This window comes from Cupressus sempervirens, chromosome 7 (assembly GCF_028749045.1).
Source record: "Cupressus sempervirens isolate cs-2001-9-10 chromosome 7, ASM2874904v1, whole genome shotgun sequence".
Classification (NCBI taxonomy): domain Eukaryota; kingdom Viridiplantae; phylum Streptophyta; class Pinopsida; order Cupressales; family Cupressaceae; genus Cupressus; species Cupressus sempervirens.
In genome coordinates this window covers 687,798,798-687,866,297 of record NC_143124.1, presented here as the reverse complement: position 1 = coordinate 687,866,297, position 67,500 = coordinate 687,798,798, and the positions used below count along the sequence as shown (strand labels likewise).

Below are 67,500 nucleotides of genomic sequence, written 5' to 3'. Positions count from 1 at the left end.
CATCACTGTAGGGCTGAGTGTTCGCACATCGCTGAGATTTCTGGGATGGGGAGGAGGCTAGCTCCATCCCCTACACGATTCAGGGTCTCGAACCGACAATGATCCTACCGCAGGTTCACCTACGGTAACCTTGTTACGACTTCTCCTTCCTCTAAATGATAAGGTTCAGTGAACTTCTCGCGACGTCGTCGACAGGAACCGCCGTCATCGCCGTGATCCGAACACTTCACCGGATCATTCAATCGGTAGGAGTGACGGGCGGTGTGTACAAAGGGCAGGGATGTAGTCAACGTGAGCTGATGACTTGCGCTTACTAGGAATTCCTCGTTGAAGATCAATAATTGCAATGGTCTATCCCCATCACGATGCAATTTGGCAAGATTTCCCAAACCTTTTGGGCCAGGGAGAGAAACTCGTTGGTTGCATCAGTGTAGCGCGCGTGCGGCCCAGAACATCTAAGGGCATCACAGACCTGTTATTGCCTCAAACTTCCATGGCCTAGGAGGCCATAGTCCCTCTAAGAAGCTGGCTGCGAAGGGGAACCTCCGCATAGCTAGTTAGCAGGCTGAGGTCTCGTTCGTTAACGGAATTAACCAGACAAATTGCTCCACCAACTAAGAACGACCATGCACCACCACCCATAGAATCAAGAAAGAGCTCTCAATCTGTCAATCCTTACTATGTCTGGACCTGGTAAGTTTCCCCGTGTTGAGTCAAATTAAGCCGCAGGCTCCACTCCTAGTGGTGCCCTTCCGTCAATTCCTTTAAGTTTCAGCCTTGTGACCATACTCCCCCCGGAACCCAAACACTCTGATTTCTCAGAAGGTGCTGGCGGAGTCCTTAGAGCAACATCCGCCAATCCCTGGTCGGCATCGTTTATGGTTGAGACTAGGACGGTATCTGATCATCTTCGAGCCCCCAAATTTCGTTCTTGATTAATGAAAACATCCTTAGAAAATGCTTTCGCAGTGGTTCTTCTTCCATAAATCCAAGAATTTCACCTCTGACAATGAAATACGAATGCCCCCGACAGTCCCTATTAATCATTACTCCGATCCCGAAGGCCAACGGAACAGGACCAAACTCCTATCGTGTTATTCCATGCTAATGTATTCAGAGCGTAGGCTTGCTTTGAGAACTCTAATTTTTTCAAAGTAACGGTGCTGGAACCGCGACCCAGGCAATTAAGGCCAGGAACACGCCACCGGCAGAAGGGACGTGAGGGCCAGTGCACACCCAGAAGGCGGACCGACCGTGACGACCCAAGGTCCAACTACGACCTTTTTAACTGCAACAACTTAAATATACGCTATTGGAGCTGGAATTACCATGGCTACTGGCACCAGACTTGCCCTCCAATGGATCCTCGTTAAGGGATTTAGATTGTACTCATTCCAATTACCAGACTCGATGAGCCCAGTATTGTTATTTATTGTCACTACCTCCCCATGTCAGGATTGGGTAATTTGCACGCCTGCTGCCTTCCTTGGATGTGGTAGCCGTTTCTCAGGCTCCCTCTTCGGAATCGAACCCTAATTCTCCGTCACCCGTCACCAGCATGGTAGGCCTCTATCCTACCATCGAAAGTTCATAGGGCAGAAATTTGAATGAAGCGTCGCCAGCACAAAGGCTGTGCGATCCGTCGAGTTATCATGAATCACCAGAATAGCGGGCGAGCCCGCACCGGCATTTTATCTAATAAATGCATCCCTTCCGAGAGTCAGGATTTGGTGCACGTATTAGCTCTAGAATTGCTACGGTTATCCGAGTAGCAAAGTACCATCAAAGAAACTATAACTGATTTAATGAGCCATCCGCAGTTTCATAGTCTGAAATAGTTCATACTTAGACATGCATGGCTTAATCTTTGAGACAAGCATATGACTACTGGCAGGATCGACCAGGTAGCTTCTAACAACGAGGGGACCCCCAAGACCTGCTACAGCCAAGGGATGCCCGCCGCGATGGGAAATCAAAATTTGCATTCGCTCCGTCATGCATCCAAACATAATCCGCCGACCAAGCAACAAGAATGACGTTCACAGCACATGCAGGACTCGCAACGCTCAAAGATTTCGCACAAGAGGAAAGTGTCCCATCATCGACCGGAGAGGGCCAAACAGGGAGCCTCGGTTCATAGGCAACTGGGAAGAACATCTCATATGGAACCCTTTACCCTTGAACTCACTGTCGCCACTACTCGGAAAGAAGCCTCGAGTCTGTACGAGATGCACCGCACACGTAGCCACCTCAAATGTAAGGCCACTCAGAGACATCCATTTCCCAGGCATATGCCTCCTACATGCCTATTGAGGTGCACCCGCACAGACAAAATCCTTCTCGATCGCAACAAAAATTTTCCCATGACGAAGAGCTGGTTGTCAAAGTGCCAACGGAGACCACCGTGCTGAAGGGTGAAGGGCCGTGCGAGTCGAAAGCATGGCTGGTTATGCGATTGGCAGGGGCATCACTATGCACGCGACCACCTCAATTATAAGGCTGCTCGAGGGCATCGTGTATAACAACACCCCCTCCACACATTTATAGGTGATGAGAGCCCGCCCACATACACGGACATGTCAAATATCTCTGGCAAATATCTCCTTTCCCAGCACATCCTCGCTAACCATTCCCCGTGACACGTGATCTACCAGCGCAGGTACAAAAAAGTTCCTATGGCTGAACACTCACACTAGCGTTGTCGGACAAGCTTCAATCTCATGCACATGCACATACCAAACAACTGGCACCGCGAGGGAACCACCCGCAAGCACCCACATCTCGGCAAAAAGCATTCGTGTGATTTCTTCCCCTAGATAGACACGTTAGGCCTGCACTTGTCGGAGCATTGCAAAGACGAGCGCTCTGGTTCGCAGGAGCCTGAGAAGAACATCTCGTACGAAACCCATTCCCCCAAAATGCTCGAATCACAAATGCTCGCAGTAGGGTCGTAATGCAAAGATGTACACCGCGCACGCGACTGAGTAAGGACACTTAGAGACATCCATGTCCCAGGCATATGCCCCCTACACGCTTTTTGGTGCACCCCATACAAACGGCCATACTTTGACAAGCCCTCCCAAAATTTCGCATCTGAAGAGAGAGATGAAATGCCTTGGGCTTTTTGTCCACACAATGCAAATACCGAACGCTCTCTTTAGGGGGGAGCTGAAGAAGAGTATCTCCCGCAGAACCCACGAGCCACAGCCATTCGGATTGCACAGGGTAGGACAGGGCATGGAGATTTTTCACATCCAAACAAAAATTATTGGTCATACTCTACGCTTCTACTGGCCCGGACCACAAAGGCTGTCGCGACAGTGCCATGCACTTCTGTAGGATGAGACAGTGAAGAGGCGAGCACGCACCGAGAATGCACTAGCGAATAAATTATGTGGCAACCAAACCTTTCGCCGGCCCCCCTCTCAATCCCAAGGCTCTATCGATCGGCAAAAAACATAGGGTGGAGAGTGGACCCTTGATGAAATTAGGGACGTCGAGCAATGCACCCGTGCAACCATCTCTTTCCTTCTTGCCGTCCGGGCAGGATTAAAATGCAATGATAGAATGTGCCAATGAGACGGAGCCCTTGGCTAAAAGATACAACTCCATACACACTCAGCAACAAGCGCATCTTAGAATCGAACACCAAATGTGCAGTGTGTTGCAAGCCGTGTAGACACCTACATATAGGGTATATCCATCAAAACAAAGCGATAAGTACTTCCCACTAGCTCCACCATTGTGATTACCGAATGGGATAATACTCACCGCCACAGATTAATGACCATCATTACCATCTCGGAATAGATACAAGCACATTGAGCTTCATCCGATCAGCTGGATGAATTTCACCTTGAAGGGGCCGAGTCCAAAAGTTCCGGAGGTCATCTCCTAGAACTCTCAAGAACAAGGCCCATCTTACATGCAAACTCTGCTACTGCGCAAACATAGGTTGCAATTAAAGAGAAATTGCAAGGCCGTGATCGAAGAAGGTGATCTAAGAGAGAGTCCAAGGCTAGGGATTCATTGGGGGATTTGTGCCGATAGCAAAAAATTATGCAATACCCGAGCAACACCGGACGGAGGTGCTAGACGAGGGCTCCCGTTTTAGATCGAGTTTTAAAATCACCAAGTAGATGCGGTGAGGGCTGGCAACCGCTGCCAAACCTTTTTTCAAAATTCTGCCAGCTGAGTGACAAGAAAACATGATCTAAAGGAGAGTCAAGGAATAGCACCCTCGAGGGTGGGCTTCATGCCCCTCTAATTGATTCAATGTCGGCGTCCACCGTTTCAAAATCTGACATATCCATCCGCCCTGACAGTGGTGTTGAATCAATGAGGGGGGCACAGGAGAGGCTCGCGGCAACCACCTCTCCCCTTGTAGCTGCGATAGGCATGCAAAAAATTTTGCTAGAGCGCCAAGCACCCACCTCATGGCTAGAGACAAGGGCTCGCCATTAGATCAACTTCGAAATAGCTGAACAGACGCGCTGTAGAATGGCAACTGCTGCCAAGTCTCTTCCGCAGTTGCGTCGGTCAAGTGATCGAAGAAGGTGATCTAAGAGAGGGTCCAAGCGTAGGCATTTGTTGGGAGATTCGCGCTGATGGCATAAATTTATGCAATACCCGAGCAACACCGGACAGAGGTGCTAGACGAGGGCTCCCGTTTTAGATCGAGTTTTAAAATCACCAAGTAGACGCGGTGAGGGCTGGCAACCACTGCCAAACCTTTTTTCGAAATTGCACTAGCTGAGTTGACAAGAAAACATGATCTAAAGGAGAGTCCAGGAATAGCACCCTCGAGGGTGGGCTTCATGCCCCTCTAATTGATTCAACGTCGGTGTCCACCGTTTCAAAATCTGACATATCCATCCGCCCTGACAGCGGCATTGAATCAATGAGGGGAGCACGGGAGAGGCTCGTGGCAACCACCTCTCCTGTTGTAGCCGCGATAGGCACGCAAAATTTTTTGCTAGAGCGCCAAGCACCCACCTCATGGCTAGAGACAAGGGCTCGCCATTAGATCAACTTCGAAATCGCTGAACAGACGCGCTGTAGAATGGCAACCACTGCCAAGTCTCTTCCGTAGTTGCATCGGTCGAGTGATCGAAGAAGGTGATCTAAGAGAGGGTCCAAGCATGTAGGCATTCGTTGGGGGATTCACGCCGATGGCATAAATTTATGCAATACCCGAGCAACACCGGACGGAGGTGCTAGACGAGGGCTCCCATTTTAGATCGAGTTTTAAAATCACCAAGTAGACGCGGTGAGGGCTGGCAACCACTGCCAAACCTTTTTCCGAAATTGCGCCAGCTGAGTGACAAGTCCAGGAATAGCACCCTCGAGGGTGGGCTTCATGCCCCTCTAATTGATTCAACGTCGGTGTCCACCATTTCAAAATTCGACATATCCATCCGCCTTGACAGCGGTGTTGAATCAATGAGGGGGGCACGGGAGAGGCTCGCGGCAACCACCTCTCCCCTTGTAGCCATGATAGGCACGCAAAAAAATTTTGCTAGAGCGCCAAGCACCCACCTCATGGCTAGAGACAAGGGCTCGCCATTAGATCAACTTCGAAATCGCTGAACAGATGCTCTGTAGAATGGTAACCGCTGCCAAGTCTCTTCCACAGTTGCGTCGGTCGAGTGATCAAAGAAGGTGATCTAAGAGAGGGTCCAAGTGTAGGAATTCGTTGGGGGATTCGCGCCGATGGCATAAATTTCTGCAATACCCGAGCAACACCGGACGAAGGTGCTAGACAAGGGCTCCCATTTTAGATCGAGTTTTAAAATCACCAAGTAGACGCGGTGAGGGCTGGCAACCGCTGCCAAACCTTTTTCTGAAATTGCACCAGCTGAGTTGACAAGAAAACATGATCTAAAGGAGAGTCCAGGAATAGCACCCTCGAGGGTGGGCTTCATGCCCCTCTAATTGATTCAACGTCGGCGTCCACCGTTTCAAAATCTGACATATCCATCCACCCTGACAGCGGTGTTGAATCAATGAGGGGGGCACAGGAGAGGCTCGCGGCAACCACCTCTCCCGTTGTAGCCACGATAGGCATGCAAAAAATTTTGCTAGATCGCCAAGCACCCACCTCATGGCTAGAGACAAGGGCTCACCATTAGATCAACTTTGAAATCGCTGAACAGACGCGTTGTAGAATGGCAACCGCTGCCAAGTCTCTTCCATAGTTACGTCGGTCGAGTGATCGAAGAAGGTGATCTAAGAGAGGGTCCAAGTGTGTAGGCATTCGTTGGGGGATTTGCGCCGATGGCATAAATTTATGCAATACCCGAGCAACACCGGACGGAGGTGCTAGACGAGGGCTCCCATTTTAGATCGAGTTTTAAAATCACCAAGTAGACGCGGTGAGGGCTGGCAACCGCTGCCAAACCTTTTTCCGAAATTGTGCCAGCTGAGTGACAAGAAAACATGATCTAAAGGAGAGTCCAAGAAGAGCACCCTCGAGGGTGGGCTTCATGCCCCTCTAATTGATTCAACGTCGGCGTCCATCATTTCAAAATTCGACATATCCATCTGCCCTGACAGCGGCATTGAATCAATGAGGGGGGCACGGGAGAGGCTCGCGGCAACCACCTCTCCCCTTGTAGCCGCGATAGGCACACAAAAAAATTTTGCTAGAACGCCAAGCACCCACCTCATGGCTAGAGACAAGGGCTCGCCATTAGATCAACTTTGAAATCGCTAAACAGACGCTCTATAGAATGGAAACTACTGGCAAGTCTCTTCTGCAGTTGCGTCGGTCGAGTGATCGAAGAAGGTGATCTAAGAGAGGGTCCAAGCGTAGGCATTCGTTGGGGGATTCGCGCCAATGGCATAAATTTCTGCAATACCCAAGCAACACCGGATGGAGGTGCTAGACGAGGGCTCCCATTTTAGATCGAGTTTTAAAATCACCAAGTAGACGCGGTGAGGGCTGGCAACCGCTGCCAAACCTTTTTCCAAAATTGCGCTAGCTGAGTTGACAAGAAAACATGATCTAAAGGAGAGTACAGGAATAGCACCCTCGAGGGTGGGCTTCATGCCCCTCTAATTGATTCAATGTCGGCATCCACCGTTTCAAAATCCGACATATCCATCCACCCTGACAGCGGCATTGAATCAATGAGGGGGGCATGGGAGAGGCTCGCGGCAACCACCTCTCCCGTTGTAGCTGCGATAGGCACGCAAAATTTTTTGCTAGAGCGCCAAGCACCCACCTCATGGCTAGAGACAAGGGCTCGCCATTAGATCAACTTCGAAATCGTTGAACGGACGCGCTGTAGAATGGCAACCGCTGCCAAGTCTCTTCCGTAGTTGCATCGGTCGAGTGATCGAAGAAGGTGATCTAAGAGAGGGTCCAAGCGTGTAGGCATTCGTTGGAGGATTCGCACCGATGGCATAAATTTATGCAATACCTGAGCAATACCGGACAGAGGTGCTAGACGAGGGCTCCCGTTTTAGATCGAGTTTTAAAATCACCAAGTAGACGTGGTGAGGGCTGGCAACCGCTGCCAAACCTTTTTCCAAAATTGCGCCAGCTGAGTGACAAGAAAACATGATCTAAAGGAGAGTCCAGGAATAGCACCCTCGAGGGTGGGCTTCATGCCCCTCTAATTGATTCAACGTCGGTGTCCACCGTTTCAAAATCTGACATATCCATCCGCCCTGACAGCGGCATTGAATCAATGAGGGGAGCACGGGAGAGGCTCGTGGCAACCACCTCTCCTGTTGTAGCCGCGATAGGCACGCAAAAAGTTTTGCTTGAGCGCCAAGCACCCACCTCATGGCTAGAGACAAGGGCTCGCCATTAGATCAACTTTGAAATCGCTGAACAGACGCGTTGTAGAATGGCAACCGCTGCCAAGTCTCCTCTGTAGTTGCGTCGGTCGAGTGATCGAAGAAGGTGATCTAAGAGAGGGTCCAGGCATAGGCATTCGTTGGGGGATTCACGTCGATGGCATAAATTTATGCAATACCCGAGCAACACCGGACGGAGGTGCTAGACGAGGGCTCCCGTTTTAGATCGAGTTTTAAAATCACCAAGTAGACGCAGTGAGGGCTGGCAACCGCTGCCAAACCTTTTTCTGAAATTGCGCCAGCTGAGTGACAAGAAAACGTGATCTAAAGGAGAGTCCAGGAATAGCACCCTCGAGGGTGGGCTTCATGGCCCTCTAATTTATTCAACGTTGGCGTCCACCGTTTCAAAATCCGACATATCCATCGGCCCTGACAGTGGTGTTGAATCAATGAGGGGGGCAAGGGAGAGGCTCGCGGCAACCACCTCTCCCATTGTAGCCATGATAGGCACGCAAAAAATTTTGCTAGAGCGCCAAGCACCCACCTCATGGCTAGAGACAAGGGCTCGCCATTAGATCAACTTTGAAATCGCTGAACAGACGCGCTGTAGAATGGCAACCGCTGCCAAGTTGCGTCGGTCGAGTGATCAAAGAAGGTGATCTAAGAGAGGGTCCAAGCGTAGGCATTCGTTGGGGGATTCGTGCCGTTGGCATAATTTTATGCAATACCCAAGAAACACCGCTCGGAGGTGCTAGGCGAGGGCTCCCATTTTAGATTGAGTCTTAAAATCACCAAGTAGACGCGGTGAGGGATGGCAACCGCTGCCAAACCTTTTTCCAAAATCGTGCCAGTTGAGTGAGAAGAAAACATGATCTAAAGGAGAGTCGAGGAATAGCACATCCAGGGTGGGCTTCATGCCCCTCTAATTGATTCAACGTCGGCGTCCACCGTTTCAAAATCTGACATATCCATCCGCCTTGACACTGGCATTGAATCAATGAGAGGGGCACGGGAGAGGCTCGCGGCAACCACCTCTCCTATATAAGCTATTAGTGCGAGGCTTGCTCTGCATTAGAAATTAGCGAACACACCGACATCTGCCTTAAAAATCCAAATCCTTTAAAATTCCTACCAAACAGCCATTCACGACCCAATTTTTTATGAGGTCGGCAGAGGAGCAAAAGATTGTCATCGGTTAGGAGATGTGAGTTCATGGAGCCGAGGGACTGAAATGGTCATTGAGCTCATCCGATCAACTGGATGAATTTCACCTTGAAGGGGCCCAATCCAAAAGTTCCGGAGGTCATCTCCTGGAACTCTCAAGATCAAGGCCCATCTTACATGCAAACTCTGCTACTGCGCAAACATAGGTTGCAATTAAAGAGAAATTGCGAGGCCGTCACAATGGCCCGAGGCCAATGGCTCCGACTAAGTCAATTTTCTCTTGCAATCACCATGCCACCGTTCATAGAGAGATCTCCCCATTCACTTGTGACGCGACGCACAATCCAAGTGCTAGACGCGAGCTCGCTCTTGAAAGAAAGACCACTTTCCAAGACATCCCCCATTCACTTGTGACACGACGCACAACCCAAGTGCTAGACACGAGCTCGCCCTTGAAAGAAAGACCACTTTCCAAGATATCCCCCGATGACACATTGGAACGACAACCGCTGTCGAACCATTCCCAATGTTGTGCTGATCGAGTTGGCACAGAGGCGACCTTAGGGAGCTCCCGCGTAGAAATCGGGATGTTCTTTCATACCCATCTCTCACAAAAACCAATCTTAGCTGTGAACAAATTTCACCGCAATGACACCATTGGAACGACGACCGCTGTCGAACAACTCCCGCATTTGTGCCCCGATGGAGTGAGAAAGAATAGCAACTTTGGGGAGCCGTGCATCGCAAATGGGCTACTGCTTCATTCCACTCTTATATATAGATCCGAAGTTGTTGATTTCGTTTGGAATCCGAGGCTACATTCGTCGTTGCTCACACAAGCAATGGCTCTTCTCATCGAATGGCCACGGGGAGCTTCCAATCACAAAGGCTCCCTTGTCACTCGTGATGTGCAGCCCAACTGCTTTCCAAAATTGCGCCAGCTGAGTGACAAGAAAACATGATCTAAAGGAGAGTCGAGGAATAGCACCTTGAGGGTGGGCTTCATGCCCCTCCAATTGATTCAACGTCAGCATCCACCGTTTCAAAATCTGACATTTCCATCCGCCTTGACACCGTCGTTGAATCAATGAGAGGGGCATGGGAGTGGTTCACGGCAACAACCTCTCCTATATAAGCTATTAGTGCGAGGCTCGCTCTGCATTAGAAATTAGCGAACATGCCGACATTCGCCATAAAAATCCAAATCGTTGAAAATTCTGACCAAACAGCCATCCACGACCCAATTTATTATGAGGTTGTCTAAGGAGCAAAAGATTGTCATCGGTAAGGAGATGTGAATTCATGGAGCCATGGGACTGAAATGGTCATCGAGCTCATCCGATCAACTAGATGAATTTCACCTTGAAGGGGCCCAATCCAAAAGTTCTAGAGGTCATCTCCTGGAACTCTCAAGAACAAGGACCGTCTTACTTGCAAACTCTGCTACTGCGCAAACATAGGTTGCAATTAAAGAGAAATTGCCAAGCCATCACAGTGGCCCGAGGCCAACGCTCTGACTAAGTCAATTTTCTCTTGCAATTACCATGCCGCCATTCATAGAGAGATCTCCCCATTCACTTGCGACGTGACGCACAATCCAAGTGATAGACGCGAGCTCGCCCTTGAAAGGCCAAGCCACTTTCTGAGACATCCCCCGATGACACATTGGAATGACAACCACTGTCGAACCATTCCCAATGTTGTGCCGATCGAGTTGGCACAGAGGCGACCTTAGGGAGCTCCTGCATAGCAATCAGGATGTGCTTTCGTACCCATCTCTCACAAAAACCAATCTTAGCTGTGAACAAATTTAGAATCCAAGGCTCGTATCCATCGATATCGTCGGCACTGGGTCTATATATTCAAAGGCCACAGAGAGGTTCCGATAAGAGAAGCTCCCCCGCTCGCTCGCATAAACATCCCAAATGCTAGACACAAGCTCCCACCCTTAGCATCGCTCTCCAGATCGCCGCAATGACACATTGGAATGACAACTGCTGTCGAACAACTCCCGAATTTGTGCCGATGGAGTGAGAAAGACGAGCAACTTTGGGGAGCCGCGCATGGCAAATGGGTTGCTGCTTCATTCCGCTCTTATATATAGATCTGATGTCATTGATTTCCTTTGGAATTCGAGGCTGCATTCATCCTTGCTCACACAAGCAATGGCTCTTCTCATCAAATGGTCACGGGGAGCTTCCGATTACAAAGGCTCCCTTGTCACCCGTGATGCGCAGCCTAACTGCTAGATGACGGCTCACCCTTCAGATCGCTGCCCAGGCAACCACCACAACGGCACCATTGGAACGACAACCACTGCCGAACCATTCCAAAAAATTTTTGCCAAAGAAGTTGTTGCAAAGAGAACGACTCTGGGGAGAGAACCCTCACATAGCAAAATCGGGATGGCTTCACGGCAGCTGGATGGGATTTGAATTCATGGAGCCAAGGGAGTGAAATGGTCATCGAGCTCATCTGATCAACTAGATGAATTTCACCTTGAAGGGGCCCAATCCAAAAGTTCTGGAGGTCATCTCCTAGAACTGTCAAGAACAAAGGCCAATCTTACATGCAAACTCTGCTACTGCGCAAACATAGGTTGCAATTATAGAGAAATTGCAAGGCCGTCACAATGGCCCGAGGCTAATGCTCCGACTACTAAGTCAATTTTCTCTTGCAATCACCATGCCGCTGTTCACAGAGAGATCTCCCCATTCACTTGTGACGACACACAATCCAAGTGCTAGACGCGATCTCGCCCTTGAAAGGCCGCATTCCAAGACATCCCGATGACACATTTAAACGACAACCGCTGTCAAACCATTCCCAATGTTGTGCCGATCGAGTTGGCACAGAGGCGATCTTAGGGAGCTCCCGTGAATCGATCGGGAAGTGCTTTCGTACCCATCTCTCACAAAAACCAATGTTAGCTGAACAATTTTAGAATCCAAGGCTCGTATCCATCGATATCATCGACACTGGGTCTATATTCAAAGGCCACAGAGAGGTTCCAATAAGAGAAGCTCCCCTGCTCTCTTGCACAAACATCCCCAAATGCTAGACACAAGCTCCCGCCCTTAGCATCGCTCTCCAGATCACCGCAATGACACATTGGAATGACAACCGCTGTCGAACAACTCTGGAATTTGAGCCAATGGAGTGAGAAACAAGAGCCAGATCGGGTCGACAAAAATAGCTAAGCCAGATCAGGTCGGCCAGCATGGCTCGGCCACACCATTTTTCGCCGAGAGCTTTCGATATTAAAGCTCCCATGTAGCAGCAATAAGTACACCATGACAAAATTGCTAGAGCGTCGAGCACCAATAGAAAATTGCCATTATACCAAGCAACATTGGAGTGCTAGACAAGGGCTCACGTTTAGATCAAGTTTTAAAATCACCAAAAAGACACGCCATGGATCAGCAACCGCTGCCTCACCTTTTCCAAAATTGAGTCATCAGAAAACATGATCTAAAGGAGAGCCGAAGAAAAGCACTGAGATCGCTTCATGCCCCTTTCATTCATTCAACATCAGCATACACCGTTTGAAAACCCAACAATCCAATCCGCCTAGACACCAATGTTGAATCAATGAAAGGGGCATGGGAGAGGCTCGTGGCAACAACCTCTCCTATATAAGCTATTAGTGCGAGGCTCGCTCTGCATTAGAAATCTATGATAGCGCGGACAAAAACCTTAAAAATCCAATTCAATGAAAAATGTGACCAAACAGCCATCCACGACACCGTTTTTGGAGCTTGCCCAGATCAGCTCAGCCAGAATGGCTCGCCCAGATCGGCTCGGCCAGCATGGTGACTTGCTAACTCGGTGAGAGTACTTCGAACTGTCAAGAACAAAGGCCAATCTAACATGCAAACTCTGCTATTGCGCAAACATAGCTTACAATTATAGAGAAATTGCAAGGCCGTCACAATGGCCTGAGGCCAATGCTCCGACTACTAGGTCAATTTTCTCTTGCAATTGCCATGCCGCCGTTCACAGAGAGATCTCCCCATTCACTTGTGACGACGCACAATCCAAGTGCTAGACGCGATCTCGCCCTTGAAAGGCCACGTTCCAAGACATCCCGATGACACATTGGAACGACAACCGCTGTCGAACCATTCCCAATGTTGTGCCGATCGAGTTGGCACAGAGGCGATCTTAGGGAACTCCCGCGTATCGATCGGGAAGTGCTTTTGTACCCATCTCTCACAAAAACCAATGTTAGCTGAACAATTTTAGAATCCAAGGCTCGTATCCATCGATATCGTCAGCACTGGGTCTATATTCAAAGGCCACAGAGAGGTTCTGATAAGAGAAGCTCCCGTGCTCGCTTGCACAAACATCCCCAAATTCTAGACGCAAGCTCTCGCACTTAGCATTGCTCTCCAGATCACCGCAATGACACATTGGAACGACAACCGCTGTCGAACAACTCTCAAATTTGTGCCGATGGAGTGAGAAACGAGAGCCAGATCGGGTCGACGAAAATGGCTAAGCCAGATCGGGTCTGCCAGCATGGCTCGGCCACCATTTTTTGCCGAGAGCTTTTGATATTAAAGCTCCCATGTAGCCGAGATAAGTACACCATGACAAATTGCTAGAGCGTCGAGCACCCATAGCAAATTGCCATTATACCAAGCAACGCCGGAGTGCTAGACAAAGGCTCACGTTTAGATCATGTTTTAAAACCACCAAAAACACATGCCATGGATCGGCAACTACTGCCTCACCTTTACCAAAATTGAGTCATCGGAAAACATGATCTAAAGGAGAGCCAAGGAAAAGCACTGAGATCGCTTCATGCCCCTTTCATTCATTCAACATCAGCATACACCGTTTGAAAACCCAACAATCTGATCCGCCTAGACACCAATGTTGAATCAATGAAAGGGGCATGGGAGAGGCTCGCGGCAACAACCTCTCCTATATAAGCTATTAGTGCCAGGCTCGCTCTGCATTAGAAATCTGCGATAGCACGGACAACATGGTGACTTGGTGACTCGGTGAGAGTACTTGGAACCGTCATGAAAAAAGCCCAATCATACATGCAAACTCTGCTACTGCGCAAACATAGGTTGCAATTATAGAGAAATTGCAAGGCCGTCACAATGGCCCGAGGACAATGCTCCGACTACTAAGTCAATTTTCTCTTGCAATCGCCATGCCGCCGTTCACAAAGAGATCTCCCCATTCACTTGTGACAAAGCACAATCCAAGTGCTAGATGCGAGCTCGCCCTTGAAAGGCCACGTTCCAAGACATTTTGATGACACATTGGAATGACAACCGCTGTCGAACCATTCCCAATGTTGTGCCGATCGAGTTGGCATAGAGGCGACCAAACAGCCATCCACGACACTGTTTTTGGAGCTCGACCAGATCGGCTCGGCCAGCATAGCTCGGCCAGAATAGCTCGGCCAGCATGGCTCGGCCAAAATGGCTCGCCCAGATCGGCTCGGCCAGCATGGCTCGGCCAGAACGGCTCGCCCAGATCGGCTCGCCCAGATCGGCTCGGCCAGCATGGCTTGCCCAGAACGGCCTTGGAGATTCGACTTGGTGGGCCGACCTGGCGGGGTGACTTGATGAACGCACTTGAAGGGTCGACTTGGTGGGGTGACTCTATGAACGGACCTAAAGAGTTGACTTGGTGAGAGTACTTGGCGGGGTGACTCGATGAAAGGACTTAAAGAGTCGACTTGGTGAGAGTACTTGGTGGGGCGACTTGATGAACGCACTTGAAGAATCAACTTGGTTAGAGTACTTGGTGGGGAGACTTGATGAACGGACTCAAAGAGTCGACTTGGTGAGAGTACCTGGTGGCTCGACTTGATGAGCAGACTTAAAGAGTCAACTTGGTGAGAGTACTTTGTGGGGTGAACTGATGAACGAACTTAAAGAGTCGGCTTGGCAGGGTGACTTGATGAAAGGACTTAAACAGTCGACTTGGTCGGGTGACTCGATGAACGAACTTAGAGGGTCGACTTTGCGGGGTGACTTGATGAACGGACCTAAAGAGTTGACTTGGTGAGAGTACTCGGTGGGGTGACCTGATGAACAGACTTAGAGAGTCGACTTGGTGAGAGTCCTTGGTGGGCCGACCTAGTTGGGTGACTTCGTGAACTGACTTAAAGAGTCAACTTGGTGGGAGTACTTGGTGGGGTGACTTGATGAACGGACTTCAAGGGTCGACTTGGCAAGGTGACTTGATGAACAGTCCTAAAGAGTTGACTTGGTGAGAGTACTTGGTGTGGTGACTTGATGAAAAGACTTCAAGAGTCGAATTGGTGAGAGTACTTGGTGGGGTGACTTGATGAACGCACTTGAAGGGTCGACTTGGTGGGGTGACTTTATGAACGGACTTAAAAGAGTTGACGTGGTGAGAGTGCTTGGTGGGGTGACTTGATGAAAATAGTTAAAGAGTCGACTTGGTGAGAGTAGTTGGTCGGGTGACTTGATGAACGCACTTGAAGAATCAACTTGGTTAGAGTACTTGGTAGGGTGACTTGATGAACGGACTTAAAGATTCGACTTGGTGGGCCGACCTGGCGGGGTGACTTGATGAACGGACTTAGAGAGTCGACTTGGTGAGAGTACTTGGTGGACCGATCTGGCCGGGTGACTTGATGAACAAACTTAAAGAGTCGACTTGGTGAGAGTACTCGGTGGGCTGACCTGGTCACGTGACTTGATGAATGGACTTAAAGAGTCGACTTGGTGGGCCGACTTGGTCGGGTGACTTGATGAACGAACTTAAAGAGTCGACTTGGTGGGTCGAACTAGCGGGGTGACTTGGTGAGAGTACTTGGTGGGCTGACCTGGCAGGGTGACTTGATGAACGAACTTAGAGAGTCGACTTTGTGAGAGTACTTGGTGGGTCGAACTGGCGGGGTGACTTGATGAACGAACTTAAAGAGTCGACCTGGTGAGAGAACTTGGTGGGCCGAGCTGGCGGGGTGAATTGATGAATGAACCTAAAGAGTTGACTTTGTGAGAGTACTTGGTGGGCCGACCTGGCGGGGTGAGTTAATGACCGAACTTAAAGGGTCGACTTGGTGAGAGTACTTGGTGGGCTGACCTGGCGAGGCGACTTGATGAACGAACTTAAAGAGTCGACTTGGTGAGAGTACTCGGTGGGGCGCCCTGATGAACAAACCTAAAGAATCGACCTGGTGAGAGTACTTGGTGGGCCGACCTGGCGGGGTGACTTGGTGAGCAAACTTAAAGAGTTGACTTGGTGAGAGTAGTTGGTGGGCTGACCTGGCGGGGTGACTTGATGAACGAACTTAAAGAGTCGACCTGGTGGGCCGACTTGGCAGAGTGACTTCATGAACGAACTTAAAGAGTCCACTCGGTGGGCCAACCTCGCGGGGTGACTTGATGAACGAACTTAAAGAGTCGACTTGGTGAGAGTAATTTGTGGGCTGACCTAGCGGGGTGACTTGATGAATGAACTTAAAGAGTCGACTTGGTGGGCTGACTTGATGAACGCAACTTGGCGGGGTGAACTGATGAACGGACTTAAAGAGTCAACTTGGTGGGAGTACTTGGTGGGCCGACTTGATGAACAGACTTATAGAGTCGACTTGGTGAGAGTAGTTGTTCTGGTGACTTGATGAACGGACTTAAAGAGTCGGCTTGGCGGGGTGACTTGATGAAAGGACTTAAACAGTCAACTTGGTTGGGTGACTCGATGAACGAACTTAGAGGGTCGACTTTGCGGGGTGACTTGATGAACGGACCTAAAGAGTTGACTTGGGGAGAGTACTCGGTGGGGTGACCTGATGAACAGACTTAGAGAGTCGACTTGGTGAGAGTCCTTGGTGGGCCGACCTGGTTGGGTGACTTCGTGAACTGACTTAAAGAGTCGACTTGGAGGGAGTACTTGGTGGGGTGACTTGATGAACGGACTTCAAGGGTCGACTTGGCGAGGTGACTTGATGAACGGTCCTAAAGAGTTGACTTGGTGAGAGTACTTGGTGTGGTGACTTGATGAAAAGACTTAAAGAGTCGAATTGGTGAGAGTACTTGGTGGGGTGAATTGATGAATGCACTTGAAGGGTCGACTTGGTGGGGTGACTTTATGAACGGACCTAAAGAGTTGACGTGGTGAGAGTACTTGGTGGGGTGACTTGATGAACATAGTTAAAGAGTCGACTTGGTGAGAGTAGTTGGTCGGGTGACTTGATGAACGCACTTGAAGAATCGACTTGGTTAGAGTACTTGGTGGGGTGACTTGATGAACGGACTTAAAGATTTGACTTGGTGGGCCGACCTGGCGGGGTGACTTGATGAACGAACTTAGAGAGTCGACTTGGTGAGAGTACTTGGTGGGCCGACCTGGCCGGGTGATTTGATGAACAAACTTAAAGAGTCGACTTTGTGAGAGTACCCGGTGGGCTGACCTGGTCACGTGACTTGATGAACGGACTTAAAGAGTTGACTTGGTGGGCCGACTTGGCCGGGTGACTTGATGAACGAACTTAAAGGGTCAACTTGGTGGGTCGAACTAGCGGGGTGACTTGGTGAGAGTACTTGGTGGGCAAACCTGGCAGGGTGACTTGATGAACAAACTTAGAGAGTTGACTTTATGAGAGTACTTGGAGGGTCGAACTGGCAGGGTGACTTGATGAACGAACTTAAAGAGTCGACCTGGTGAGAGAACTTGGTGGGCCGAGCTGGCGGGGTGAATTGATGAACGAACCTAAAGAGTCAACTTTGTGAGAGTACTTGGTGGGTCGACCTGGCGGGGTGAGTTGATGACCGAACTTAAAGGGTCGACCTGCTGAGAGTACTTGGTGGGCCGACCTGGCGGGGTGACTTGATGAACAAACTTAAAGAGTCAACTTGGTGAGAGTACTCAGTGGGGTGACCTGATGAACAAACCTAAAGAGTCGACCTGGTGAGAGTACTTGGTGGGCCGACGTAGTGGGGTGACTTGGTGAGCAAACTTAAAGAGTCGACTTGGTGAGAGTCGTTGGTGGGCTGACCTAGCGGGGTGACTTGATGAACGAACTTAAAGAGTCCACTTGGTGGGCCAACTTGGCAGAGTGACTTCATGAACGAACTTAAAGAGTCCACTCGGTGGGCCGACCTGGCAGGGTGAATTGATGAACGAACTTAAAGAGTCGACTTGGAGAGAGTAATTTGAGGGCTGACCTGGCGGGGTGACTTGATGAATGAACTTAAAGAGTCGACTTGGTGGGGTGACTTGATGAACGCACTTGAAGGGTTGACTTGGTGGGGTGACTCTATGAACTGACCTAAAGAGTTGACTTGGTGAGAGTACTTGGTGGGGTGACTCGATGAAAGGACTTAAAGAGTTGACTTGGTGAGAGTACTTGGTGGCTCAACTTTATGAGCAGACTTAAAGAGTCCACTTGGTGAGAGTGGGCCTAACGGGGCGATATGGTGAGTGGGCCTAACGGGGCGAGTTGGTGGGGTGACTTGGCGAGTGGTATTAGAGAGCCGACATGGTGAGGCGACTTGGAGAGTTGGTTCGTTGAGATGACATGGTGAGCTAACTTGGCGAGTCGACCCGACGAGCAAACTTAAAGAGTCGACTTGGCAACATACTCGAGTCCACTTGGTGAGGTGACCCGGCGAGCGGGCTCAAAGAGTCAACATGGTGAGGCAACTCATTGAGTCAACATGGTGAGGCAACTCATGGTGAGGAGCTATCCTTGAGGCGACTTGGTGGGTCTACCTGATTAGTCGACTTGGTGAGCCGACCTGACGAGCTAACACAGTGAGTGGGCTTAAAGAGGCGATGACTTGGTGGGGTAACTCAGCAAGCCATCTTATCGAGGCGAGATGGTGAGTCAACTTGGTGAGCTGACTTGGTGAGCGCACTTAAAGAGTCAACTTCGTGAGGTGACTCGGTGAGTTAGCCCACTGATGCGACTTGGGCGGGCTGACCTGGCGAACGAACTTAAAGAGGTGACTTGGGTGGGCTGACCTGGCGAGCGAACTTAAAGAGTTGACTTGGCAATGTACTTGAAAAATTGACTTGGTGAGCAGACATGGTGAGTGGTCTTAGAGAAGCAACTCGGCGGGGCGACTTGATGAACGGACTTAAAGGGTCGACTTGGCGGGGTGACTTGATGAACGGACCTAAAGAGTTGACTTGGTGAGAGTACTTGGCAGGTTGAACTGATGAATGGACTTAAAGAGTCGACTTGGTGGGAGTACTTGGTGGGCCGACTTGATGAACGGACTTATAGAGTCGACTTGGTGAGAGTAGTTGTTCTAGTGACTTGATGAACAGACTTAAAGAGTCGGCTTGGCAGGGTGACTTGATGAAAGGACTTAAATAGTCGACTTGGTCGGGTGACTCGATGAACGAACTTAGAGGGTCGACTTTGCGGGGTGACTTGATGAACGGACCTAAAGAGTTGACTTGGTGAGAGTACTCGGTGGGGTGACCTGATGAACAGACTTAGAGAGTCGACTTGGTGAGAGTCCTTTGTGGGCCGACCTGGTTGGGTGACTTCGTGAACTGACTTAAAGAGTCGACTTGGTGGGAGTACTTGGTGGGGTGACTTGATGAACGAACTTCAAGGGTCAACTTGGCAAGGTGACTTGATGAACGGTCCTAAAGAGTTGACTTGGTGAGAGTACTTGGTGTGGTGACTTGATGAAAAGACTTAAAGAGTCGAATTGGTGAGAGTACTTGGTGGGGTGACTTGATGAACGCACTTGAAGGGTCGACTTGGTGGGGTGACTTGATGAACATAGTTAAAGAGTCGACTTGGTGAGAGTAGTTGGTCGGGTGACTTGATGAACGCACCTAAAGAATCGACTTGGTTAGAGTACTTGGTGGGGTGACTTGATGAACGGACTTAAAGATTCGACTTGGTGGGCCGAACTGGTGGGGTGACTTGATGAAGGGACTTAGAGAGTCGACTTGGTGAGAGTACTTGTTGGGCCGACCTGGCCGGGTGACTTGATGAACAAACTTAAAGAGTCGACTTGGTGAGAGTACCCGGTGGGCTGACCTGGTCACATGACTTGATGAACGGACTTAAAGAGTCGACTTGGTGGGCCGACTTGGCCGGGTGACTTGATGAATGAACTTAAAGGGTCGACTTGGTGGGTCAAACTAGCGGGGTGACTTGGTGAGAGTACTTGGTGGGCTGACCTGGTAGGGTGACTTGATGAACGAACTTAGAGAGTCGACTTTGTGAGAGTACTTGGTGGGTCGAACTGGCGGGGTGACTTGATGAAGAAACTTAAAGAGTCGACCTGGTGAGAGAACTTGGTGGGCCGAGCTGGCGGGGTGAATTGATGAACAAACCTAAAGAGTCGACTTTGTGAGAGTACTTGGTGGGCCGACCTGGCAGGGTGAGTTGATGACCAAACTTAAAGGGTCGACTTGGTGAGAGTACTTGGTGGGCCGACCTGGCGGGGCGACTTGATGAACGAACTTAAAGAGTCAACTTGGTGAGAGTACTCGGTGGGGTGACCTAATGAACAAACCTAAAGAGTCGACATGGTGAGAGTACTTGGTGGGCTGACCTGGTGGGGTGACTTGGTGAGCAAACTTAAAGAGTCGACTTGGTGAGAGTAGTTGGTGGGCTGACCTGGCGGGGTGACTTGATGAATGAACTTAAAGAGTCGACCTGGTGGGCCGACTTGGCAGAGTGACTTCATGAACAAACTTAAAGAGTCCACTCGGTGGGCCGACCTGGCGGGGTGAATTGATGAACGAACTTAAAGAGTCGACTTGGAGAGAGTAATTTGTGGGCTGACCTGGCGGGGTGACTTGATGAATGAACTTAAAGAGTCGACTTGGTGGGGTGACTTGATGAACACACTTGAAGGGTCGACTTGGTGGGGTGACTCTATGAACGGACCTAAAGAGTTGACTTGGTGAGAGTACTTGGTGGGGTGACTCGATGAAAGGACTTAAAGAGTCGACTTCGTGAGAGTACTTGGTGGCTCGACTTTATGAGCAGACTTAAAGAGTCCACTTGGTGAGAGTGGGCCTAACGAGGCGATGTGGTGAGTGGGCCTAACAGGGCGAGTTGGTGGGGCGACTTGGCGAGTGGTATTAGAGAGCCAACGTAGTGAGGCGACTCGGCAAGTTGGTTCGTTGAGATGACATGGTGAGCTGACTTGGCGAGTCAACCCGGCGAGCGAACTTAAAGAGTCGACTTGGCAACCTACTCGAGTCGACTTGGTGAGGTGACCCGGTGAGCGGGCTCAAAGAGTCAACATGGTGAGGTTACTCGTTGAGTCAACATGGTGAGGCGACTCATAGTGAGGAGCTATCCTTGAGGTGACTTGGTGGGCCTACTTGATTAGTCGACTTGGTGAGCTGACCTGACGAGCTGACACGGTGAGCGGGCTTCAAGAGGCGACGACTTGGTGGGGTAACTCGGCAAGCCATCTTATCGAGGTGAGATGGTGAGTCGACTTGGTGAGCTGACTTGGTGAGCGCACTTAAAGAGTCAACTTCATGAGGTGACTCGGCGAGTTAGCCCGCTGATGCGACTTGGACGGGCCGACCTGGCGAACGAACTGGCGAACGAACTTAAAGAGGAGACTTGGGCAGGCTGACCTGGCGAGCGAACTTAAAGAGTTGACTTGGCAACGTACTTGAACAACCGACTTGGTGAGCAAACATGGTGAGTGGGCTTGGAGAAGCAACTCGGCGGGGCGACTTGATGAACGGACTTAAAGGGTCGACTTGGCGGGGTGACTTGATGAACGGACCTAAAGAGTTGACTTGGTGAGAGTACTTGGCGGGGTGAACTGATGAACGGACTTAAAGAGTCGACTTGGTGGGAGTACTTGGTGGGCCGACTTGATGAACGGACTTATAGAGTCGACTTGGTGAGAGTAGTTGTTCTGGTGACTTGATGAACGGACTTAAAGAGTCGGCTTGGCGGGGTGACTTGATGAAAGCACTTAAACAGTCGACTTAGTCGGGTGACTCGATGAACAAACTTAGAGGGTCGACTTTGCGGGGTGACTTGATGAACGGACCTAAAGAGTTGACTTGGTGAGAGTACTCGATGGGGTGACCTGATGAACAGACTTAGAGAGTCGACTTGGTGAGAGTCCTTGGTGGGGCGACCTGGTTGGGTGACTTCGTGAACTGACTTAAAGAGTCGACTTGGTGGGAGTACTTGGTGGGGTGACTTGATGAACGGACTTCAAGGGTCGACTTGGCGAGGTGACTTGATGAACGGTCCTAAAGAGTTGACTTGGTGAGAGTACTTGGTGTGGTGACTTGATGAAAAGACTTAAAGAGTCGAATTGGTGAGAGTACTTGTTGGGGTGACTTGATGAACGCACTTGAAGGGTCGACTTGGTGGGGTGACTTTATGAACGGACCTAAAGAGTTGACATGGTGAGAGTGCTTGGTGGGGTGACTTGATGAACATAGTTAGAGAGTCAACTTGGTGAGAGTAGTTGGTCGGGTGACTTGATGAACGCACTTGAAGAATTGACTTGGTTAGAGTACTTGGTGGGGTGACTTGATGAACGGACTTAAAGATTCGACTTGGTGGGCCGACCTGGCGGGGTGACTTGATGAACAGACTTAGAGAGTCAACTTGGTGAGAGTACTTGGTGGGCCGACCTGGTTGGGTGACTTGATGAACAAACTTAAAGAGTCGACTTGGTGAGAGTACTCGGTGGGCTGACCTGGTCACGTGACTTGATGAACGGACTTAAAGAGTCGACTTGGTGGGCCGACTTGGCCGGGTGACTTGATGAACAAACTTAAAGGGTTGACTTGGTGGGTCTAACTAGTGGGGTGACTTGGTGAGAGTACTTGGTGGGCTGACCTAGCAGGGTGACTTGATGAACGAACTTAGAGAGTCAGCTTTGTGAGAGTACTTGGTGGGTCAAACTGGCGGGGTGACTTGATGAACGAACTTAAAGAGTCAACTTGGTGAGAGAACTTGGTGGGCCGAGCTGGTAGGGTGAATTGATGAACGAACCTAAAGAGTCGACTTTGTGAGAGTACTTGGTGGGTCGACCTGGCGGGGTGAGTTGATGACCGAACTTAAAGGGTCGACTTGGTGAGAGTACTTGGTGGGCCGACCTGGCGGGGTGACTTGATGAACGAACTTAAAGAGTCGACTTGGTGAGAGTACTCGGTGGGGTGCCCTAATGAACAAACCTAAAGAGTCGACCTGGTGAGAGTACTTGGTGGGCCGACCTGGCGGGGTGACTTGGTGAGCAAACTTAAAGGGTCGACTTGGTGAGAGTAGCTGGTGGGCTGACCTGGCGGGGTGACTTGATGAACGAACTTAAAGAGTCGACCTGGTGGGCTGACTTGGTAGAGTGACTTCATGAATGAACTTAGAGAGTCCACTTGGTGGGCTGACCTGGCGAGTTGGTGGGGCGACTTCATGAACGGACCTAAAGAGTTGACTTGGTGAGAGTACTTTGTCTGGTGACTCGATGAAAGGACTTAAAGAGTCGACTTGGTGAGAGTACTTGGTGGCTCAACTTTATGAGCAGACTTAAAGAGTCCACTTGGTGAGAGTGGGCCTAACGGGGCGATGTGGTGAGTGGGCCTAACGGGGCGAGTTGGTGGGGCGACTTGGCGAGTGGTATTAGAGAGCCGACATGGTGAGGCGACTCGGCGAGTTGGTTCGTTGAGATGACATGGTGAGTTGACTTGGCAAGTCGACCCGGTGAGCGAACTTAAAGAGTCGACTTGGCAACATACTTGAGTCAACTTGGTGAGGAGACCCGATGAGCGAGCTCAAAGAGTCAACATGGTGAGGCGAGTCATTGAGTCAACATGGTGAGGCGAGTCATGGTGAGGAGCTATCCTTGAGGTGACTTGGTGGGCCTACTTGATTAGTTAACTTGGTGAGCCGACCTGACAAGTTGACACGGTGAGCGGGCTTAAAGAGGCGATGACTTGGTGGGGTAACTCAGCAAGCCAACTTATCGAGGCGAGATGGTGAGTCGACTTGGTGAGCTGACTTGGTGAGCGCACTTAAAGAGTCAACTTCGTGAGGTGACTCGGCGAGTTAGCCTGCTGATGCGACTTGGGCGGGCCCACCTGGCGAACGAACTTAAAGAGGCGACTTGGGCAGGCTGACCTGGTGAGTGAACTTAAAGAGTTGACTTGGCAACATACTTGAACAATCGACTTGGTGAGCTGACATGGTGAGTGGGCTTAGAGAAGCAACTCGGCAGGGCGACTTGGCGAGCACACCTGCTGGGGCAAGGTGGTAAAATGACTAGGTGATTCGACTTGGTGAGCTGACTTAGGGAACTGACTTGGTGAGTGAACTTAAGGGGTCAACTTGTTGAGGCAACCTGAATAGTCAACTCGGTGAGGTGACTTGGGGAGCCGACATGGTGAGCGGTCTTTAAGAAGAGGTGACCTAGTGGGGCAACCTAGTGAGGCGATACGGTAAGTCATCTTGGTGAGCCGGCTTGACGAGCTGTGAGTGGACTTAAAGAGTCAATTCTTGATTTGGCAAAGACCACATGGTTAGATGACTTGGTGAGCCGACCTGGCTAGCAAAATTGGCAAGCAAACTTATAGAATCGACTTGCTGTCCCCAGCCAGGATCGCACACCTGGGTCGACCCAACTTGGGTCACCCGACTAGGTCAACCCATCTCCGTCGCCCCAACCTCGGCCGACCTGACTGGGTCGCCAGAGTGGGTCGACGAGGGGAAAAAAAATAACAAAAAAAATCATGAGAGGCCCTGTACAGGTTACTCGCTTTTGGATCACGCACAAGTTTCAGTTCATGTATTGCTGAGCCGACTCGAGGCATTATGCCTAGCTAGCCGGATTTGAGGTAGGGTAGCCGAAACGATCCGATTGGAGAATTTTCTTTATAAAAAGAGATCATGATAGGCCTCGTAAGGCAAAAAAGAATGAAATTTTGGGAGTTCAAAAAAAAACGTTACCCGGTTTTGGATCGCGCATAGGGCTCAAGTCACGTAGCATCGAGGTGCCCTGGGTGACATGATTCGAGCGAAAAATCGACGATGGCATGAGTCATGCAAAAACATTGGAGGCCATTAAGGCTCGAGGTGCTTCGAGTCGAGGTTGCCGAGGCGGGTCGGGTTGAAAACTTTGGGCGTTAACCAAAAAGAAAAAGTTAACCGCTTTTGGATCATGTACACGGCTTGGGGCACTTAGAATCAAGTCGAGCATGGTGACATGAGTCGTGCAAAAAATTTGGAGACGACTCGAGTCGGGGCATCCGACTCTATTCGAGTTCAAAACTTTGGGACTTGACAAAAAAAAGAAAAAAGAAAAAGTTACCCGGTTTTGGATCACGTAAGTCACTCGGGCCACTCAGAATCAAGGCGAGTGCGATTACATGAGTCGAGCGAAAAAAAAAAATGGAGGCGGTTAAGGCTCGAGGCAATTCGAGTCGGGGTAGCTGAGTCGATTCGAAAACTTTGGCCATTAGCCAGAAAAAGAGTTAATCACTTTTGGATCACGTACATGACTTGGGGCACGTAGAATCAAGTCAAGCACGGTGACATGAGTGGTTCGAAAAAATTGCAGGCGATTAAGGCTCGAGGCAATTTGAGTTGGGGTTTCTGACACGATTCGGGTTGAAATCTTTGGGTGTTAACCAAAGAAGGAAGAAGTTAACTACTTTTGGATCATGTACATGACTCGGGGCACCAAGTCGAGCATGGTGACATGAGTCCTGCGAAAAAATTGGAGGCGGTTAAGGCTCGAGGTGATACGAGTCAGGGTCGCCGACACAATTTGGGTTGAAAAATTTGGGCGTTAACCGAAAAAAAGAGTTGACTGCCTTTGGATCACGCACATGACTTGGCGCACTTAGAATCATGTCGAGCACGGTGACATGAGTCGTGCGAAAAAATTGGAGGTGGTTAAGGCTCGACGCGATTCGAGTCGGGGTTCGGGTAATTGGGGCGATTCGTGTCGGGGTTGCCGACATGGTTCAAGTTGAAAACTTTGGGCATTAACCCCCCAAAAAAAAAAGGTTGACCTCTTTTGGACCACGTACACGACTCAGGGCACTTAGAATCAAGTCGAGCACGGTGACATGGGTTGTGCAAAAAATTTGGAGGCGATTCGAGTCGGGGTAGCCAACTCGATTTGAGTTCAAAACTTTGGGCGTTAACCAAAAAAATAAGTTGACCGGTTTTGGATCACGTACATGAGTCGTCTGCCCTCGTGAAAATTACAAAACCCGGGGACCCGCCTGGAATTTACAGTCGAAAGATTTTTCTGCCCTCACAAAAATTTACAAACCCCACCCGCTCGAAATTCGGACTTGGAATATTAACCCGATTCCCTTTCGATGATCGCGCAAAGTGCGCCCTTGAAACAGGGTTTCCCCATCTCTTAGGATCGACTAACCCATGTCCAAGTGCTGTTCACATGGAACCTTTCCCCACTTCAGTCTTCAAAGTTCTCATTTGAATATTTGCTACTACCACCAAGATCTACACCGGGGGCCGGTCCACCCAGGCTCACGCCCAAGGTTTCGCAACAACCCCCGCATCCTCCTACTCATCAGAGCTTGGCACTTGCCCCGACGGCCGAGTATAGGTTGCGCGCTTCAGCGCCATCCATTTTTGAGGCTAGTTGATTCGGCAGGTGAGTTGTTACACACTCCTTAGCGGATATCGACTTCCATGACCACCGTCTTGCTGTCTTAATCAACCAACACCCTTTGTGGGATCTGGGTTAGCGTGCAATTTGGCACCGTAACTTGGCTTTCGGTTCATCCCCCATCGCTAGTTCTGCTTACCAAAAATGGCCCACTTGGAGCTCGCGATTCTGTGGCGCGGCTCAACAGAGCAGCCGCGCCGACTTACCTATTTAAAGTTTGAGAATAGGTCAAGGGTGTTACGCCCCTGATGCCTCTAATCATTTGCTTTACCCGATAAAACTCGCACGTGAGCTCCAGCTATCCTGAGGGAAACTTCGGAGGAAACCAGCTACTAGATGGTTCGATTAGTCTTTTGCCCCTATACCCAAGTCAGACGAATGATTTGCACATTAGTATCGCTGTGGGCCTCCACCAGAGTTTCCTCTGGCTTCGCCCTGCTCAGGCATAGTTCACCATCTTTTGGGTCCCAACAGGTGTGCTCGCACTCGAACCCTTCATAGAAGATCAGGGTCGATCGGCGGTGCACCCCCCAAGAGGGGATCTCGCTAGTCAGCTTCCTTGCGCCTCGCGGGTTTTCCAAACCCGCCAAGTCCCACACATGTTAGACTCCTTGGTCTGTGTTTCAAGACGAGTCGGATGGAAAGCCCGCTGGCCAGCGCCACGAGCGCACAGGTGCCTGAGAGCCCGTCGTAAAGGTGCGCACTTTGCTCCTTGACCACCGTGATGGAAGTATTTGTGCGACCAGAAGGTCGCGCTTGTGCCGCCGCGACAGCCCGCGCTGGCACATCCCCTGAACCAAGCGGTAGACTGGCTCACACCATTCCGCATCCGATCGGGGCACATCGTCGGCCTCCATCTGCTTCCCTCTCGGCAATTTCAAGAACTCTTTAACTCTCTTTTCAAAGTCCTTTTCATCTTTCCCTCGTGGTACTTGTTCGCTATCGGTCTCTCGCCCGTATTTAGCCTTGGACGAAATTTACCACCCGATTAGGGCTGCATTCCCAAACAACCCGACTCGCCGACAGCGCCTCGTGGTGCGACAGGGTTCGGGCCCGACGGGGCTCTCACCCTCTCTAGCACCCCCTTCCAGGGGACTTGGGCCTGGTCCGTCGCTGAGGATGCTTCTACAGACTACAATTCGATAGGCGCGGCCGTCAATTTTCATGCTGGGCTCTTCTCGGTTCGCTCGCTGTTACTAGGGGAATCCTGGTAAGTTTCTTTTCCTCCGCTTATTGATATGCTTAAACTCAGCAGGTACTCACGCCTGACTTGGGGATGCGGTAGAGATGCAGCAATGCCTGCACTGTGGCGGGCTGCTGAGCCCAGAATAAAGCTCCTCGCGAGGAATCGTTCGATCGGCGCAAACCAACATCGGCCTTTGCGAGCCACTGCTCGTCGCGACAGATTGACGGACCTCGTGCTCATTTTAGCCGACTGCGCGCCACTTGCAGACACGGACGGCCATCTCCGCTCCTCGCCGGGGAGGGAAAAATTTTGTAGTGCGATGCCCAAGCAGACGTGCCCTTGGTCGAGGCCTCGGGCGCAACTTGCATTCAAAGACTTGATGATTCACGGGATTCTACAATTCAGGGTCTCGAACCGACAATGATCCTACCGCAGGTTCACCTACGGTAACCTTGTTACGACTTCTCCTTCCTCTAAATGATAAGGTTCAGTGAACTTCTCGCGACGTCACCGATAGGAACCGCCGTCATCGTCGCGATCCGAACACTTCACCGGATCATTCAATCGGTAGGAGCGACAGGCGGTGTGTACAAAGGGCAAGGACGTAGTCAATGCGAGCTGATGACTCGTGCTTACTAGGAATTCCTCGTTGAAGATCAATAATTGCAATGGTCTATCGCCATCATGATGCAATTTGGCAAGATTTCCCAAACCTTTTGGGCCAGGGAGAGAAACTCGTTGGTTGCATCAGTGTAGTGCGCGTGCGGCCCAGAACATCTAAGGGCATCACAGACCTGTTATTGCCTCAAACTTCCATGGCCTAGGAGGCCATAGTCCCTCTAAGAAGCTGGCCGTGAAGGGGAACCTCCGCATAGCTAGTTAGCAGGCTGAGGTCTCGTTTGTTAACGGAATTAACTAGACAAATTGCTCCACCAACTAAGAACGGCCATGCACCACCACCCATAGAATCAAGAAAGAGCTCTCAATCTGTCAATCCTTACTATGTCTGGACCTGGTAAGTTTCCCCGTGTTGAGTCAAATTAAGCCATAGGCTCCACTCCTGGTGGTGCCCTTCCGTCAATTCCTTTAAGTTTCAGCCTTGCGACCATACTCCCCCCGGAACCCAAACACTCTGATTTCTCAGAAGGTGCTGGCGGAGTCCTTAGAGCAACATCCGCCGATCCCTGGTCGGCATCGTTTATGGTTGAGACTAGGATAGTATCTGATCGTCTTCGAGCCCCCAACTTTCATTCTGGATTAATGAAAACATCCTTGGCAAATGCTTTTGCAGTGGTTCGTCTTCCATAAATCCAAGAATTTAACCTCTGACAATGAAATACGAATGCCCTCGATAGTCCCTATTAATCATTACTCTAGTCCCGAAGGCCAACGGAACAGGACCAGACTCCTATCGCGTTATTCCATGCTAATGTATTCAGAGTGTAGGCTTGCTTTGAGCACTCTAATTTTTTCAAAGTAATGGTGCCAGAACTGCGACCCAGCCAATTAAGACCAGGAACACGCCGCCGGTAGAAGGGACGTGAGGGCCAGTGCACACCCAGAAGGCAGACCGACCGTGACGACCCAAGGTCCAACTACTAGCTTTTTAACTGCAACAACTTAAATATACGCTATTGGAGCTGGAATTACCGTGGCTGCTGGCACCAGACTTTCCCTCCAATGGATCCTCGTTAAGGGATTTAGATTGTACTCATTCCAATTACCAGACTCGATGAGCCCAGTATTTTTATTTATTGTCACTATCTCCCTGTGTCAAGATTGGGTAATTTGTGCGCCTGCTGCCTTCCTTGGATGTGGTAGCCATTTCTCAGGCTCCCTCTCCAGAATCAAACCCTAATTCTCTGTCACCCGTCACCACCATGGTAGGCCTCTATCCTACCATCGAAAGTTGATAGGGCAGAAATTTGAATGAAGCATCGCCAGCACAAAGGCCGTGCGATCGGTCGAGTTATCATGAATCACCGGAATAGTGGGCGAGCCCGCGCTGGCCTTTTATCTAATAAATGCATCCCTTCTGAGAGTCGAGATTTGGTGCACGTATTAGCTCTAGAATTACTATGGTTATCCGAGTAGCAAAGTACCATCAAAGAAACTATAACTGATTTAATGAGCCATCCGCAGTTTCACAATCTGAAATAGTTCATACTTAGACATGCATGGCTTAATCTTTGAGACAAGCATATGACTACTGGTAGGATCGACTAGGTAGCTTCTAACAACGAGGGGACCCCCAAGACCTGCTACAGCCAAGGGATGCCTGTCGCGATGGGAAACCAAAATTTTTATTCGCTCCGTCATGCATCCAAACATAATCCGTCGACCAAGCAACAAGAATGACGTTCACAGCACATGCAGGACTTGCAACGCTCAAAGATTTCGCACAAGAGGAAAGTGTCCCATCGTCGACCAGAGAGGGCCGAACAGGGAGCCTCGGTTCACAAGCACCTGGGAAGAACATCCCGTACGAAACCCTTTACCCTCGAACTTGCTATCGCCACTACTCAGAAAGAAGCCTCGAGTCTGTACGAGATGCACCGCGCATGTAGCCACCTCAATTGTAAGGCCACTTAGAGACATCCATTTCCTAGGCATATGCCTCCTATATGCCTGTTGAGGTGCACCCTCATAGACAAAATCCTTCTCGATTGCAACAAACATTTTCCCATGACAAAGAGCTGGTTGCCGAAGTGCCAACGGAGACCACCGTGCTGAAGGGTGAAGGGCCATGCGAGTCGAAAGCATGGCTGGTTATGCGATTGGCGGGGGCATCACTGTGCACGTGACCACCTCAATTATAAGGCCGCTCGAGGGCATCGTGTATAACAACACCCCCTCTGCACATTTATAGGTGATGAGAGCCCGCCCGCATACACGGACATGTCAAATATCTCTGGCAAATATCTCCTTTCCCAGCACAGCCTCGCTAACCGTTCCCCTTGACATGTGATCTACCAGCGCAGGTACAAAAAAGTTCCTATGGCTGAACACTCACACTAGCATTGTCGGACAAGCTTCAATCTCATGCACATGCACATACTGAAGAACTGGCACCGCGAGGGAACCACCCGCGAGCACCCACATCTCAGCAAAAAGCATTCATGCGGTTTCTTCCCCTAGACAGACACGTTGGGCCTGCACTTGTCAGAGCATTGCAAAGACGAGCGCTCTAGTTCGCAGGAGCCTGAGAAGAACATCTCGTACGAAACCTGTTCCCCCAAAATGCTCGAATCACAAATGCTCGCAGCAGAGTCATAATGCAAGGATGTACACCACGCACGCGACTGAGTAAGGACACTCAAAGACATCCATTTCCCAGGCATATGCCCCCTACACGCTTTTTGGTGCACCCCGTACAAACGGCCATACTTCGACAAGCCCTCCCAAAATTTCGCATCTGAAGAGAGAGATGAAACGCCTTGGGCTTTTTGTCCACACAATGTAAACACCGAATGCTCTCTTTAGGGGGGAGCTGAAGAAGCGTATCTCCCATAGAACCCACGAGCCGCAGCCATTCAGATTGCACAGGGCAGGACAGGGCATGGAGAGTTTCCGCATCCGAACAAAAATTATCGGTAATACTCTACGCTTCTATTGGCCCGGACCACAAAGGTTGTCACGACAGTGCCATGCACTTCTGTAGGATGAGACAGTGAAGAGGCGAGCACGCACCGAGAACGCACTAGCGAATAAATTATGCAGCAACCAAACCTTTCGTCGGCTCCCCTCTCAATCCCAAGGCTCTACCGATCGACAAAAAACTTAGGGTGGAGAGTGGACCCTTGATGAAATTAGGGATGTCGAGCAATGCACCCGTGCAACCATCTCTTTCCTTCTTGCCGTCTGGGTAGGATAAAAATGCAATGATAGAACGTGCCAATGAGATGGAGCCCTTGGCTACAAGATACAACTCCATACACACTCAGCAACAAGCGCATCTTAGAATCGAACACCAAATGTGCAGTGTGTTGCAAGCCGTGCAGACACCTACATATAGGGTATATCCATCAAAACAAAGCGACAAGTACTTCCCACCAGCTCCGCCATTGCGATTACCGAATGGGATAATACTCACCGCCACAGATTAATGACCATCATTACCATCTCAGAATAGATACAAGCACATCGAGCTTCATCCGATCAGCTGGATGAATTTCAACTTGAAGGGGCCCAGTCCAAAAGTTCCAGAGGTCATCTCCTGGAACTCTCAAGAACAAGGCCCATCTTACATGCAAACTCTGCTACTGCGCAAACATAGGTTGCAATTAAAGAGAAATTGCAAGGCCGTCACAATGGCCCGAGGCCAATGCTCCGACTAAGTCAATTTTCTCTTGCAATCACCATGCCGCCGTTCACAGAGAGATCTCCCCATTCACTTGTGACAGAGCCGCTAGACGAGAGCTCCCGTTTTAGATGGAGTTTTAAAATCACCAAGAAGAGGTAGTGAGGGATGGCAACCGCTGCCAAACCTTTTTCCGAAATTGCGCCAGCTGAGTGACTAGAAAACATGCTTTATGCGATAGGCATGCAAAAAATTTTGCTACAGCGCCAAGCACCCACCTCATGGCTAGAGACAAGGGCTCGCCATTAGATCAACTTCGAAATCGCTGAACAGACGCGCTGTAGAATGGCAACCACTACCAAGTCTCTTCCGTAGTTGCATCGGTCGAGTGATCAAAGAAGATGATCTAAGAGAGGATCCAAGCATAGGCATTCATTGGGGGATTCGTGCCGATGGCATAAATTTATGCAATACCCGAGCAACACCGGACGGAGGTGCTAGACGAGGGCTCCCATTTTAGATCGAGTTTTAAAATCACTGAGTAGACGCGGTGAGGGCTGGCAACCACTGCCAAACCTTTTTCCGAAATTGTGCCATCTAAGTGACAAGAAAACATGATCTAAAGGAGAGTCCAAGAATAGTACCCTCGAGGGTGGGCTTCATGCCCCTCTAATTGATTCAACGTCGGCGTCCACCGTTTCAAAATTTGACATATCCATCTGCCCTGACAGCGGCGTTGAATCAATGAGGGGGGCACGAGAGAGGCTCGCGGCAACCACCTCTCCCATTGTAGCCGCGATAGGCACGCAAAAAATTTTGCTAGAGTTCCAAACACCCACCTTATGGCTAGAGACAAGGGCTCGCCATTAGATCAACTTCAAAATCGCTGAACAGACGCGCTGTAGAATGGCAACCACTGCCAAGTCTCTTCCGTAGTTGTGTCGGTCGAGTGATCGAACAAGGTGATCTAAGAGAGGGTCCAAGCATAGGCATTCATTGGGGGATTCACGCCGATGGCATAAATTTATGCAATACCCGAGCAACACCAGACGGAGGTGCTAGACGAGGGCTCCCGTTTTAGATCGAGTTTTAAAATCACCAAGTAGACACGGTGAGGGCTGGCAACCGCCGCCAAACCTTTTTCCAAAATTGCGCCAGCTGAGTGACAAGAAAACATGATCTAAAGGAGAGTCCAGGAATAGCACCCTCGAGGGTGGGCTTCATGCCCCTCTAATTGATTCAATGTTAGCGTCCACCATTTCAAAATCCGACATATCCATCCGCCCTGACAGCGGCATTGAATCAATAAGCTGGGCATGGGAGAGGCTCGTGGCAACCACCTCTCCCATTGTAGCCACGATAGGCACGCAAAAAATTTTTCTAGAGCGCCAAGCACCCACCTCATGGCTAGAGACAAGAGCTCGCCATTAGATCAACTTCGAAATTGCTGAACAGACGCGGTGTAGAATGGCAACCGCTGCCAAGTCTCTTCCGTGGTTGCGTCGGTCGAGTGATCGAAGAAGGTGATCTAAGAGAGGGTCCAAGCGTAGGCATTCGTTGGGGGGATTTGCGCCAATGGCATAAATTTATGCAATACCCGAGCAACACCGGACGGAGGTGCTAGACGAGGGCTCTCGTTTTAGATCGAGTTTTAAAATCACCAAGTAGACGCGGTGAGGGCTAGCAACCGCGGCCAAACCTTTTTCTGAAATTGCACCAGCTGAGTGACAAGAAAACATGATCTAAAGGAGAGTCCAAGAATAGCACCCTCGAGGGTGGGCTTCATGCCCCTCTAATTGATTCAACGTCGGCGTCCACCGTTTCAAAATCTGACATATCCATCCACCCTGAGAGCGGCGTTGAATCAATGAGGGGGGCACAGGAGAGGCTCGCGGCAACCACCTCTCCCCTTGTAGCCATGATAGGCATGCAAAAAATTTTGCTAGAGCGCCAAGCACCCACCTCATGGCTAGAGACAAGAGATCACCATTAGATCAACTTCGAAATCGCCGAACAGACGCGCTGTAGAATGGCAACCGATGCCAAGTCTCTTCCGTAGTTGCGTCGATCGAGTGATCGAAGAAGGTGATCTAAGAGAGGGTCCAAGCATAGGCATTCGTTGGGGGATTCATGCCGATGGCATAAATTTATGCAATACCCGAGCAACACCGGACGGAGGTGCTAGACAAGGGCTCCCGTTTTAGATCAAGTTTTAAAATCACCGAGTAGACGCGGTGAGGGCTGGCAACCGCTGCCAAACCTTTTTCCAAAATTGCACCAGCTGGGTGACAAGAAAACATGATCTAAAGGAGAGTCCAGGAATAGCACCCTCGAGGGTGGGCTTCATGCCCCTCTAATTGATTCAATGTCGGCGTCCACCGTTTCAAAATCCGACACATCCATCTGCCCTGACAGCGGCGTTGAATCAATGAGGGGGGCACGGGAGAGGCTCGCGGCAACCACCTCTCCCCTTGTAGCCGCGATAGGCACACAAAAAATTTTTCTAGAGTGCCAAGCACCCACCTCATGGCTAGAGACAAGGGCTCGCCATTAGGTCAACTTCTAAATCGCTGAACAGACGCGCTGTAGAATGGCAACCACTGCCAAGTCTCTTCTGTAGTTGTGTCGGTCGAGTGATCGAAGAAGGTGATCTAAGAGAGGGTCCAAGCGTAGGCATTCGTTGGGGGATTCGTGCGGATGGCATAAATTTATGCAATACCCAAGCAACACCGGACGGAGGTGCTAGACGAGGGCTCTCGGTTTAGATCGAGTTTTAAAATCACCGAGTAGACGCGGTGAGGGCTGGCAACTGCTGCCAAACCTTTTTTCGAAATTGCGCCAGCTGAGTGACAAGAAAACATGATCTAAAGGAGAGTCCAGGAATAGCACCCTCGAGGGTGGGCTTCATGCCCCTCTAATTGATTCAACGTCGGCGTCCACCTTTTCAAAATCTGACATATCCATCCGCCCTGACAGCGGCGTTGAATCAATGAGGGGGGCACGGGAGAGGCTCGCAGCAACCACCTCTCCCATTGTAGCCCCGATAGGCACGCAAAAAATTTTCCTAGAGCGCCAAGCACCCACCTCATGGCTAGAGACAAGGGCTCGCCATTAGATCAACTTTGAAATCGCTGAACAGATGCGCTGTAGAATTGCAACCACTGCCAAGTCTCTTCCGTAGTTGCGTCGGTCGAGTGATCGAAGAAGGTGACCTAAGAGAAGGTCCACGCGTAGGCATTCGTTGGGGGATTCACGCCGATGGCATAATTTTATGCAATACCCGAGCAACACCGGACGGAGGTGCGAGATGAGGGCTCCCGTTTTAGATCGAGTTTTAAAATCACCAAGTAGACGCGGTGAGGGATGGCAACTGCTGCCAAACCTTTTTCCGAAATTGTGCTAGCTGAGTGAGAAGAAAACATGATCTAAAGGAGAGTCAAGGAATAGCACATCCAGGGTGGGCTTCATGCCCCTCTAATTGATTCAACGTTGGCGTCCACCGTTTCAAAATCTGACATATCCATCCGCCTTGACACCGGCGTTGAATCAATGAGGGGGGCACGGGAGAGGCTCGCGGCAACCACCTCTCCTATATAAGCTATTAGTGCGAGGCTCGCTCTGCATTAGAAATTAGCGAACACAACGACATCCGCCTTAAAAATCCAAATCCTTCAAAATTCCTACCAAACAGCCATTCACGACCCAATTTTTTATGAGGTCGGCAGAGGAGCAAAAGATTGTCATCGGTTAGGAGATGTGAGTTCATGTAGCCAAGGGACTAAAATGGTCATCGAGCTCATCCGATCAACTGGATGAATTTCACCTTGAAGGGGCCCAATCCAAAAGTTCCGTAGGTCATCTCCTTGAACTCTCGAGAACAAGGCCCATCTTACATGCAAACTCTGCTACTGCGCAAACATAGGTTGCAATTAAAGAGAAATTGCGAGGCCGTCACAATGGCCCGAGGCCAATGTCTCTGACTAAGTCAATTTTCTCTTGCAATCACCATGCCGCCATTCACAGAGAGATCTCCCCATTCACTTGTGACGCGACGCACAATCCAAGGTCTAGATGCGAGCTCGCCCTTGAAAGAAAGACCACTTTCCAAGATGTCCCCCGATGACACATTGGAACGTCAACCGCTGTCGAACCACTCCCAATGTTGTGCCGATCGAGTTGGCACAGAGGCGACCTTAGGGAGCTCCCGTGTAGCAATCGGGATGTGCTTTCGTGCCCATCTCTCACAAAAACCAATGTTAGCTATGGACAAATTTGGAATCCAAGGGCTTGCATCCATCAATATCGTCGGCACTGGGTCTATATATTCAAAGGCCACGGAGAGGTTCCGATAAGAGAAGCTCCCCTGCTCGCTCGCACAAACATCCCAAATTCTAGACACAAGCTCCTGCCCTTAGCATCGCTCTCCAGATCACCGCAATGACACATTGGAATGACAACCGCTGTCGAACAACTCCCGAAATTGTGGCAATGGAGTGAGAAAGAAGAGCAACTTTGGGGAGCCGCGCATAGCAAATGGGCTGTGCTGCTGCTTCATTCCGCTCTTATATAGATCTAAAATCGTTGATTTCATTTGGAATCCAAGGCTGCATTCGTCCTTGCTCAAACAAGCAATGGCTCTTCTAATCGAATGGCCACGGGGAGCTTCCGATAACAAAGGCTCCCTTGTCACTCGTGATGCGCAGGCCAACTGCTAGACGACGGGTCACCCTTCAGATCGCTGCCCAGGCAACCTTCACAATGGCACCATTGGAACGACAATCACTGCCGAACCGTTCTGAAAATTTTGTGCCAAAGAAGTTGTTGCGTAGAGAACGAATCTGGGGAGAGAGCCCTCGCATAGCAAAATCGGGATGGTTTCACGGCCCTCCCAATAGAAACGATGCTGGTGCCAATATTCCAAAAATCTGAATAATGTGTCTTTCGTGAACACCAGCACTGATTTCTATTGGGGAGGGTCGCCGAGAACTTTTGTTATCAAAGCTCCCATTGTAAGCCGCGATAGGCACACAAAAAATTGCTAGAGCCCCAAGCACCCACCTCATGGCTAGACAAGGGCTCGCCATTAGTAGATCAACTTTGAAATCGCTGAACAGACGCGCTGTGGAATGGCAACCGCTGCCAAGCCTCTTCTGTAATTGCGTCGGTCGGGTGATCGAAGAAGGTGATCTAAGAGAGAGTCCAAGGCTAGGGATTCATTGGGGGATTCGCGCCGATAGAAAAAAATTATGCAATACCCGAGCAACTCCGGATGGAGGTGCTAGATGAGGGCTCCCATTTTAGATCAAGTTTTAAAATCACCAAGTAGACGCGGTGAGGGCTGGTAACCGCTGCCAAACCTTTTTCTAAAATTGCGCCAGCTGAGTGACAAGAAAACATGATCTAAAGGAGAGTCAAGGAATAGCACCCTCGAGGGTGGGCTTCATGCCCCTCTAATTGATTTAACGTCGGCGTCCATCATTTCAAAATCTGACATATCCATCCGCCCTGATAGCAGCGTTGAATCAATGAGGGGGGCACGGGAGAGGCTCATAGCAACCACCTCTCCCCTTGTAGCCGCGATAGGCACGCAAAAAATTTTGCTAGAGCGCCAAGCACCCACCTCATGGCTAGAGACAAGGGCTCGCCATTAGATCAACTTTGAAATCGCTGAACAGACGCGCTGTAGAATGGCAACCGATGCCAAGTCTCTTCCGTAGTTGCGTCGGTTGAGTGATCAAAGAAGGTGATCTAAGAGAGGGTCCAAGCGTAGGCATTCGTTGGGAGATTCGCGCCGATGGCATAAATTTATGCAATACCTGAGCAACACCGGACGGAGGTGCTAGACGAGGGCTCCCATTTTAGATCGAGTTTTAACATCACCAAGTAGACGCGGTGAGGGCTGGCAACCGCTGCCAAACCTTTTTCCGAAATTGCGCCAGCTGAGTTGACAAGAAAACATGATCTAAAGGAGAGTCCAGGAATAGCACCCTCGAGGGTGGGCTTCATGCCCCTTTAATTGATTCAACGTCGGCGTCCACCGTTTCAAAATCTAACATATCCATCTGCCCTGACAGCAGCGTTGAATCAATAAGGGGGGCACGGGAGAGGCTTGCGGCAACCACCTCTCCCGTTGTAGCCGTGATAGGCACGCAAAAAATTTTGCTAGAGCGCCAAGCACCCAACTCATGGCTAGAGACAAGAGCTCGCCATTATATCAACTTCAAAATCGGTGAACAGACGCGCTGTAGAATGGCAACCGCTGCCAAGTCTCTTCCGTAGTTGCGTCGATCGAGTGATCGAAGAAGGTGATCTAAGAGAGGGTCCAAGCATGTAGGCATTCATTGGGGGATTCGCGCCGATGGCATAAATTTATGCAATACCCGAGCAACACCGGACAGAGGTGCTAGACGAGGGCTCCCGTTTTAGATCGAGTTTTAAAATCACCAAGTAGATGCGGTGAGGGTTGGCAACCGCTGCCAAACATTTTTCCAAAATCGCGCCAGTTGAGTGAGAAGAAAACATGATCTAAAGGAGAGTCGAGGAATAGCACATCCAGGGTGGGCTTCATGCCCCTCTAATTGATTCAACGTCGGCGTCCACCGTTTCAAAATCTGACATATCCATCCGCCTTGACACCAGCGTTGAATCAATGATAGGCACCCAAAAAAATTTTGCTAGAGCGCCAAGCACCCACCTCATGGCTAGAGACAAGGGCATGCCATTAGATCAACTTCGAAATCGCTGAACAGATGCTCTGTAGAATGGCAACCGCTGCCAAGTCTCTTCCGCAGTTGCGTCGATCGAGTGATGGAAGAAGGTGATATAAGAGAGGGTCCAAGCGTAGGCATTCATTGGGGGATTCGCGCCGATGGCATAAATTTCTACAATACCCGAGCAACACCAGACGGAGGTGCTAGATGAGGGCTCCCATTTTAGATCGAGTTTTAAAATCACTGAGTAGACGCGGTGAGGGCTGGCAACTGCTGCCAAACCTTTTTTCAAAATTGCGCCAGCTGAGTGACAAGAAAACATGATCTAAAGGAGAATCCAAGAATAGCACCCTCGAGGGTGGGCTTCATGCCCCTCTAATTGATTCAACGTCGGCGTCCACCGTTTCAAAATTTGATATATCCATCCGCCCTGACAGGGGCGTTGAATCAATGAGGGGGGCACGGGAGAGGCTCGCGGCAACCACCTCTCCTGTTGTAGCCACGATAGGCACGCAAAAAATTTTTCTAGAGCGCCAAGCACCCACCTCATGGCTAGAGACAAGGGCTCGCCATTAGATCAACTTCAAAATTGCTGAACAGAGCCGCTGTAGAATGGCAACCGCTGCCAAGTCTCTTCCGTAGTTGCGTCGGTCGAGTGATCGAACAAGGTGATCTAAGAGAGGGTCCAAGCGTGTAGGCATTCGTTGGGGGATTCGCGCCGATGGCATAAATTTATGCAATACCCGAGCAACACCAGACGGAGGTGCTAGACGAGGGCTCCCATTTTAGATCGAGTTTTAAAATCACCAAGTAGATGCGGTGAGGGCTGGCAACCGCTTCCAAACCTTTTTCCAAAATTGCGCCAGCTGAGTGACAAGAAAACATGATCTAAAGGAGAGTCCAGGAATAGCACCCTCGAGGGTGGGCTTCATGCCCCTCTAATTGATTCAACGTCGGCGTCCACCATTTCAAAATCTGACATATCCATCTACCCTGACAGTGGCGTTGAATCAATGAGGGGAGCACGGGAGAGGCTCGCGGCAACCACCTCTCCCATTGTAGCCGTGATAGGCACGCAAAAAGTTTTTCTAGAGCGCCAAGTACCCACCTCATGGCTAGAGACAAGGGCTCGCCATTAGATCAACTTTGAAATCGCTGAACAGACGCGCTGTAGAATGGCAACCGCTGCCAAGTCTCTTCCGTAGTTGCATCGGTCGAATGATCGAAGAAGGTGATCTAAGAGAGGGTCCAAGCATAGGCATTTGTTGGGGGATTCGCGCCGATGGCATAAATTTATGCAATACCCGAGCAACACCAGACGAAGGTGCTAGACGAGGGCTCCCGTTATAGATCGAGTTTTAAAATCACCAAGTAGACGCGGTGAGGGCTGGAAATCGCTGCCAAACCTTTTTTTGAAATTGCGCCAGCTGAGTGACAAGAAAACATGATCTAAAGGAGAGTCTAGGAATAGCACCCTCACGGGTGGGCTTCATGCCCCTCTAATTGATTCAACGTCGGCGTCCACCATTTCAAAATCTGACATATCCATCCACCCTGACAGCGGCGTTGAATCAATGAGGGGGGCACGGGAGAGGCTCGCGGCAACCACCTCTCCCATTGTAGCCGCGATAGGCATGCAAAAAATTTTGCTAGAGCACCAAGCACCCACCTCATGGCTAGAGACAAGGGCTCACCATTAGATCAACTTTGAAATCGTTGAACAGACGTGCTGTAGAATGGCAACCGCTGCCAAGTTGCATCGGTCGAGTGATCGAAGAAGGTGATCTAAGAGAGGGTCCAAGCATAGGCATTCGTTGGGGGATTCGCGCCGTTGGCATAATTTTATGCAATACCCAAGCAACACCACTTGGAGGTGCTAGGCGAGGGCTCCCATTTTAGATCGAGTTTTAAAATCACCAAGTAGACGCGGTGAGGGATGGCAACCGCTGCCAAACCTTTTTCCAAAATTGTGCCAGCTGAGTGAGAAGAAAACATGATCTAAAGGAGAGTCGAGGAATAGCACATCCATGGTGGACTTCATGCCCCTCTAATTGATTCAACGTCGGCGTCCACCATTTCAAAATCCAACATATCCATCCGCCTTGACACGAGCATTGAATCAATGAGAGGGGCACGGGAGAGGCTCGCGGCAACCACCTCTCCTATATAAGCTATTAGTGCGAGGCTCGCTCTGCATTAGAAATTAGCGAACACACTGACATCCGCCTTAAAAATCCAAATCCTTTAAAATTCCTACCAAACAGCCATTCACGACCCAATTTTTTATGAGGTCGACAGAGGAGCAAAAGATTGTCATCAGTTAGGAGATGTGAGTTCATGAAGCCGAGGGACTGAAATGGTCATCGAGCTCATCCGATCAACTGGATGAATTTCACCTTGAAGGGGCCCAATCCAAAAGTTCCGGAGGTCATCTCCTAGAAATCTCGAGAAAAAGGCCCATCTTACATGCAAACTCTGCTACTGCACAAACATAGGTTGCAATTAAAGAGAAATTGCGCGGCCGTCACAATAGCCCGAGGCCAATGGCTCTGACTAAGTCAATTTTCTCTTGCAATCACCATGCCACCATTCATAGAGAGATCTCCCCATTCACTTGTGACGCGATGCACAATCCAAGTGCTAGACGCGAGCTCACCCTTGAAAGAAAGACCACTTTCCAAGACATCCCCCATTCACTTGTGACACGATGCACAACCCAAGTGCTAGACGCGAGCTCGCCCTTGAAAGAAAGACCACTTTCCAAGACATCCCCCAATGACACATTGGAACGACAACCACTGTCGTACCATTCCCAATGTTGTGCCGATCGAGTTGGCACAGAGGCGACCTTAGGGAGCTCTCGCATAGCAATCGGGATGTGCTTTCATACCCATCTCTCACAAAAACCAATCTTAGCTGTGAACAAATTTTGCCGCAATGACACCATTGGAACGATGACCGCTTTCGAACAACTCCCGCATTTGTGCCCTGATGGAGTGAGAAAGAATAGCAACTTTGGGGAGCCGCGCATCGCAAATAGGTTGCTGCTTCATTCTACTCTTATATATAGATCCGATGTCATTGATTTCATTTGGAATCTGAGGCTGCATTCGTCCTTGCTCACACAAGCAATGGCTCTTCTCATCGAATGGCCATGGGGAGCTTCCGATCACAAAGGCTCCCTTGTCACTCATGACGCGTAGCCCAACTGCTTTCCAAAATTGCGCCAGCTGAGTGACAAGAAAACATGATCTAAAGGAGAGTCGAGGAATAGCACCTCGAGGGTGGGCTTCATGCCCCTCCAATTGATTCAACATCGGCCTCCACCGTTTCAAAATCTGACATTTCCATCCGCCTTGACACCGTCGTTGAATCAATGAGAGGGGCACAGGAGAGGTTTGTGGCAACAACCTCTCCTATATAAGCTATTAGTGTGAGGCTCGCTCTGCATTAGAAATTAGCGAACACGCTGACATCCGCCATAAAAATCAAAATCATTGAAAATTCTGACCAAACAGCCATCCACGACCCAATTTATTATGAGGTCGTCTAAGGAGCAACAGATTATCATCGGTAAGGAGATGTGAATTCATGGAGCCAAGGGACTGAAATGGTCATCGAGCTCATTCGATCAACTGGATGAATTTCACCTTGAAGGGGCCCAATCCAAAAGTTTTGGAGGTCATCTCCTAGAACTCTCAAGAACAAGGACTGTCTTACTTGCAAACTCTTCTACTGCGCAAACATAGGTTGCAATTAAAGAGAAATTGCCAAGCCATCACAGTGGCCCGAGGCCAATGCTCCGACTAAGTCAATTTTCTCTTGCAATCACCATGCCGCCGTTCACAGAGAGATCTCCCCATTCACTTGCGACGCGATGCACAATCCAAGTGATAGACACGAGCTTGTCCTTGAAAGGCCAGGCCACTTTCCGAGACATCCCCCGATGACACATTAGAACGACAACCGCTGTCGAACCATTCCCAATGTTGTGCCGATCGAGTTGGCACAGAGGCGACCTTAGGGAGCTCCCGCGTAGCAATCGGGATGTGCTTTCGTACCCATCTCTCACAAAAACCAATCTTAGCTGTGAACAAATTTAGAATCCAAGGCTCGTATCCATCGATATCGTCGGCACTGGGTCTATATATTCAAAGGCCACGGAGAGGTTCCGATAAGAGAAGCTTCCCCGATCGCTCGCACAAACATCCCAAATGCTAGACACAAGCTCCCGCCCTTAGCATCGCTCTCCAGATCGCCGCAATGACACATTGGAACGACAACCGCTGTCGAACAACTCTCAAATTTGTGTCGATGGAGTGAGAAAGATGAGGAACTTTGGGGAGCCGCGCATGGCAAACGGGCTGCTGCTTCATTCCGCTCTTATATATAGATCCGATGTCATTGATTTCCTTTGGAATCCGAGGCTGCATTCGTCCTTGCTCACACAAGCAATGGCTCTTCTCATCTAATGGTCACGGGGAGCTTCTAATTACAACGGCTCCCTTGTCACCCGTGATGCGCAGCCCAACTGCTAGACGACGGCTCGCCCTTTAGATCGCTGCCCAGGCAACCACCACAATGGCACCATTGGAACGACAACCGCTGCCGAACCATTCCGATATTTTTTTGCCAAAGAAGTAGTTGCAAAGAGAATGAATCTGGGGAGAGAGCCCTCGCATAGCAAAATCGGGATGGCTTCAAGGCAGCTGGATGGGATTTGAATTCATGGAGCCAAGGGAGTGAAATGGTCATCGAGCTCATCCGATCTACTGGATGAATTTCACCTTGAAGGGGCCCAATCCAAAAGTTCTGGAGGTCATCTCCTGGAACTGTCAAGAACAAAGGCCAATCTTACATGCAAACTCTGCTACTGTGCAAACATAGGTTGCAATTATAGAGAAATTGCAAGGCCGTCACAATGGCCCAAGGCCAATGCTCCGACTACTAAGTCAATTTTCTCTTGTAATCACCATGCCGCCGTTCACAGAGAGATCTCCCCATTCACTTGTGACGATGCACAATCCAAGTGCTAGACGCTATCTCGCCCTTGAAAGGCCGCGTTCCAAGACATCCCGATGACACATTGGAATGACAACCGCTGTCGAACCATTCCCAATGTTGTGCCGATCGAGTTGGCATAGAGGTGATCTTAGGGAGCTCCCGCGAATCGATCGAGAAGTGCTTTCATACACATCTCTCACAAAAACCAATGTTAGCTGAACAATTTTAGAATCCAAGGCTCGTATCCATCGATATCGTCGGCACTAGGTCTATATTCAAAGGCCACGGAGAGGTTCCGATAAGAGAAGCTCCCTTGCTCTCTTGCACAAACATCCCCAAATGCTAGACGCAAGCTCCCGCCCTTAGCATCACTCTCCAGATCACCGCAATGACACATTGGAATGACAACCACTGTCAAACAACTCACGAATTTGTGCCGATGGAGTGAGAAAGAAGAGCCAGATCGGGTCGACGAAAATGGCTAAGCCAGATCAGGTCGGCCAGCATGGCTCGGCCACACCATTTTTCGTCGAGAGCTTTTGATATTAAAGCTCCCATGTAGCAGCGATAAGTACACCATGACAAAATTGCTAGAGCGTCGAGCACCCATAGCAAATTGCCATTATACCAAGCAACGCCGGAGTGCTAGACAAGGGCTCACATTTAGATCAAGTTTTAAAATCACCAAAAAGACACGCCATGGATCGGCAACCGCTGCCTCACCTTTTCCAAAATTGAGTCATCGGAAAACATGATCTAAAGGAGAGCCGAGGAAAAGCACTGAGATCACTTCATGCCCCTTTCATTCATTCAACATCAACATACACTGTTTGAAAACCCAACAATCTGATCTGCCTAGACACCAATGTTGAATCAATGAAAGGGGCATGGGAGAGGCTCGCGGCAACAACCTCTCCTATATAAGCTATTAGTGCAAGGCTCGCTCTGCATTAGAAATCTGCGATAGCGTAGACAAAAACCTTAAAAATCCAATTCAATGAAAAATGTGACCAAACAGCCATCCACGACACCGTTTTTGGAGCTCGCCCAGATCGGCTCGGCCAGAATGGCTCGCCCAGATTGGCTCGGCCAGCATGGTGACTTGCTGACTCGGTGAGAGTACTTCAAACTGTCAAGAACAAAGGCCAATCTAACATGCAAACTCTGCTACTGTGAAAACATAGCTTGCAATTATAGAGAAATTGCAAGGCCGTCACAATGGCCCAAGGCCAATGCTCCGACTACTAGGTCAATTTTCTCTTGCAATTGCCATGCCGCCGTTCACAGAGAGATCTCCCCATTCACTTGTGACGACGCACAATCCAAGTGCTAGACGCGAGCTTGCCCTTGAAAGGCCGCGTTCCAAGACATCCCGATGACACATTGGAACGACAAAAGCTGTCGAACCATTCCCAATGTTGTGCCGATCGAGTTAGCACAGAGGCGATCTTAGGGAACTCCCGCGTATCGATCGGGAAGTGCTTTCGTACCCATCTCTCACAAAAACCAATGTTAGCTGAACAATTTTATAATCCAAGGCTCGTATCCATCGATATCGTCGGCACTGGGTCTATATTCAAAGGCCACGGAGAGGTTCTGATAAGAGAAGCTCCCCTGCTCGCTTGCACAAACATCCCCAAATGCTAGATGCAAGCTCCCGCACTTAGCATCGCTCTCCAGATCACCGCAATGACACATTGGAACAAAAACCACTGTCGAACAACTCCCGAATTTGTGCCGATGGAGTGAGAAACGAGAGCCAGATCAGGTCGACGAAAATGGCTAAGCCAGATTGGGTCCGCCAGCATGGCTTGGCCACCATTTTTTGCCGAGAGCTTTCGATATTAAAGCTCCCATGTAGCCGTGATAAGTACACCATGACAAATTGCTAGAGCGCCAAGCACCCATAGCAAATTGCCATTATACCAAGCAACGCCGGAGTGCTAGACAAAGGCTCACGTTTAGATCATGTTTTAAAACCACCAAAAACACACACCATGGATCGGCAACCGCTGCCTCACCTTTTCCAAAATTGAGTCATCGGAAAACATGATCTAAAGGAGAGCCGAGGAAAAGCACTGAGATCGCTTCATGCCCCTTTCATTCATTCAACATCAGCATACACCATTTGAAAACCCAACAATCCGATCCGCCTAGACACCAATGTTGAATCAATGAAAGGGGCATGGGAGAGGCTCGCGGCAACAACCTCTCCTATATAAGCTATTAGTGCGAGGCTCGCTCTGCATTAGAAATTTGCGATAGCACGGACAACTCTCTTAAAAATCCAATTCAATGAAAAATGTGACCAAAGAGCCATCCACGACACCATTTTTGGAGCTCGCCCAGATCGGCTCGGCCAGCATGGTGACTTGCTGACTTGGTGAGAGTACTACGAACTGTCAAGAACAAAGGCCAATCTAACGTGCAAACTCTGCTACTGCGCAAACATAGGTTGCAATTATAGAGAAATTGCTCTTCTAATCCTTGATCAAACAAGCAATGGCTCTTCTAATCGAATGGCCACGGGGAGCTTCCGATAACAAAGGCTCCCTTGTCACTCGTGATGCACAGGCCAACTGCTAGACGACGGGTCGCCCTTCAGATCGCTGCCCAGGAAACCACCACAATGGCACCATTGGAACGACAACCACTGCCGAACCATTCTAAAAATTTTGTGCCAAATAAGTTGTTGCATAGAGAACAACTCTGGGGAGAGAGCCCTCGCATAGCAAAATCGGGAGGCCGTCACAATGGCCCGAGGCCAATGGCTCCGACTAAGTCAATTTTCTCTTGCAATCACCATGTCGCCGTTCACAGAGAGATCTCCCCATTCACTTGTGACGCAACGCACAATCCAAGTGCTAGACGCAAGCTCGCCCTTGAAAGAAAGACCACTTTCCAAGACATCCCCCATTCACTTGTGACGCGACGCACAACCCAAGTGCTAGATGCAAGCTCGCCCTTGAAAGAAAGACCACTTTCCAAGACATCCCCCGATGACACATTGGAACGACAACCACTGTCGAACCATTCCCAATGTTGTGCTGATTGAGTTGGCACAGAGGCAACCTTAGGGAGCTCCCGCATAGCAATCAGGATGTGCTTTCATACCCATCTCTCACAAAAACCAATCTTAGCTCTGAACAAATTTCGCTACAATGACACCATTGGAATGACGACCGCTGTTGAACAATTCCCGAATTTGTGCCCCAATGGAGTGAGAAAGAATAGCAACTTTGGGGAGCCGCGCATCACAAACGGGTTGCTGCTTCATTCCGCTCTTATATATAGATCCGATGTCATTGATTTCATTTGGAATCTAAGGCTGCATTTGTCCTTGCTCACACAAGCAATGGCTCTTCTCATCAAATGGCCATGGGGAGCTTCCGATCACAAAGGCTCCCTTGTCACTCGTGACGCGCAGCCCATTTGCTTTCCAAAATTGCGCCAGCTAAGTGACAAGAAAACATGATCTAAAGGAGAGTCAAGGAATAGCACCTCGAGGGTGGGCTTCATGCCCCTCCAATTGATTCAACGTCGGCGTCCACCATTTCAAAATCTGACATTTCCATCTGCCTTGACACCGCCGTTGAATCAATGAGAGGGGCATGGGAGAGGTTCATGGCAACAACCTCTCCTATATAAGCTATTAGTGCGAGGCTCGCTCTACATTAGAAATTAGCGAACACGCCGACATCTGCCATAAAAATCCAAATCGTTGAAAATTCTGACCAAACAGCCATCCATGACCCAATTTATTATGAGGTCGTCTAAGGAGCAAAAGATTGTCATCGGTTAGGAGATGTGAATTCATGGAGCCAAGGGAATAAAATGGTCATCGAGCTCATTTGATCAACTGGATGAATTTCACCTTGAAGGGGCCCAATCCAAAAGTTTCGGAGGTCATCTCCTGGAACTCTCAAGAACAAGGACCATCTTACTTGCAAACTCTACTACTGCGAAAACATAGGTTGCAATTAAAGAGAAATTGTTAGGCCATCACAGTGGCCCGAGGCCAATGCTCTGACTAAGTCATTTTTCTCTTGCAATCACCATGCTGCCATTCATAGAGAGATCTCCCCATTCACTTGCAATGCGAAGCATAATCCAAGTGATAGACGCGAGCTCGCCCTTGAAAGGCCAAGCCACTTTCCAAGACATCCCCCGATGACACATTGGAACGACAACCACTGTCGAACCATTCCCAATGTTGTGCCGATCGAGTTGGCATAGAGGCGACCTTAGGGAGCTCCCGCGTAGCAATCGGGATGTGCTTTCGTACACATCTCTCACAAAAAACAATCTTATCTATGAACAAATTTAGAATCCAAGGCTCGTATCCATCGATATCATCGACACTGGGTCTATATATTCAAAGGCCATAGAGAGGTTCCAATAAGAGAAGCTCCCCTGCTCGCTCGCACAAACATGCAAAATGCTAGACACAAGCTCCTGCCCTTAGCATCGCTCTCCAGATTTCTACAATGACACATTGGAACGACAACCACTGTCGAACAACTCCCGAATTTGTGTCGATGGATTGAGAAAGACGAGCAACTTTGGGGAGCTCCGCATGGCAAACGGGCTACTGCTTCATTCCGCTCTTATATATAGATCCGATGTCGTTGATTTCGTTTGGAATCTGAGGCTACATTCGTCCTTGATCACACAAGCAATGGCTCTTCTCATCGAATGGTCATGGGGAGCTTTTGATTACAAAGGCTCCCTTGTCACCTCTGATGCGCAGCCCAACTGCTACACGACGGCTCGCCCTTCAGATCGCTGCCTAGGCAACCACCACAATGGTACCATTGGAACGACAACTGCTGCAGAACCATTCCGAATTTTTTTTGCCAAAGAAGTTGTTGCAAAGAGAATGAATTTGGGGAGAGAGCCCTCGCATAGCAAAATCGGGATGGCTTCACAGCAGCTGGATGGGATTTGAATTCATGGAGCCAAGGGAGTGAAATGGTCATTGAGCTCATCCGATCAACTAGATGAATTTCACCTTGAAGGGGCCCAATCCAAAAGTTCCGGAGGTCATCTCCTGGAACTGTCAAGAACAAAGGCCAATCTTACATGCAAACTCTGCTACTGCGCAAACATAGGTTGCAATTATAGAGAAATTGCAAGGCCATCACAATGGCCCGAGGCCAATGCTCCAACTACTAAGTCAATTTTCTCTTGCAATCACCATGCCACCGTTCACAGAGAGATCTCCCCATTCACTTGTGATGATGCACAATCCAAGTGCTAGACGCGATCTCGCCCTTGAAAGGCCGTGTTCCAAGACATCCTGATGACACATTGGAATGACAACCACTGTCGAACCATTCCCAATGTTGTGCCGATCGAGTTGGCACAGAGGCGATCTTAGGAAGCTCCCGCGAATTGATCGGGAAGTGCTTTCGTACCCATCTCTCACAAAAACCAATGTTAGCTGAACAATTTTAGAATCCAAGGCTCGTATCCATCGATATCGTCAGCACTGGGTCTATATTCAAAGGCCATGGAGAGGTTTCGATAAGAGAAGCTCCCCTGCTCTCTTGCACAAACATCCCCAAATGCTAGACGCAAGCTCCCGCCCTTAGCATCACTCTCCAGATCACCGCAATGACACATTGGAATGAAAACCACTGTCAAACAAATCCCAAATTTGTGCCGATGGAGTGAGAAAGAAGAGCCAGATCAGGTCGACGAAAATGGCTAAGCCAGATCGGGTCGGCCAGCATGGCTCGGCCACCATTTTTCACCGAGAGCTTTCGATATTAAAGCTCCCATGTAGCAGCAATAAGTACACCATGACAAAATTGCTAGAGCGCCGAGCACCCATAGCAAATTGCCATTATACCAAGCAATGCCGAAGTGCTAGACAAGGGCTCACGTTTAGATCAAGTTTTAAAATCACCAAAAACACACGCCATGGATCGGCAACCGCTTCCTCACCTTTTCCAAAATTGAGTCATCAGAAAACATGATCTAAAGGAGAGCCGAGGAAAAGCACTGATATCGCTTCATGCCCCTTTCATTCATTCAACATCAGCATACACCGTTTGAAAACCCAACAATCCGATCCGCCTAGACACCAATGTTGAATCAATGAAAGGGGCATGGGAGAGGCTCGCGGCAATAACCTCTCCTATATAAGCTATTAGTGCGAGGCTTGCTCTGCACTAGAAATCTGCGATAGCGTAGAAAAAAACCTTAAAAATCCAATTCAATGAAAAATGTGACCAAACAGCCATCCACGACACCGTTTTTGGAGCTCGCCTAGATCAGCTCGGCCAGCATGGTGACTTGCTGACTCGGTGAGAGTACTTTGACCTGTCAAGAACAAAGGCCAATCTAACATGCAAACTTTGCTACTGCACAAACATAGGTTGCAATTATAGAGAAATTGCAAGGCCGTCATAATGGCCCAAGGCCAATGCTCCGACTACTAAGTCAATTTTCTCTTGCAATCGCCATGCTGCCGTTCACAGAGAGATCTCCCCATTCACTTGTGATGATGCACAATCCAAGTGCTAGACACGAGCTCGCCCTTGAAAGGCCGCGTTCAAGGACATCCTGATGACACATTGGAATGACAACCACTGTCGAACCATTCCCAATGTTGTGCCGATTGAGTTGGCATAGAGGCGATCTTAGGGAACTCCTACGTATCAATCGGGAAGTGCTTTTGTACCCATCTCTCACAAAAACCAATATTAGCTGAACAATTTTATAATCCAAGGCTCTTATCCGTCGATATCGTCGGCACTGGGTCTATATTCAAAGGCCACAGAGAGGTTTCGATAAGAGAAGCTCCCCTGCTCGCTTGCACAAACATCCCCAAATGCTAGATGCAAGCTCCCACACTTAGCATCGCTCTCCAGATCACCGCAATGACACATTGGAATGACAACCATTGTCGAACAACTCCCAAATTTGTGTCGATGGAGTGAGAAACAAGAGCCAGATCGGGTCGATGAAAACGGCTAAGCCAGATCGGGTCGGCCAGCATGGCTCGGCTGCCACTTTTCACCGAGAGCTTTCGATATTAAAGCTCCCATGTAGCCGTGATAAGTACACCATGACAAATTGCTAGAGCGCTGAGCACCCATAGCAAATTGCCATTATACCAAGCAATGCCAGAGTGCTAGACAAGGGCTCACATTTAGATCAAGTTTTAAAACCACTAAAAAAATACGCCATCGATCGGCAATCGCTGCCTCACCTTTTCCAAAATTGGGTCATCGGAAAAAATGATCTAAAGGAGAGCCGAGGAAAAGCACTGAGATCGCTTCATGCCCCTTTCATTCATTCAACATCAGCATACACCGTTTGAAAACCCAATAATCCGATCTGCCTAGACACCAATGTTGAATCAATGAAAGGGGCATGGGAGAGGCTCGCGGCAACAACCTCTCCTATATAAGCTATTAGTGCAAGGCTCGCTCTGCATTAGAAATCTGCGATAGCACGGAAAACTCCCTTAAAATCCAATTCAATGAAAAATGTGACCAAACAGCCATCCACGACACAGTTTTTGGAGCTCGCCCAGATTGGGTCGGCCAGAATGGCTCGCCCAGATCGGCTCGGCCAGCATGGCTCAGCCAGATCAGCTCGGCCAACATGGTGACTTGCTGACTTGGTGAGAGTACTTCAAACTGTCAAGAACAAAGGCCAATCTAACATGCAAACTCTGCTACTACGCAAACATAGGTTACAATTATAGAGAAATTGCAAGGCCGTCACAATGGCCCGAGGCCAATGCTCTAACTACTAAGTCAATTTTCTCTTGCAATCGCCATGCCACAGTTCACAGAGAGATCTCCCCAATCACTTGTGACGACGCACAATCCAAGTGCTAGACACGAGCTCACCCTTGAAAGGCTGCATTCCAAGACATCCCGATGACACATTGGAATGCCAACCGCTGTCAAACCATTCCCAATGTTGTGCCGATCGAGTTGGCACTGAGCCAATCTTAGGGAACTCCCGCGTATCGATCAGGAAGTGCTTTCGTAACCATCTCTCACAAAAACCAATGTTAGCTGAACAATTTTAGAATCCAAGGCTCGTATCCATCGATATCGTCGGCACTGGGTCTATATTCAAAGGCCACGGAGAGGTTCCGATAAGAGAAGCTCCCCTGCTCGCTTGCACAAGCATCCCCAAATGCTAGACGCAAGCTCCCGCCCTTAGCATCGCTCTCTAGATCACCGCAATAACACATTGGAACGACAATCGCTGTCGAAAAACTCCTGAATTTGTGCCGATGGAGTGAGAAAGAAGAGCTAGATCGGGTCGACAAAAACGGCTAAGCCAGATCTGGTCGGCCAGCATGGCTCGACCACCATTTTTTGTCGAGAGCTTTCGATATTAAAGCTCCCATGTAGCCGTGACAAGTACACCATGACAAATTGCTAGAGCGCCAAGCACCCATAGAAAATTGCCATTATACTAAGCAACACCGGAGTGCTAGACAAGGGCTCACGTTTAGATCAAGTTTTAAAATCACCAAAAACACACGCCATGGATCGGCAACCGCTGCCTCACCTTTTCCAAAATTGAGTCATCGAAAAACATGATCTAAAGGAGAGCCGAGGAAAAGCACTAAGATTGCTTCATGCCCCTTTCATTCATTCAACATCAACATACACCGTTTGAAAACCCAACAATCTGATCCGCCTAGACACCAATGTTGAATCAATGAAAGGGGCATGGGAGAGGCTCGCGACAACAACCTCTCCTATATAAGCTATTAGTGCGAGGCTCGCTCTGCATTAGAAATCTGCGATAGCACGGACAACTCCCTTAAAAATCCAATTCAATGAAAAATGTGACCAAACAGCCATCCACGACACCGTTTTTGGAGCTCGGCCAGATCGGGTCGGCCAGAATGGCTCGCCCAGATCAAGTCAGCCAGCATGGCTCGCCCAGATCGGCTCGGCCAGCTTGGCTCGGCCAGCATGGCTCACCCAGATTGGCTCGGCTAGCATGGTGACTTGGTGACTCGGTGAGAGTACTTGGAACCATCAAGAACAAAGGCCAATCTTACATGCAAACTCTGCTACTCCGCAAACATAGGTTGCAATTATAGAGAAATTACAAGGCCGTCATAATGGCCCGAGGCCAATGCTCCGACTACTAAGTCAATTTTCTCTTGCAATCACCATGCCGCCGTTCACAAAGAGATCTCCCCAATCACTTGTGATGACGCATAATCCAAGTGCTAGACGCAAGCTCGCCCTTGAAAGGCCGCGTTCCAAGACATCCCGATTACACATTGGAATGACAATTGCTGTTGAACCATTCCCAATGTTGTGCCGATCGAGTTGGCACAGAGGCGACCAAACAGCCATCCACGACACCATTTTTGGAGCTCGGCCAGATCGGCTCGGCTAGAACGGCTCGCCCAGATCGGCTCGGCCAGCATGGCTTGGCCAGAATGGCTCGGCCAGCATGGCTCGGCCAGCATTTCTTGGCCAAAATGGCTCGGCAAGAACGGCTCGCCCAGATCGGCTTGGCCAGCATGGCCTAGCCAGAATGGCTCGGCCAGCATGGCTCAGCCAGAACAGGTCGCCCAGATTGGCTTGCCCAGAATGGGTCACCCAGATTGGCTCGGCCTGAATGGCTCACCCAGATCGGCTCGGCCAGCATGGCTCAGCCAGAACAGCTCGGCTAGATTGGGACGGTGACTTGATGAACGGACTTAGAGATTCGACTTGGTGGGCCGACCTGGCAGGGTGACTTGATGAACGCACTTGAAGGGTTGACTTGGTGGGGTGACTCTATGAACGGACCTAAAGAGTTGACTTGGTGAGAGTACTTGGCGGAGTGACTCGATGAAAGGACTTAAAGAGTTGACTTGGTGAGAGTACTTGGTGGGGCGACTTGATGAACACACTTGAAGAATCGACTTGGTTAGATTACTTGGTGGGGCGACTTGATGAACGGACTCAAACAGAAGACTTGGTGAGAGTACCTAGTGGCTCGACTTGATGAGCAGACTTAAAGAGTCGACTTGGTGAGAGTACTTGGTGGGGTTAACTGATGAATGAACATAAAGAGTCGGCTTGGTGGGAGTACTTGGTGGGCTAACCTGGTGGGGTGACTTTATGGACAGACTTAAAGAGTCGACTTGGTTAGATTACTTGTTCTGGTGACTTGATGAACGGACTTGAAGATTCGACTTGGTGGGGTTACTTGATGAAAGGACTTAAAGGGTCGACTTGGTGAGAGTACTTGGCAGGGCGACTTGATGAACGGACTTAAAGGGTCGACTTGGTGGGGTGACTTGATGAACGGACCTAAAGAGTTGACTTGGTGAGACTACTTGGTAGGGTGAACTGATGAACGCACTTAAAGAGTCGACTTGGTGGGAGTACTTGGTGGGCCGACTTGATGAACGGACTTATAGAGTCAACTTGGTGAGAGTAGTTGTTCTAGTGACTTGATGAACGGACTTAAAGAGTCGGCTTGGCGGGGTGACTTGATGAAAGGACTTAAAGAGTCGACTTGGTGGGGTGACTCGATGAATGAACTTAGAGGGTCGACTTTGCAGGGTGACTTGATGAACGGACCTAAAGAGTTGACTTGGTGAGAGTACTCGGTGGGGTGACCTGATGAACAGCCTTAGAGAGTCGACTTGGTGAGAGTCCTTGGTGGGCCGACCTGGTTGGGTGAATTCGTGAACTGACTTAAAGAGTCGACTTGGTGGGAGTACTTGGTGGGGTGACTTGATGAACGGACTTCAAGGGTCGACTTGGTGAGTGCACTTAAAGAGTCAACTTCGTGAGGTGACTCAGTGAGTTAGCCCGCTGATGCGACTTGGGCGGGCCGACTTGGCAAATGAACTTAAAGAGGCAACTTGGGCGGGCTGACCTAGTGAGCGAACTTAAAGAGTTTACTTGGCAACGTACTTGAACAATCGACTTGGTGAGCTGACATGGTGAGTGGGCTTAGAGAAGCAACTCGGCGGGGCGACTTGATGAACGGACTTAAAGGGTCAACTTGGCAGGGTGACCTGATGAAAAGACCTAAAGAGTTGACTTGGTGAGATTACTTGGCAGGGTGAACTGATGAACGGACTTAAAGAGTCGACTTGGTGGGAGTACTTGGTGGGCCAACTTGATGAACAAACTTATAGAGTCGACTTGGTGAGAGTAGTTGTTCTGGTGACTTGATGAACGAACTTAAAGAGTCAGCTTGGCGGGGTGACTTGATGAAAGAACTTAAAGAGTTGACTTGGTCAGGTGACTCGATGAACGAACTTAGAGGGTCAACTTTGCGGGGTGACTTGATGAACAGACCTAAAGAGTTGACTTGGTGAGAGTACTCGGTGGGGTGACCTGATGAACAGACTTAGAGAGTCGACTTGGTGAGAGTCCTTGGTGGGCTGACCTGGTTGGGTGACTTTGTGAACTGACTTAAAGAGTCGACTTGGTGGGAGTACTTGGTGGGGTGACTTCATGAATGGACTTCAAGGGTCAACATGGCAAGGTGACTTGATGAACGGTCCTAAAGAGTTGACTTGGTGAGAGTACTTGGTGTGGTGACTTGATGAAAAGACTTAAAGAGTCGAATTGGTGAGAGTACTTGGTGGGGTGACTTGATGAACGCACTTGAAGGGTCGACTTGGTGGGGTGACTTTATGAACGGACCTAAAGAGTTGACGTGGTGAGAGTGCTTGGTGGGGTGACTTGATGAACATAGTTAAAGAGTCGACTTGGTGAGAGTAGTTGGTCGGGTGACTTGATGAATGCACTTGAAGAATCGACTTGGTTAGAGTACTTGGTGGGGTGACTTGATGAACGGACTTAAAGATTCGACTTGGTGGGCCGACCTGGCGGGGTGACTTGATGAACGAACTTAGAGAGTCAACTTGGTGAGAGTACTTGGTGACTTGGCGGGCCGACCTGGGCGGGTGACTTGATGAACAAACTTAAAGAGTCGACTTGGTGAGAGTACTTGGTGGGCTGACCTAGTCACGTGACTTGATGAACAGACTTAAAGAGTCAAATTGGTGGGCCGACTTAGCTGGGTGACTTGATGAACCAACTTAAAGAGTTGACTTGGTGGGTCAAACTAGTGGGGTGACTTGGTGAGAGTACTTGGTGGGCTGACTTGGCAGGGTGACTTGATGATAGAACTTAGAGAGTCAACTTTGTGAGAGTACTTGGTGGGTCGAACTGGCGGGGTGACTTGATGAACGAACTTAAAGAGTTGACCTGGTGAGAGAACTTGGTGGGCCGAGCAGGTGGGGTGAATTGATGAACGAACCTAAAGAGTCGACTTTGTGAGAGTACTTGGTGGGCCGACCTGGCGGGGTGAGTTGATGACCTAACTTAAAGGGTCGCCTTGGTGAGAGTACTTGGTGGGCCGACCTGGCGAGGCGACTTGATGAACAAATTTAAAGAGTCGACTTGGTGAGAGTACTCGGTGAGGTGCCCTGATGAACAAACCTAAAGAGTCGACCTAGTGAGAGTACTTGGTGGGCCGACCTAGCGGGGTGACTTGGTGAGCAAACTTAAAGAGTCGACTTGGTGAGAGTAGTTGGTGGGCTGACCTGGTGGGGTGACTTGATGAACTAACTTAAAGAGTCAACCTGGTGGGCCGACTTGGCAGAGTGACTTCATGAACGAACTTAAAGAGTCCACTTGGTGGGCCGACCTGGCAGGGTGACTTGATGAACGAACTTAAAGAGTCGACTTGGTGAGAGTAATTTGTGGGCTGACCTGGCCGGGTGACTTGGCGAATGAACTTAAAGAGTCAACTTGGTGGGGTGACTTGATGAACGCACTTGAAGGGTCGACTTGGTGGGGTGACTCTATGAACAGACCTAAAGAGTTGACTTGGTGAGAGTACTTGGTGAAGTGACTCGATGAAAGGACTTAAAGAGTCGACTTGGTGAGAGTACTTGGTGGCTCGACTTTATGAGCAGACTTAAAGAGTCCACTTGGTTAGAGTGGGCCTAACGGGGTGATGTGGTGAGTGGGCCTAACAGGGCGAGTTGGTGGGGCGACTTGGCGAGTGGTATTAGAGAGCCGACGTGGTGAGGTGACTCAGCGAGTTGGTTCGTTGAGATGACATGGTGAGCTGACTTGGCGAGTCGACCTAGCGAGAAAACTTAAAGAGTCGACTTGGCAATGTACTCGAGTCGACTTGGTGAGGCAACCTGGCGAGCGGGCTCAAAGAGTCAAAATGGTGAGGCGACTCATTGAGTCAACATGGTGAGGCGACTCATGGTGAGGAGCTATCCTCGAGGTGACTTGGTGGGCCTACTTGATTAGTCGACTTGGTGAGCTAACCTAACGAGCTGACACGGTGAGCGGGCTTAAAGAGGCAACGACTTGGTGGGGTAACTAGGCAAGCCAACTTATCGAGGCAAGATGGTGAGTCAACTTGGTGAGCTGACTTGGTGAGTGCACTTAAAGAGTCAACTTCGTGAGGTGACTCGGTGAGTTAGCCCGCTGATGCAACTTGGGCGGGCCGACCTGGTGAACAAACTTAAAGAGGCAACTTGGGTGGGCTGACCTGGTGAGCGAACTTAAAGAGTTGACTTGGCAACGTACTTGAACAATCGACTTGGTGAGCTGACATGGTGAGTGGGCTTAGAGAAGCAACTCGACGAGGCGACTTGATGAACGGACTTAAAGGGTCGAATTGGCAGGGTGACTTGATGAATGGACCTAAAGAGTTGACTTGGTGAGAGTACTTGGCAGGGTGAACTGATGAACGGACTTAAAGAGTCAACTTGGTGGGAGTACTTGGTGGGCCGACTTGATGAACGGACTTATAGAGTCGACTTGGTGAGAGTAGTTGTTCTGGTGACTTGATGAACGGACTTAAAGAGTCGGCTTAGTGGGGTGACTTGATGAAAGGACTTAAACAGTCGACTTGGTCGGGTGACTCGATGAACGAACTTAGAGGGTTGACTTTGCGGGGTGACTTGATGAACGGACCTAAAGAGTTGACTTGGTGAGAGTACTCGGTGGGGTGACCTGATGAATAGACTTAGAGAGTCGACTTGGTGAGAGTCCTTGGTGGGCCGACCTAGTTGGGTGACTTCATGAACTGACTTAAAGAGTCGACTTGGTGGGAGTACTTGGTGGGGTGACTTGATGAATGGACTTCAAGGGTTGACTTGGCAAGGTGACTTGATGAACAGTCCTAAAGAGTTTACTTGGTGAGAGTACTTGGTGTGGTGACTTGATGAAAAGACTTAAAGAGTCAAATTGGTGAGAGTACTTGGTGGGGTGACTTGATGAACGCACTTGAAGGGTCGACTTGGTGGGGTGACTTTATGAACGGACCTAAAGAGTTGACGTGGTGAGAGTGCTTGGTAGGGTGACTTGATGAACATAGTTAAAGAGTCGACTTGGTGAGAGTAGTTGGTTAGGTGACTTGATGAACGCACTTGAAGAATCAACTTGGTTAGAGTACTTGGTGGGGTGACTTGATGAACGGACTTAAAGATTCGACTTGGTGGGCCGACCAGGCAGGGTGACTTGATGAATGGACTTAGAGAGTCAACTTGGTGAGAGTACTTGGTGACTTGGCAGGCCGACCTGGCCGGGTGACTTGATGAACAAACTTAAAGAGTCGACTTGGTGAGAGTACTCGGTGGGCTGACCAGGTCACGTGACTTGATGAACAGACTTAAAGAGTCAACTTGGTGGGCCGACTTGGCCAGGTGACTTGATGAACGAACTTAAAGAGTCGACTTGGTGGGTCAAACTAGCGAGGTGACTTGGTGAGAGTACTTGGTGGGCTGACCTGGCAAGGTGACTTGATGAACGAACTTAGAGAGTTGACTTTGTGAGAGTACTTGGTGGGTCAAACTAGCGGGGTGACTTGATGAACGAACTTAAAGAGTCGACTTGGTGAGAGAACTTGGTGGGCCGAGCTGGCCGGGTGAATTGATGAACAAACCTAAAGAGTCGACTTTGTGAGAGTACTTGGTGGGCCAACCTGGCAGGGTGAGTTGATGATCGAACTTAAAGGGTCGACTTGGTGAGAGTACTTGGTGGGCCGACTTGGCGGGGTGACCCTATGAACGAACTTAAAGAGTCAACTTGGTGAGAGTACTCGGTGGGGTGCCCTGATGAACAAACCTAAAGAGTCGACCTGGTGAGAGTACTTGGTGGGCCGACCTGGCGGGGTGACTTGGTGAGCAAACTTAAAGAGTCGACTTGGTGAGAGTAGTTGGTGGGCTGACCTGGCGGGGTGACTTGATGAACGAACTTAAAGAGTCGACCTGGTGGGCTGACTTGGCAGAGTGACTTCATGAATGAACTTAAAGAGTCCACTTGGTGGGCCGACCTCGCGGGGTGACTTGATGAACGAACTTAAAGAGTCGACTTGGTGAGAGTAATTTGTGGGCTAACCTGGCAGGGTGACTTGATGAATGAACTTAAAGAGTCGACTTGGTGGGGTGACTTGATGAAAGCACGTGAATGGTCAACTTGGTGGGGTGACTCTATGAACAGACCTAAAGAGTTGACTTGGTGAGAGTACTTGGTGGGGTGACTCGATGAAAGGACTTAAAGAGTCGACTTGGTGAGAGTACTTGGTGGCTCGACTTTATGAGAAAACTTAAAGAGTCCACTTGGTGAGAGTGGGCCTAACGGGGCAATGTGGTGAGTGGGCCTAACGGGGCGAGTTGGTGGGGCGACTTGGCAAGTGGTATTAGAGAGTCGATGTGGTGAGGCGACTTGGCGAGTTGGTTCGTTGAGATGACATGGTGAGCTGACTTGGCGAGGTGACTTGGTGGGCCTACTTTGTTATGCCGATCGAGTTGGCACAGAGGCGATCTTAGGGAACTCCTGCGTATCGATCGGGAAGTGCTTTCGTACCCATCTCTCACAAAAACCAATGTTAGTTGAACAATTTTATAATCCAAGGCTCGTATCAATCGATATCATCGGCACTGGGTCTATATTCAAAGGCCACGGAGAGGTTCCGATAAGAGAAGCTCCCCTGCTCGCTTGCACAAACATCCCCAAATGCTAGACACAAGCTCCCGCACTTAGCATCGCTCTCCAGATCACCACAATGACACATTGGAACGACAACCACTGTCGAACAACTCTCGAATTTGTGCCGATGGAGTGAGAAACGAGAGCCAGATCGGGTCGACGAAAATGGCTAAGCCAGATCAGGTTGACCAGCATGGCCCGGCCACCATTTTTCACCGAGAGCTTTTGATATTAAAGCTCCCATGTAGCCGTGATAAGTACACCATGAAAAATTGCTAGAGCGCCGAGCACCCATAGAAAATTGCCATTATACCAAGCATCGCCAGAGTGCTAGACAAGGGCTCACGTTTAGATCAAGTTTTAAAACCACCAAAAACACACACCATGGATCGGCAACCGCTGCCTCACCTTTTCCAAAATTGAGTCATCGAAAAACATGATCTAAAGGAGAGCCAAGGAAAAGCATTGAGATCGCTTCATGCCCCTTTCATTCATTCAACATTAGCATACACCGTTTGAAAACCCAACAATCTGATCTGCCTAGACACCAATGTTGAATCAATGAAAGGGGCATGGGAGAGGCTCGTGGAAACAACCTCTCCTATATAAGCTATTAGTGCGAGGCTCGCTCTGCATTAGAAATCTATGATAGCGCGGACAACTCCTGTAAAAATCCAATTCAATGAAAAATGTGACCAAACAGCCATCCACGACACCGTTTTTGGAGCTCGCCCAGATCGGCTTGGCCAACATGGCTCGGCCAGATCGGCTCAGCCAGCATGGTGACTTGCTGAATTGGTGAGAGTACTTTGAACTGTAAAGAAAAAAGGCCAATCTAACATGCAAACTCTGCTACTGTGCAAACATAGGTTGCAATTATAGAGAATGGCTCGCCTAGAATGGCTCGCCCAGATCGGGTCGGCCAGAATGGCTCGCCCAGATTGGCTTGGCCAGCATGGCTCGGCCAGATCAGGACAGTGACTTGATGAACGGACTTAGAGATTCAACTTGGTGGGCCAACCTGGCGGGGTGACTTGATGAATGCACTTGAAGGGTCGACTTGGTGGGGTGACTCTATGAACAGACCTAAAGAGTTGACTTGGTGAGAGTACTTGGCGGGGTGACTCGATGAAAGGACTTAAAGAGTCGACTTGGTGAGAGTACTTGGTAGGGCAACTTGATGAACGCACTTAAAGAATCGACTTGGTTAGAGTACTTGGTGGGGTGACTTGATGAACGGACTCAAAGAGAAGACTTGGTGAGAGTACCTTGTGGCTCAACTTGATGAGCAGACTTAAAGAGTCAACTTAGTGAGAGTACTTGGTGGGGTGAACTGATGAACGAACATAAAGAGTCAGCTTGGTGGGAGTACTTTGTGGGCCGACCTGGTGGGGTGACTTTATTGATGGACTTAAAGAGTCGACTTGGTTAGATTACTTGTTCTGGTGACTTGATGAACGGACTTGAATAGTCAACTTGGTGGGGTGACTTGATGAAAGGACTTAAAGGGTTGACTTGGTGAGAGTACTTGGCGGGGCGACTTGATGAACAGACTTAAAGGGTCGACTTGGCGGGGTGACTTGATGAACAGACTTATAGAGTCGACTTGGTGAGAGTAGTTGTTCTGGTGACTTGATGAACAGACTTAAAGAGTCGGCTTGGCAGGGTGACTTGATGAAAGGACTTAAAGAGTCAACTTGGTGGGGTGACTCAATGAACGAACTTAGAGGGTCGACTTTGCGGGGTGACTTGATGAATAGAACTAAAGAGTTGACTTGGTGAGAGTACTCGGTGGAGTGACCTGATGAACAGACCTAGAGAGTCGACTTGGTGAGAGTCCTTGGTGGGCCGACCTGGTTGGGTGACTTCGTGAACTGACTTAAAGAGTCGACTTGGTGGGAGTACTTGGTGGGGTGACTTGATGAACGGACTTTAAGGGTTGACTTGGTGAGCACAATTAAAGAGTCAACTTTGTGAGGTGACTCAGCGAGTTAGCCCGCTGATGCGACTTGGGCGGGCTGACCTGGCGAACGAACCTAAAGAGGCGACTTGGGCGGGCTGACTTGGTGAGCGAACTTAAAGAGTTGACTTGGAAACTTACTTGAACAACCGACTTGGTGAGCTGACATGGTGAGTGGACTTAGAGAAGCAACTCGGCGGGGCGACTTGATGAACGGACTTAAAGGGTCGACTTGGCGGGGTGACTTGATGAACGGACCTAAAGAGTTGACTTGGTGAGAGTACTTGGCAGGGTGAACTGATTAACGGACTTAAAGAGTCGACTTGGTGGGAGTACTTGGTGGGTTGACTTGATGAACGAACTTATAGAGTCGACTTGGTGAGAGTAGTTGTTCTTGTGACTTGATGAACCAACTTAAAGAGTCGGCTTGGCGGGGTGACTTGATGAAAGGACTTAAACAGTCGACTTGGTGGGGTGACTCGATGAACGAACTTAGAGGGTTGACTTTGCGGGGTGACTTGATGAATGGACCTAAAGAGTTGACTTGGTGAGAGTACTCGGTGGGGTGACCTGATGAACAGACTTAGAGAGTCGACTTGGTGAGAGTCCTTGGTGGGCCGACCTGGTTGGGTGACTTTGTGAACTGACTTAAAGAGTCGACTTGGTGGGGTGAATTGATGAACGGACTTCAAGGGTCGACTTGGCGAGATGACTTGATGAACGGTCCTAAAGAGTTGACTTGGTGAGAGTACTTGGTGTGGTGACTTGATGAAAAGACTTAAAGAGTCGAATTGGTGAGAGTACTTGGTGGGGTGACTTGATGAACGCACTTGAAGGGTCGACTTGGTGGGGTGACTTTATGAACGAACCTAAAGAGTTCATGTGGTGAGAGTGCTTGGTGGGGTGACTTGATGAACATAGTTAAAGAGTCGACTTGGTGAGAGTAGTTGGTTAGGTGACTTGATGAACGCACTTGAAGAATCAACTTGGTTAGAGTACTTGGTGGGGTGACTTGATGAACAGACTTAAAGATTCGACTTGGTGGGCCGACCAGGCAGGGTGACTTGATGAACAGACTTAGAGAGTCAACTTGGTGAGAGTACTTGGTGACTTGGCGGGCCGACCTGGCCAGGTGACTTGATGAAAAAACTTAAAGAGTCGACTTGGTGAGAGTACTCGGTGGGTTGACCTGGTCACATGACTTGATGAACGGACTTAAAGAGTCAACTTGGTGGGCCGACTTGGCCAGGTGACTTGATGAACGAACCTAAAGAGTCGACTTGGTGGGTCGAACTAGCGGGGTGACTTGGTGAGAGTACTTGGTGGGCTAACCTGTAAGGGTGACTTGATGAACAAACTTAGAGAGTCAACTTTGTGAGAGTACTTGTTGGGTCGAACTGGCGAGGTGACTTGATGAACGAATTTAAAGAGTCAACCTAGTGAGAGAACTTGGTGGGCTGAGCTGGCGGGGTGAATTGATGAACGAACCTAAAGAGTCGACTTTGTGAGAGTACTTGGTGGGCTGACCTGGCGGGGTGAGTTGATGATCGAACTTAAAGGGTCGACTTGGTGAGAGTACTTGGTGGATCAACCTGGTGGGGTGACTTGATGAACGAACTTAAAGAGTCGACTTGGTGAGAGTACTCAGTGGGGTGCCCTGATGAAAAAACCTAAAGAGTCAACCTGGTGAGAGTACTTGGTGGGCCGACCTGGCAAGGTGACTTGGTGAGCAAACTTAAAGAGTCGACTTGGTGAGAGTAGTTGGTGGGCTGACCTGGCAGGGTGACTTGATGAACGAACTTAAAGAGTCAACCTGGTGGGCCGACTTAGCAGAGTGACTTCATGAACGAACTTAAAGAGTCCACTTGGTGGGCCAAGCTGGCGGGGTGACTTGATGAACTAACTTAAAGAGTCGACTTGGTGAGAGTAATTTGTGGGCTGACCTGGCGGGGTGACCTGATGAATGAACTTAAAGAGTCGACTTGGTGGGGTGACTTGATGAACGCACTTGAAGGGTCGACTTGGTGGGGTGACTCTATGAACGGACCTAAAGAGTTGACTTGGTGAGAGTACTTGGTGGGGTGACTTGATGAAAGGACTTAAAGAGTCGACTTGGTGAGAGTACTTGGTGGCTCGACTTTATGAGTAGACTTAAAGAGTCCACTTGGTGAGAGTGGGCCTAACGGGGCGATGTGGTGAGTGGGCCTAATGGGGCCATTTGGTGGGGCGACTTGGCGAGTGGTATTAGAGAGCCGACGTGGTGAGGCGACTTGGTGAGTTGGTTCATTGAGATGACATGGTGAGCTGACTTGGCGAGTCGACCTGGCGAGCAAACTTAAAGAGTCGACTTGGCAACGTACTCGAGTCGACGTGGTGAGGCGACCTGGCGAGCGGGCTCAAAGAGTCAACATGGTGAGGCGCCTCATTGAGTCAACATGGTGAGGCGACTCATGGTGAGGAGCTATCCTCGAGGCAACTTGGTGGGCCTACTTGATTAGTCAACTTGGTGAGCCAACCTGACGAGCTGACACGGTGAGCGGGCTTAAAGAGGCGACGACTTGGTGGGGTAACTCGGCAAGCCAACTTATCGAGGCGAGATGGTGAGTCGACTTGGTGAGCTGACTTGGTGAGCGCACTTAAAGAGTCAACTTTGTGAGGTTACTCGACGAGTTAGCCCGCTGATGCGACTTGGGCAGGCCGACCTGGCGAACGAACTTAAAGAGGTGACTTGGGCGGGCTGACCTGGTGAGCGAACTTAAAGAGTTGACTTGGCAACGTACTTGAACAACCGACTTGGTGGGCTGACATGGTGAGTGGGCTTAGAGAAGAAACTCGATGGGGCAACTTGATGAACGGACTTAAAGGGTCAACTTGGCAGGGTGACTTGATGAAAGGACCTAAAGAGTTGACTTGGTGAGAGTACTTGGTGGGGTGAACTGATGAAAGGACTTAAAGAGTCGACTTGGTGGGAGTACTTGGTGGGCTGACTTGATGAACGGGCTTATAGAGCTGACTTGGTGAGAGTAGTTGTTCTGGTGACTTGATGAACGGACTTAAAGAGTCGGCTTGGTGGGGTGACTTGATGAAAGGACTTAAACAGTCGACTTGGTGGGGTGACTCGATGAACGAACTTAGAGGGTCGACTTTGCGGGGTGACTTGATGAACGGACCTAAAGAGTTGACTTGGTGAGAGTACTCGGTGGGGTGACCTGATGAATAGACTTAGAGAGTCGACTTGGTGAGAGTCCTTGGTGGGCCAACCTGGTTGGGTGACTTCGCGAACTGACTTAAAGAGTCGACTTGGTGGAGTACTTGGTGGGGTGACTTGATGAACGGACTTCAAGGGTCGACTTGGTGAGGTGACTTGATGAACGGTCCTAAAGAGTTGACTTGGTGAGAGTACTTGGTGTGGTGACTTGATGAAGAGACTTAAAGAGTCAAATTGGTGAGAGTACTTGGTGGGGTGACTTGATGAACGCACTTGAAGGGTCGACTTGGTGGGGTGACTTTATGAACAGACCTAAAGAGTTGACGTGGTGAGAGTGCTTGGTGGGGTGACTTGATGAACATAGTTAAAGAGTCGACTTGGTGAGAGTAGTTGGTCGGGTGACTTGATGAACGCACTTGAAGAATCGACTTGGTTAGAGTACTTGGTGGGGTGACTTGATGAACGAACTTAAAGATTCGACTTGGTGGGCCAACCAGGGGGGGTGACTTGATGAATGGACTTAGAGAGTCGACTTGGTGAGAGTACTTGGTGACTTGACGGGCCGACCTTGCCGGGTGACTTGATGAACAAACTTAAAGAGTCAACTTGGTGAGAGTACTCGGTGGGCTGACCAGGTCACGTGACTTGATGAACGGACTTAAAGAGTAGACTTGGTGGGCCGATTTGGCTGGGTGACTTGATGAACGTACTTAAAGAGTCGACTTGGTGGGTCGAACTAGTGGGGTGACTTGGTGAGAGTACTTGGTGGGCTGACCTGGCAGGTTGACTTGATGAACGAACTTACAGAGTCGACTTTGTGAGAGTACTTGGTGGGTCAAACTGGCAGGGTGACTTGATGAATGAACTTAAAGAGTCGACCTAGTGAGAGAACTTGGTGGGCCGAGCGGGTGGGGTGAATTGATGAACGAACCTAAAGAGTCGACTTTGTGAGAGTACTTGGTGGGCCGACCTGGCGGGGTGAGTTGATGACCGAACTTAAAGGGTCGACTTGGTGAGAGTACTTGGTGGGCCGACCTGGTGGGGCGACTTGATGAACGAACTTAAAGAGTCGACTTGGTGAGAGTACTCGGTGGGGTGCCCTGATGAACAAACCTAGAGAGTCGACCTGGTGAGAGTACTTGGTGGGCCGACCTGGTGGGGTGACTTGGTGAGAAAACTTAAAGAGTCGACTTGGTGAGAGTAGTTGGTGGGCTGACCTGGCGGGGTGACTTGATGAACAAACTTAAAGAGTCAACCTGGTGGGCTGACTTGGCAGAGTGACTTCATGAACGAACTTAAAGAGTCCACTTGGTGGGCTGACCTGGCGGGGTGACTTGATGAACGAACTTAAAGAGTCAACTTGGTGAGAGTAATTTGTGGGCTGACCTGGCAGGGTGATTTGATGAATGAACTTAAAGAGTCGACTTGGTGGGGTGACTTGATGAACGCACTTGAAGGGTCAACTTGGTGGGGTGACTCTATGAACGGACCTAAAGAGTTGACTTGGTGAGAGTACTTGGTGGGGTGACTCGATGAAAGGACTTAAAGAGTCGACTTGGTGAGAGTACTTGGTGGCTCGACTTTATGAGCAGACTTAAAGAGTCCACTTGTTGAGAGTGGGCCTAACAGGGCGAGTTGGTGGGGCGACTTGGTGAGTGGTATTAGAGAGCCGATGTGGTGAGGCAACTCAGCGAGTTGGTTCGTTGAGATGACATGGTGAGCTGACTTGGCGAGTCGACCTGGCGAGCGAACTTAAAGAGTCGACTTGGCAATGTACTCGAGTTGACTTGGTGAGGCGACCTGGCAAGCGGGCTCAAAGATTCAACATGGTGAGGCGACTCATTGAGTCAACATGGTGAGGCAACTCATGGTGAGGAGCTATCCTTGAGGCGACTTGGTGGGCCTACTTGATTAGTTGACTTGGTGAGCCGACCTGACGAGCTGACACGGTGAGCGGGCTTAAAGAGGCGATGACTTGGTGGGGTAACTCGGCAAGCCAACTTATCAAGGTGAGATGGTGAGTTGACTTGGTGAGCTGACTTGGTGAGCGCACTTAAAGAGTCAACTTCATGAGGTGACTCGGTGAGTTAGCCCGCTGATGCGACTTGGGCGGGCCGACCTCGTGAACGAACTTAAAGAGGCGACTTGGGCGGGCTGACATGGTGAGCGAACTTAAAGAGTTGACTTGGCAACATACTTGAACAAACAACTTGGTGAGCTGACATGGTGAGTGGGCTTAGAGAAGCAACTCAGCGGGGCGACTTGGCGAGCACACCAGCTGGGGTAAGGTGGTAAAATGACTAGGTGATTCGACTTGGTGAGCTGACTTAGGGAGCTGACTTGGTGAGCGAACTTAAGGGGTCAACTTGGTGAGGCAACCTAAATAGTTGACTCAGTGAGGTGACTTGGGGAGCCGACATGGTGAGCGGTCTTAAAGAAGAGGTGACCTGGTGAGGCGAGATGGTAAGTCATCTTGGTGAGCCAGCTTGACGAGCTGTGAGTGGACTTAAAGATTCAATTCTTGATTTGGCAAAGACCACATGGTTAGATGACTTGGTGAGCCGACCTGGCTAGCAAAATTGGCAAGAAAACTTATAGAA

At 49.7% G+C, this 67,500-nt stretch overlaps 2 non-coding genes and 1 pseudogene across 2 annotated transcripts; all 3 read right to left on the bottom strand.

Annotated features, from left to right (window-relative positions):
* Window positions 1-96: 96 nt before the first annotated feature.
* On the bottom strand, window positions 97-1,907 carry LOC149548754 (18S ribosomal RNA). Its single transcript, XR_016354703.1, has one exon. It is a non-coding gene; the product is annotated as an 18S ribosomal RNA (ribosomal RNA).
* A 24,148-nt stretch (window positions 1,908-26,055) lies between these two features.
* LOC149548753 (25S ribosomal RNA) lies at window positions 26,056-27,820 on the bottom strand (annotated as a pseudogene).
* A 348-nt stretch (window positions 27,821-28,168) lies between these two features.
* On the bottom strand, window positions 28,169-29,979 carry LOC149548752 (18S ribosomal RNA). The gene has a single exon (XR_016354720.1). It is a non-coding gene; the product is annotated as an 18S ribosomal RNA (ribosomal RNA).
* Between the last annotated feature and the right edge of the window lie 37,521 nt (window positions 29,980-67,500).